Source organism: Nycticebus coucang, chromosome X (assembly GCF_027406575.1).
Source record: "Nycticebus coucang isolate mNycCou1 chromosome X, mNycCou1.pri, whole genome shotgun sequence".
Taxonomy (NCBI): Eukaryota; Metazoa; Chordata; class Mammalia; order Primates; family Lorisidae; genus Nycticebus; species Nycticebus coucang.
The window spans coordinates 158,916,239-158,988,327 of record NC_069804.1 but is presented as its reverse complement, the minus strand read 5'-3'; the positions used below and the strand labels follow the sequence as shown (position 1 = coordinate 158,988,327).

At 36.7% G+C, this 72,089-nt stretch overlaps 2 protein-coding genes and 1 pseudogene across 2 annotated transcripts; 1 reads left to right on the top strand and 2 right to left on the bottom strand.

Moving 5' to 3' along the window:
* Window positions 1–19,471: 19,471 nt before the first annotated feature.
* LOC128577056 (olfactory receptor 13H1-like) lies at window positions 19,472–20,410 on the bottom strand. Its single transcript, XM_053579097.1, has one exon. The coding sequence runs from the start codon at window positions 20,408–20,410 to the stop codon at window positions 19,472–19,474; it is 939 nt and encodes a 312-aa protein (XP_053435072.1).
* Window positions 20,411–38,120: 17,710 nt separating this feature from the next.
* LOC128578513 (olfactory receptor 13H1) lies at window positions 38,121–39,190 on the bottom strand. Its single transcript, XM_053581171.1, has one exon. It carries the CDS (start codon window positions 39,095–39,097, stop codon window positions 38,171–38,173), a length of 927 nt encoding a protein of 308 aa, XP_053437146.1. The 5' UTR covers window positions 39,098–39,190; the 3' UTR covers window positions 38,121–38,170.
* Window positions 39,191–62,908: 23,718 nt separating this feature from the next.
* On the top strand, window positions 62,909–64,236 carry LOC128578062 (E3 ubiquitin-protein ligase RNF14-like; annotated as a pseudogene).
* Window positions 64,237–72,089: the final 7,853 nt, after the last annotated feature.

Sequence of the window (72,089 nt, the reverse complement as noted above, 5' to 3'; positions counted from 1 at the left end):
AGTTATTTTGTTTTAGGAGATTAAAAGTCGATGACCATCTTCTTCTAGCTTGAAAGGTTTCAGCAGAGAGATCTGCAGTTATTCTAATATTTTTGCCCTTGTAGGTGATGGTTTTCTTTCATCTGGCTGCTTTCAGAATTTTCTCCTTCATATTAACTTTAGTGAAGTTGATTATGTTGTGTCTGGGGGATGTCTTATTTGGGTTGAGTTGTGCTGGAGTTCTGAAACTGTCTGCTATCTGAATTTCAGAATCTGTTGACATGTCTGGAAAGTTCTCCTTTATAAAATTATGGAGAAGAGACTCTGTGCCTTGTGAAACCACTTCTTTGCTTTCAGGGATTCCTATAGGACGAATATGGGTTTTCTTTGAATTATCCCAGAGCTCTCTGAGAGAGTGATCTGTTTTTGACCTCCATTTTTCTTCATCTTTAAGTGTTTGGGATCATTCAAAAGCTTTGTCTTCAATGTCATAAATCCTTTCTTCTGCTTGCTCCATTCTGTTACTGAGGGGTTCTACTGAGTTTCTCAGATCTTTGAGGGCTACAACTTCTTGTCTCAATGTGTCAAAATCTTTGGTCATTTGGTCTTTGAATTCATTGAATTCTTGAGATATCTTTTTGGTTACTGCTTGGAATTGTAATACGATCTTATTTGCTATCCAGATTCTGAATTTGATTTCTGACATCTTAGCTATTTGTTTGTGCATGGGATCTTGTGCTGAGTCTGTCCCATTGATCCTTGGGGAAGTTGATCTACTCTGATTATTCATATTGCCAGAGTTTTACTGTTGATTTTGCCTCATGATTGTTTTTCTGTTGCCTCTGGCTGTCCTCAGAGTTGGGGAGGTGTCTGTCCAAGATGAGTCCCCAGCGGGATCACTCTATTGTTGCTGGATCTTTGTAGGGAGTGACCCTGTGTAGTTCCTCTGGTGCTGCCCCAGCCAGGGAATTCTGGTTGTGGAAGCAGCTCTGGAGTTTGACACACCTGGATCCAGCAATAGGGTGGGAGGTGGTGCGCATGGTTCTGGGAGTGACTAACACCCAGTGACTTTGGCACAGAGAGCCCAAGGCTCCAGCAATCTCTGGCCAGGAGAAGGGCTCTGCGCAGGGTCCTGGATGGCTCCGGAGGGCATGTGGCTACCAGAGTCCCTGGCCAGATGAGTGGGCTGGTGTGGAGGCAGGGAGGGTACAGGAGGGAGAGCGCAGGGTTGTGCCGCTCCTGCAGTTCCTGTTCAGGGCATTCAGAGGCCCGCGGGCATGGGTCACAGGTCGGGTGTTGTGGCGCAGCTCGTATTGAGGTGCATGCGGCGCCAAGCCCAGGAGTTTGAGGTTGCTGTGAACTATGATGCTACAGCACTCTATCCAGGGCAACAGCCCGAGGCTCCAGTGTGCCAAAACTGGTCTCACTCTGCCCCTGAGGGTTATGGCTTTAAGGCAGCTCAGTCCCCGCCTTTAGGCTGCTTAGTCACTAGGTTACTAGCTCCTGCCCGATCCTTGCTCTGTGACCCTGAGGGTGGAGCTTGCCAGGGCAGTTCTCTCAAAATGGCTCCCTGTGTCCCACAGCAAAACACTGTTATCTCCGTCAGGCTCAGCGGCTCAGTCTGGGGCCCTAGACAATGCCCAAAATTTTACGCATTTTTGCTCAAGCTCTCCCCAAAGGCAGTTCAACTGAGTGCCAAGTCCAAAAACACCAAAGCAGGTCACAGGTAAGGCCTTTCCGGTTTGCAGTCTCACTGCTGCTTGTACTTATGGCTGCTGGCGGGATTAAGTTGGACACATGCAACCACTTGCCAGTTTTCCACTGTTTTTGTCCTCTTCTTGGGGTCCAGAAGTCGCTTGCTGACTCCCTGTATCCTCAAAGGGGTGATTATAGGCAGATCCCACCAGCCAGAGATGCCTGGAGTCTTATCTCCTCAGACACACCGTGCCCTGTTGTAGGGAGACTGTTACTCAGCCGCCATTTTCTACTCTTATTTTCCAATGAGAATTAATCTAATTGTTTTCCCTCATATGTATTATGTTGCTTTTCTCTTACTGTTCTTGATATTTTCTCTTTATCCTTGAATGACAACAATTTGACCATGGGGGTGCCCTGGCCTTTTTCATTTTTATTCTACTCGATGGTTTTATTTTTTTTAATTTAAACATTTTTTTTTTTTTGGTAGAGACAGAGTCTCACTTTACCTCCTTTAATAGAGTGCCATGATGTCACAGGACTCACACCAACCTCTAGCTCTTGGGCTTCAGTGATTCTCCTGCCTCAGCGTCTCGAGCAGCTGGGACTACAGGCACCCACCACAATGCCCGGCTATTTTTTGGTTGCAGTTCAGCTGGGGCTGGGTTTGAACCTGCCACCCTTGGTATATGGGGCCGGTGCCCTACTCACTGAGCCACAGGCGCCACCCATTATTTCAGAATACTAGATGGTACACTTGTTTTTTTCATGTGCTTTGTTTTTCTACAGATTAACTCAAAGTTATAAGTGTACCCTTCATTGAGATAGTGTGCACTATACCCAATGGGTATGAATATATGCATCTCCTAGTCCCTCCTCCCCCCAGACTGATTTTCATTGAGATTTACTTCCAGATGTGCACTTAAGTGGTGATCAATTAGTTCAATACTCAATTTGGTATTGAGTACACATGTTTGTTGCTCCATTCTTGTGATGTTTCACTTAGAAGAATGGTCTCCAGTTCCATCCAGGTTGCCACAAAAGATATGAGACTGCCATATTTTTATGGTTGAGTAATACTCCATAATGTGCATATGGCATATTTTATTAATCCATTCATATGTTGGTAGACAACTCATTCTATGAAGCTAATATCACCTTGATACCAAAGCCAGGAAAGGAAAAAACTAGAAAATAAAACTACGTAGCCGGGCATTGTGGCGGGCGCCTGTAGTCCCAGCTGCTTGGGAGGCTGAGGCAAGAGAATCACATAAGCCCAAGAGTTAGAGGTTGCTGTGAGCCGTGGGACACCACGGCACTCTACCCGAGGGCAGTATAGTGAGACTCTGTCTCTACAAAAAAAAAATAAAATAAAAAATAAAACTACGAACAAATATCCCTCATGAATATAGATGCAGAAATTCTCAATACAATCTTAGTAAATGGAATTCAGCTGCACATCAAAAAAATAATTCATCACAATCATGTAGGCGTCATCCCAGAGATGCAAGGATGATTCAACATGCACAAACCTATAAATATAATCCACCACATAAATAGATGTGAAAACAAGGCCCATGTGATCCTGTCAATAGACACAACAGAAGAATTCAACAAAATTTAGCACCTTTCATAAAATAAAATAGGCATATATGGGACTCACCTCAAAGTTATAAAAGCAGTATATCACAAACTCATGGCTGACATCATACCGAGTGGGGAACATTTGAAGGCATTTCCACTTGGAACTGGAACAGGACAACTTTGCTCACTATGTCCATTTCTGTTCAACATAGTGCTAGAAGTCCTAATCAGAAAAATCAGGAAAGAGAAAGAAATCAAGGATATCCAAAGGGGAAAGAAGAGGTCAAATTATTTTTCTTTGCTTATGATATGGTTGTATATCTAGAAAACATAAAAGTAATTCAACCACAGACTCCTGGAATTGATAAATTCAGTAATGTCTCTGGCTACAAAATACATGTACTTAAATCAGTAGCTTTCATATATGCCAATAACAATTAAGCTGAGAATTAAATAAAAGACATAATACCTTTTGCAGTAGCAACAAAGAAAATAAAATACTTAGGAATATACTTAACAAAGGAGGAGAAATACTTCTACAGGGAAATTTATGAAAATAGAGGAAAGAAATTGCAGAGAGTATATAAATAGATGGAAAATTATACCATGCTCATGGATCAACAGAATCGACATTGTTAAAATGTCTATGTTACCCAGAGTGATTTACAGATTCAATGCAATTCCCTCTAAAATACCTACACCATTTTTGGAAGATCTAGAAAAAATAGTTCTATGCTTCATATAGAACAATAAAAGATGCAAAATAGCCAATGCAACCTTGCATAATAAGAACAAAGCAGGAGGCATCACATCACTAGACTTCAGGCTGTACTACAAGGCTACTGTAACCAAAACAGCATGGTACTGGCACAAGAACAGAGACATAGACCTATGGATCAGATCAGAGATCCCAGAGATAAAATCATCCTCATATTCCCACCTGGCATTTGACAAAACAGATAAAAATATACACAGGGGTGGGTGGCACCTGTGGCTCAGCGGGTAGGGTGCTGGCCCCATATACTGAGGGTGGCAGATTCAAACCTGGCCCCAGTCAAAGTGCAACAAAAAGTAGCCAGGTGTTGTGGCAGGGGCCTGTAGTCCCAGCTACTTGGGAGGCTGAGGCAAGAGGACCACCTAAGCCCAAGAGTTGGAGGTTGCTGTGAGCTGTGACGCCATGGCACTCTACCAAGGGTGACAAAGTGAAACTCTCTCTCTCTCTCTCCATATATATATATACATACATACATATACATACATGGGGAAGAAATCCTTGTTCAATAAATAGTGCTGGGAAAACTGAATAGCCACATATAAAAGACTGGAATAGGAGCCTCAATTCATAATAATTAACTCACAGTGAACAAAGAACTTAAAGCAGGAGACTAGAAGAATCCTAGAAGAAAATGTTGTAAAAACTCTTATAGATATCATATATATGTGTGTGTGTGTGTATGTACATACACATAGATTACAAGAAAAAGACCCCAAAAGCAATCACAGCAACAACAAAAATAAATGAATGGGACCTGATTAAATTAAAAAGCTTCTGCACAGCCAAGGACACAATCAAAAGAGCAAGTAGACGACCCATAAAATGGAAGAAGATATTTGCATACTACACATATTATTAAGGATTGATTAGCAGAATCTACAAAGAACTCAAGTAAATCAGCAAAAAGCAACCAAACAATTTCAATAAAAAGTGGGCAAAAGACATGAACAGAAACTTTTCAAAGGAAGATATACTAATGGCCAACAAACTCATAAAAAATTCTTGATATCTCTAATCATTATGTAAATGCAAATCAAAATCACAGCGAGACACCACCTAACTCCAATGAGAATGGCTTGTATTACAAAGTCCCAAAACGACAGATATTGGTGTAGATGCAGAAAGAGAGTAACACTTATACGCTGTTGGTGGGAATGCCTCTATGAAAAACTGTAGGAAGAACCCTCAAATAACTTTAGGTAGATATACCATTTAATCCAACAATCCCACTTCTGGGTATATACTCAAAAGAAAAAAGGTCATTTTATAAAAAGGACACCCACACTCATTGCTTATAGTAGCTCAATTCACAATTACAAAGGCATAGAAACAATTCAAATACTTGATAGTTTTAGACATAGCAAATCTGTAAATTTATGCTTGTTTATGTTTGGGAAATTGTCATCCGCTTCATCTTCAATTAGTTTCTTTCTGGTTCATTTTCTGCCTTTTATTATTTTAGGACACAGTTCCACTTACATTAGGTTATAGATATTCTCTCAAAGGTCACTCAGGCTTTATTCATTTTTTTAATCAGTGATTTATTTTCTCTGTGTTTTTTACATTGGTAAATATTCAAATTAAATTAGTCTTTCCTCTATCACCTTTATTCTACATTTAAGGAAATCCAGTGAATTTAAATTCTGATATTGTGTTTCAGTTCTTTGAATTAATTTTGGCTTTTTTCTTTGTTTTTATTTATTAATTTATTTTGCTGAAAATTTCTGTCTTTTCATTCAAGTACAGTCATGTGTAGTTGACAATGGAAATACATTCTGAGAAATGTGTCGTTAGGCCATTTCATCATACTGTGAACATCATAGAGTGTACTAAAACAAGCCTAGCTGATAAAGCCTACTCCATTTTCTATCTCCATTATCATCCTAGGGGACCACTATCATATGTGCAGAATGTAATTGTCTGAAACGTCATTGTGTGATACACAACTGTACTTTTTTTTTTTCTTTTTTTTGCAGATTTTGGTCAGGGCTGGGCTTGAACCCACCACCTCCAATATATGGGGCCAGCACCCTACTCCTTTAAGCCACAGATGCTGTCCACAACTGTACTTTTTTAAAATTTAATTTTTTATTAAATCATAACTGTATATATTTATGGGATACAATGTGATGATTTGATATACAATGTGAAATGCTTAAATCAAAGTGATTAACATAACCATCATCTCACTTTTTTTTGTGGGAAGACATAACTGTACTTAAAAAAAAAAATTCACTGGAAATAGTTAGAAAAATGCTTTCGAATATACATCTGCCAATTCTAGCATCTTCATTAGCTAGTGATAGGTCTCAGTTAATTTTCTTTTGTGTTGAGAATGTATAATGTTACCCTGTTTTTTTACAGGTTGGATTGCATCATGAACACTATAAATAGTAAACTGTAAAGGATCTAGACTGTGTTATTTTTTCTCTGATGAGTGTTTTTATTTTTTAAACTGGTAATTATTTCAGTTGTACTCAAGCTGCAAAGTCTGCTTTTTGGGTGAAAGTTCCTGTCTTATTTTATATCTTTGTACTTAACTAAGCTTTGAATCTGCTGTGTGGTTCATGGGTCAGCAGAATTTGGGGATTCATTTCCTTGGTATTTTCCTTCTGAGATATCTCCTCTTTATCCAGAATTTTTGTTTCTTTAGATGCAGTTTTCTGTACCCCTAGAAGAGAAAGACCATCTCCCCCCACAACCACCTCTGTGCATACAATGTTGCCTGCACATGGACTTAAGCTAATCACATGAAAATGGAAACTCATTTTGTGCAATTCCTCTTGGCCAAGTACAGCCCCTTCTCCATTTCCTTCCCAGTTTGTAGTTGTCATTTGTAGGAGAGTTGGTCTGGTAAGGTCTTCCTCAGGTATGATCAAAGGTGAAAGTCATCTCTCTATCTTTTTCCTGATAAGATTTACTAGGGATTTAAATGTTTTATTAATATGGTCAAAGGATAAAATTTGGTTCAATTATTTTCTGTTTTCTTGATCATTTGATTTTGGTCTTATTTCTATTATTTCTTCCCTTCTTCTTACTCTGGGTTTAATCTGCTCATCTTTTCCTAGCTTTTTACAGTTGAGATATACATAATTGGTTTTATACCTTTCTTCTTTTTAAATATAAACATTTAAACATATACATATTCTTTGAGGCACTGCTTTATTTGCATATCATAAATTTTTATATTTTCATTTTCATTCAGTTTGAAGTAATCCCTAATTTTTCTTGTGAGTTCTTCCTTAAATCATGTATTACTCAATAGTATGTTATTTAAATTCCAAACAGGTGAGGTTTTTCTTTTGAGATATTCTTTTGTTGTTTATGTCTAACCTATTTCCTTTGTGACAAGAAAACACATTCTGTTAGATTTCAATACCAGAAATTTATCAAGACGTATTTTATGGCCCATCAGTGCTTTATAAATGTGAATTCAGTCATCATTGCTGATTATGTTGTAAAAATCTTCTTTACTTTTTTCCTATATGGGATAATGTGCATCACTCTGTCTCCAAGTTCATTAATCCTGCTTTTCTGTAATCTCTTAGCCAGTAAATTTTTAGTTTAAATATCATACTCAGCCCTACTATGAAACAAATTTATAGCTTTCATATGAAAGCTATAACCCAATTATAGCCCAAGAATATGGGGAAAGGGGAGAAGGAGGGGAACGGAGGGGGCCGGATGGGTGGAGAGAGGGTAATTGGTGGGACCACACCTACGGTGCATCTTACAAGGGTGCATGTGAAATTTACTAAATGTAGAATATAAATGCCTTAACACAATAACTAAGAGGGTGCCGTGAAGGCTATGTTAACCAGTTTGATGAAAATATTTCAGATTGTGTATAAAACCAGCACATTGTACCCTATGATTGCATTAATGTATACAGCTATGATTTAATAAAAAAAAATTAAAAAATCATAATTTTCAGTCCTACTGTATCCATTTAGTCCTTTTCTATAGTTTTGACTTCTGTGTTGGGATACCCATTTGTTTACTTATAAGGTCAGACAATTAAGTTCGTTAACTCATTCTAGAAAAAGTGCTATATATCTATTGCTAAATATCATTACAGTCACTAGATGGCCAAGTTGCTTTTTTATTTCTAATTAATATGAGGGTACAGATTTTTAGGTTACATTGTTCTCACTTCCAAGGTAAAGTTCAAATTGTGGAAGAGCCCTTCACCCAGGGGACATGCTGAACACCCTTGAATTTTGCACATTAGGTGAGATCCCACCAATTGCTCTCCCTCAACACCTTCCCTCTCCCTCCTTACCTCTCCCCCCTTGCTAGACTATACTTGTGTTTTATCATTCGTATGGGCATGTAAATATTTATATATTTGTTTCATATTAGTATTGAGCACATTGGATTTTTTTTCCATTCTTGGGATACTTTACTATGAAGAATGTGTTTTAACTCTATTCAGGTAAACATAAAAGATGTAAAGTCTTCATCTTTTCATATGGCTGAATAGTATTCCATGGTATACATATGCCACAGTTTGTTAATCTGTTCATGGGTTGATGGACATTTGAGTTCCTTCCATGACTTCGGTCTAGTATTTTTTAAATCTATGAGATGATGGCCTAAATCAAATCATTCTGCCATTACCACACTCCAAACTGGGTATCTTTTTTAAAACTATTGAAAAGAGAAAAAAATAACCTTTGCATGACATACCTCACAGAATAAAATGTACAGATGTGTTTACAAGCAAATATATATGTCAAAATTTTCTGTAGTTTCCCACATATTATATATCTCTATCTTAGGGTAGGGGGAGCTATATAACCTCACTTATTCTTTCAGTAATCTACTTGCAAAATGGAATGTAATATTTGTACCTATTTTGCTTCAGAGATAATGCCTACTTGTTTGGTTTTGTCTCCTCTTACTTGACCTATTAGCAGCATTTGATGGATTTAATTAGTCTTTCCTTCATATTCTTTGTTTGTTTTCCAAGACAATGCACTCTCCTTATTTACTTATCTTGTAGTTACCTAGCTCCTGCTGGTCAGCATCCTTTGCAGATTATTCTTCTCCATTATCTTATAAAGTTGGACTTTATCAGTTCTTGGACATTTTTCTTCTCTAGCTACATATCTCTTTGTGATTTCAGCTAGTCCTGTGGCTTTAAATGTACTATATATGTTGATAATTTCCATATTTACATTTATAGTTCACATCTCTCTCCTGAACTTCAGACTTATAGATTTACATGCTTAAATGACATTGATTCTGTTTTGCTGAATAAGTATCACAAAATTAATATGTGAAAATTAAACTCTCATTTTCCCCCACACTTTCTATTTCCAAAATATTTCCTGATATCCTCCATCTCCATTATGTCCATTCTACTACTCCAGTTGTTTATAATACATACATTTTTGAGTCATCCTTGACTTTTTTTCACAACCCTGCTCCAATCCATCATTGCATCTTAGTAATCCTTGCTTCAAATTATTTTAAAATTCCTATCACTTCTCACCACTTTTATTACTACCTTGTTCTAAGTCACCATCATCTTTTACTTAAGCTATTGAAATATCCTTCTAAGTAGTCTTTATGATTCTGCCCTTGATCAATTAAAGTCAATTTATGATATAATAGTCAGAGTAACTCTTTTAAAATGTTAAGTCAAATCAGCACACTCCACTGCTCAACTCCTTCAAAAACCTACCATTTCCCTAAAAGTGAAAACCCTTGAGAAGAACTTCCAAAATGGTACAGTAACTCACTTTAAAATCTACTTTTTTGTAAAAGCAATGAAAATGCAACAACTTTAAAAATAAACCTTTTCAGAATTCTGGAAATTAACCAAAAGTTTACAGTAATCTTGGAAGCATTTATTCAAGAAAGAAGGCATGATCTTAATAAGTGACCTTTGTGATTTGTATTTATTTATTTATTTTTGCAGTTTTTGGCTGGGGCTGGGTTTTAACCCACCACCTCTGGCACATGGGGCCAGTGCCCCACTCCTTTGAGCCACAGGCACTGTCCCCTTTGTGATGTTTTAATTTGCCTTAATCCCATGTTTTATCCCTACCTCCATGATAGCAATCCCATGCTTTCTCCCTACCTCCATGATAGCCTTGAAAATCTACATCTTTAACACTATGCTAGCCATGAAAACTGGAAGTTTAGCAGCCCCTGGAGAGGACATAACATCCTTGAAGTTCTTCTGAACCCCCATCTTCACAGAACTGTCATTATTTGATTTATCTGGAATATTGTTGAAAAACTCCAGTTCTCTGGAGGTATTTTCATTTGAGTTGACTCAGAAGTCACTCTGTGTAAACAGTTATGATATCCTCAGGACATTTGTCAAAAACAATGGTGGAACTTGTTTAACAATGCAGCTACATGAAGTTTTGTTATCAGTTGGGACTAACAAGAAACTGACTAAAAAAATGTGAAAGGGAAAGCAATTGGATGAGATGGTCATAGGGGATTTTGGAAAGGTTGGTGGATCCGTGGGATCTAGAAGGCCACACAGGCACACATGAAGATTATGTGCATGTCCAGGAAAGCCTTGAGAAGGCCCTGTTTCTCACATGTGGTTCACCTGAAGGTCTGTGTAAGCAGGAGGTAAAGACTAAACCAAAATTGTAAACTCTCCTGGATGCATTAAATATGTGCCACAATATATAAACAGAGCCCCACAGTGAAGGCCAGGAGAATTATCTGTGTAAGACATTTAAGAAAATACCTGTCTAATCATTAGCTAACTACTGGCTAACAAAGCAGAAAATTCCATAATCATACAGCACAAAGAATACAGATTTTAAATAGTTTGCAAAAAAGTCACTAACAATAAAACAGTGATCCCTTTTGCAAGAACAAAAGCAACAAACAGTAGCAACAAACCCTGAGTAGTGGGGGGAAATTTGATTTCTAGAGTTGTCATTATATATTATTTAAAATGCACGGATTTCAACAAAAAATTATTAGCCCACAAAAAATAGAAATATATGTATTACACACACACAAAAAGAAAACAATAGAAACTACCCCTGAGGAAATCCAGATGCTGGTCTTAGTAGACAAAGATTACAAATTGGTTATTGCAGATATGTTCAATGTAATGGAAAAAATAACATCTATAGAATTAAAGAAAATATAAGAAAAATGTCTCACTGAATAGACAATATTAAGAATGAGACAGAATTTTTAAAAATAGCCATATAGAGATTATGGAGTTGAAAAGAACAATAATTAAAATAAAAATATTCCTGAGAGGGACTCAGCAGCAGATTTGAGAAGGAAGACAAAAGAATCAATGAACTCAAATATAGATCAATTGAGAATATGTAGTTTGGGAAACAGAAAGAAATAAGATTAAAGAAAAATGAACCGAAGGTCAGAGACCTGTGAGTCATTATCAAGCCTACCAACATATGCATAATAGAAGTACCAGAAGAAGGAAGAAAAGAGAAGAAAATAAACTTAAAGAAAACTCCCTAGATATGACATTAACCTATGCATTCAACAAGCTTAACATATTCCAAATAGGATAAATGCAAAAGATACATACCTAGATAAAGCATAGTCAACTGGTCAAAAATCAATGCAAAGAAAGAATTCTCAAAGCAGCAAGTGGAACACTGACTCACCATGTATAAGCATTTCTTAATATAATTAAAAGTTGACTTCTCATCAGACATTATGTAGGACAGAAGGTAGTGCATTAACATATTCAAATGGAGAAAATAGACACTATTAATGAATAATTCTATACCCAGAAAAGCTATCCTTTAAAAATGAAGGAGAGGCTGGGCATAGTGGCTTATGTCTATAATTCCAGCACTTTGGAGGCTGAGGCAGGAGGATCACTTGAGGTCAGGAGTTCAAGACCAACCCTGGTGACATAGCAAGACCTTGTCTCTATAACAAATAAGAAAAATTAGCTGGGTGTGGTGACATGTGCCTGGAATCCCAACTATTCCAGAGACCAAGGTAGGAGGATTGATTGAGCCCAGGAGTTTGAAGCTGCTGTGAATTATAAGTATGTCACTTCAGTCCAGCCTAAGCAACAGAGCAAGACTCCATCTTTATAAAAAAAGAGAGATATAAAGCATACAGAAAAGAAATGACAAAATGACAGATTTAAATTCTTCCTTGCCAATAATTACATAAAAAGACAGAAATTGACCAAAAGGATTTTTAAAAAAATCAGAACATGATTTAACTATATGCTATCTACAAGAAATTCACTATAAATCAAACATTCAAATAAGTCGAGAATAAAATTTTGAAAAAAATATATATGCAAACAGTATGCACAATAGATCTGAAGTAGTTAATCTTGATAAAAACATACTTTAAGACAAAAATTTTAATATAGACAGAGAAGAACATTTTTTTTTTTTTTTTTGAGACAGAGTCTCAATTTGTTGCCCTTGGTAGAGTGCCATGGCATCACAGCTCACAGCAACCTCACACTTCTGGGCTCAAGTAATTCTCTTGCCTCCGCCTCCCAAGTAACTGGGACTACAGGCACCCACCACAACGCCCAGCTATTTTATTTTTTTAGAGATGAGGTCTCTCTCTGGCTCAGGCTGGTCTCAAACCTGTGAGTTCAAGCAATCCACCTGCCTTGGCCTCCCAGAGTGCTGGGATTAAAGGCATGAGCCACCATGCCCGGCAAAAACATTTTGTAATGATGTCACTCCATCAGGGAGACATAATAATTATAAACATCTATGCATATAATAGAGCCACATAATATGTAAAACAAAAACTGACAGAATTAAAAGGATAAATATTTAATTCAACAATAATAGTTGGAGACTTTGAACAATTGATAGAATAACTAGCAAAAGGTAAACTAGGAAATAGAAGGCTTTGATAACACTATAACCCAATTGGATCTGACAGGATTTTTGTGGAACACTCCACTCAACAATAGCAGATAAACATTCTTTTCAGGTGCACACGAAAAATTCTGTAGGATAGATAATATACCAGGGCATGAAACAAATATCAATAAATTTAAAATAATTAAAACCATATGAAGTATGCTTAAGATAACAAAGGAATTAAGTTAGAAATTAATAACAGAAGTTTGGGAAACCCCCAAATATGTAGAAATTATGCAAATACTCCTAAATAATCAATAGTTCAAAAAAGAAATTACAAAGATAAAATATAAAATCCTTAGAAATGAACAAAAACACACAAAATATCAAAATTCATGAGATGCAGCTAAATCAGCACATGAAGAGAAAATTTTAGTTGTAAATATCTATATGATAAAAGAAGGCCAAGTGTAGTGGCTCGTGCCTGTAATCCCACCACTTTGGGAGGCTGAGGCAGGAGAATTGCTTAAGCCCAAGAGTTCAAGACCAGCCTGGGCAACATAGGGAGAACTTGTCTTAATAGAGAACAAGTTGAAACTGAAAGTTTTTAATTGAAACTGAAAGTTCATTCTTTGAAGTAATTAAAAATATTAACATACTTTTAGCTTGGTTGATCAAGAAAAGGAGAAAGAAGACTTAAATTTACTTTTCTAAAATCAGGCCTGGAATTAGGAACATGCATTTTGGTGTTTCAGTTTAGCTGTTTTTTTTTTTTTTTTTAATTGCTGAAGGAATGGGTGACCCATCAACTACTCACTCCCTCTTTCTCACTTAGTTTTGCACTTGTTTTCTTCCTGTTCCTTAAACATGCTCAGTCTTTCGTTTCTATTTTTCCCCTTATTCTTATATGTTCATTTCCTCACTCTTCAAACTTCATACTAACCATTTAATGTGAAATTTTTAGTCTCAATTTAACTATTACTTCTTCTGAGGGATCTTACCTGAACAATCCCATCTAAAATAGGTCTCATCCATTACTATTTTTTCCAGCTTCCTGTTTGTTTCCTTCAAAATACTTGTGCTCATTCAACTGTTTTATTCATGTGTATGATAATCGGTTTATTATTTATTAAAATGTTTATTCACTACTACGAATGATCAGAATTTTGTTCTTTTTCCCTGCAGATCTCCAATGCTAAAAAAACCACCTGACACACAGAAGATACTCAATAAATATTGGTTGAATACATGAAATAAGAAATGAAAAGAAGCAAAGTGTGAAATACCTACACCCAGATATATGTACATGCCTGTGTAGGCTTTTCATAATTCTAAAGTTTAGGCATTAGTAAAAAAAAAAAAAAGTGTGATAACCTTGCTACACACAAAATAAACTAGGCTTTTCAATATGTGGGTATCTCTGGTACCAGAATTATATAATATTCATGATGATGATGACAAAACAGCCATTATTAAAAATAATATGCAGGTTCCTCAAAAAACTAAAAGGATAGGTAGAACTACCATATGAATTCGGTAATCTCACTACTGGATATATATACAAGGAAATGAAATAACTACATCATAAAGTATCTGCTCTCCTGTTTATTGCAGTACTATTCACAATAGCCAAGATGTAGAATCACCCTAAGTGTTCATTAATACATGAATGGATAAAGTGTGGTATATATAAACAATATAATATTACTTAGCCATAAAAAGAACAAAATTCTGTCATTTACAGCAAAATGGATGAGCCTGCCGTATACTATGTTAAATGAATGAAGCCAGGCTCAGAAAGATAAATACCATATGTTCTCACTCATATATGGAAGCTAAAAATGTTAATATCATAGAGAAGTAAAGAGTATAATTTTGGTTACTAAAGGTGGAGGCTTAGGGGGACAGGGAATATTCAAAGGTTGGTTAATAGGTATAAAAGTATAGCTGAATGAAAGGAATAAGTTCTAATGTTCTGCAGCGCTATAGGGTGAATATAATTAACAACAATTGATTATGTATTTTCAAATAGCTAGAAGGGCAGATTTTAATGTTCCCAGCATAAAGAAATAATAAATGTTTGAGGTGATGAGTTAGCTATTTGAATATTACACATTATACACAAGTATTGAGATAGCAGCACACTGTACCTCACAAATATATACACTTATCATGTGTCAATTAAAATAATAATAAAAGCAAAAAACCCCAGTAGTATTAACAGCTAATGTTTTAAGGTGCTTACTAGTTGCCAAGTACTGTACTAAGTGTCATGCATGGTTTATCTTATTCAATCTTCATAGCAACCCTCTGAAGTAGATAGGGATAGGGATGCCAGAGAGGCTGAAGTAAATTTCCCAAGGTTGCACAGCTGAATAACGTTCTTTCTGAATACAAAATGTCTGACTTCAAATCCAGGTCTTTCTGACAATAAAGCCTGTGTGTGCATGTCTATGTGCATATGTGGACAAACAGAAATGGACATATGGGGCCATGGTTCTAATGTGTTAGTGGAAATTTTTATTTGGTGATTTTTATAACATTTATTCATTTTTAAAACTTTTTTTACTTCTTTTTCATTACATATATATACTGTATAGTAGTGAAGCCTGAGGCTTTTGTATCCATCATCCCATAGTGTACATTGTACTCAATAGGTAATTTTTCAATCCACAGCCCCCTTCTATCCTCTCCCTTCTGAGTTTCCAATATCCATTAAGTCACTCTGTATGACCATGCATACCCACTGCTTAGCTCCCACTTACAAATGAGAACATTCAGTATTTGGTTTTGTGTTCCAGGGAGGGAGTGGGGGATGAAAAATTACCATGTGTGTCTCTGATGTCCATTGTACTACTCCTTGTGACCTTGTGTAGCCATAGCTTAGCTCCCACTTACAAGTGAGACCATGCAGCCTTTATTTTTCTGTTCCTGAGTCACTTCACTTAGGATAATGGACTCACAACAACAAAATTGCAGGAACAAATGAACACTTTTCTGCGTGCTCCTTTCCATATGACGAAAATGTTAGCTTTAATAGTTTTGCTTTCAGGACTTATTGAAACTCAAGGAGCAAATTGTAGGTGACTAATTTTATCTTCTTACTATTTAGTACTGGCATTGTTGAGATACTCAATAAAACTCCAATGATATACTCTTAACTTTTTTTTCAAATTTTAAATTCCTTTCTGTGAAACTCTTCCAGGAAAAGTTGTGGTTATGGCTCTCAAGTGCATTTTCTTTGCTCTGCTGCTGCCAGTACTCATCACAAAGCTCTTTTGTCAGTGATGTTGATTTTTAAGGGGTCAGTTCAACCTTCTAAGATGTTGCCTTGTGATTTCGGCACCCCTCATGAGAAGATGGTGTGCAGAGAGGCAGAGTTGCCCATTTTCAGCTGCAAGTCATAAGTGTTGTTTGGCAGCGATAAGAAATTTAAACAAGTTCCCCAAGGCATAGGATTGTTCCTAAGTATTGTCTGTTTATTATCACCCAACTTGTTTATTTAGTAATACAAGGAAGATTTGAAGAAGGCAACTTTCACATAAAGTAAACATTTCACATAAAGACACCTACCCTAAACAACTCTGATTAGTTGTTCTCATAATCTCTGAAACTTTCTATTCATCCTGAGTCTTGACTTTGTGTCAGAAACCTTCCTGTGGCTTGTTCTCCACTTCCAGATGTAACATACTCTAGAGAGAACCTTATCTAACTTCTCTCTGAAATAATCAAAAGGAAAAACATTAGTTTACCTGTCTAATTTTCTCTCAGCTAAAAAGGTCTCTACCTCTCCTCAATAAATTTCTCTCTGTCAGCACAAGGCACATCTCATTGTTTGTTCTCCTCCATCTCCTCTTAGCCCCTAATGAAAATGATCAAAATCAAATAAGTACCAGGCTTGTAGTTTCACTTTTTCTTCCCTTTCATTTGTGGAATTACGTTTACTTCTCCCCTCTAGTATTTGACTTTATCTGCTCACTATGCCTTATTAGTTAGCTAATAGTACTTTCCTTCCAGTTTTAGATTAAATGAATAGGATTAGAAAGTACCAGAAATTAAACTTGTACAAGAATTTGTTCCATGTTCAAAATTAAAATGATGATGTTACAATGAAATTTTCATAACAGCATAGATTCCCTTTCTAAAGAGTTCTCTATTGGGGTTCCTGAGGTTTTCTCATTTCCATTTCCATTTGCAATAGTGTCCAAACAGCTTCTGTTGTTGACCAAAAAAGGATTAATTCCAGGAATGCTTGCCAGAGTGAAACAGAATGGATCGAACCGGAAGTCAGCCTGTCAGGATGTATCTGGAAGTAATGGTGGGGTTAATCAGGTTCAGGCCCCTGTACTGAGGCCTTTTATTAGTCATATGTCACTAAGTCCAGCATTTTCCTTTTATTCCAAAATTGGGCTAAGTGATATTTTGACACAACTTTAAAGACACTGATTTTCAAAATACAAATGATCAATAAACATAAGAAATCTATTCAACCTAATTTCTAATAAGATAATTTCAAATTAAGGTAACAATAGAATTGTTTGATTTTTTCTCTCTGATTTGCTTGAGTTCTTTATAAATTCTCACTATCAGCCCTTTGTCAGATGTACAGTATGCAGATATTTTCTCCCATTCTGTTGGTTGTCTATTTACACTATAAAAAAGTAGGCAAAAGACATGAACAGAAGTTTTTCAAAATAAGATAGACTAATAGCCAATAAACATATGAAAAGACACTCAATGGTTTCTAGTCATCAGAAAATGGAAATTAAAACCACAATGTGATATCCACCAACTCTAATGAGACTGCTTTGTATCAAAACATCCCAAAACAACAGATGCTGGTATGGATGCAGAGAGAAAGGAACTCTTTATACACTGCAGGTAACAAGTCAAACTAGTACAACCTCTGTAGAAAGTTGAATGGCAATACCTCAAAAAGCTAAAGTAGACCTACCATTTGATCCAGCAGTGTCATTACTATTTACCTATAGGAAAAAAGCCATTTTATAAAAAGATATGTGCATGATAATGTTTATTGCAGTACATTTCACAGTTGCAAAGATGTGGAAACAACCCAAGTGACTATCAATGCATGAGTGAGTGGATTAAAAAAAGTGGTATATGTATATCATGGAGTACTACTCAGCCGTAAAATGATGAACTAATACTTTTGTAATAATGTGAATGGAACTGGATACCATTCAAAGTGAAGTATCACAAGAGTGGAAAAACAAACACCACATATATTGACTTAAGTTGGAACTAATGAACACCCACGTGAAGATTTGTAGTAAAACTCAATGGAAAGCAAGCAGGTGGGAATGGACATGAAGGGAGGGGGTAATTTCACAGCTATTAGGTACAATGCACACTATTTGGGTGAGGGGAACACTTACAACTTTGACTCAAACTGTACAAAAGCAATTCATATAAACAAAACATTTGTACCTCTGTAATATTCTAAAATAAAAAATCAAATCAAAATGGGAATATAGTTTTCTAGTTTGTCACATTATTGCACCTTATTTTTAAATGATGCAGTCAATATTGGTATAGACATAGGCAAATGATCACTCATACAATGGGAATGGATATTAAAGGGCAAATTGGCATTTTTTTTTTTCTTTTTTGGCTTACATGCATTCAGTACCCACCATGTGCTGGACACTGTGATAGAAACATAACTTCCATCATCTCATTTAATTTTCAAAACAACTTGATGATGTAAGCACTTATAATTCCCATTTTATAAATGAGTAAACTGAAGCTTAAAGATGGAAAATAGCTACATCTCACACAGTTGTGAGTAGCAGATTTAAATATGTCTGCCCGATTCTCAAACCTAGGCAAGTCTTATTGAGTGTCAAAACTAGGCGATTTTTCATTTCTTCTCTATTCCTCTGTCAATTTTTAAACAATAAGCATTATAACTTTTATAGTTTAAAAATCTGGTATGTATTTGCCTGTTTTTTAAAAACATTCTACTTGAGTTAAATCTGCTCTATGTTTGTTGAAGATAACCTTGGAAGTTGAAGGAATGGTGTATAATGACAGAGAAAAGGTAGCTCCATGTATTAAGACTTGTAATTGCAAGTTCTATAGAGTCATTAAGTCTGGCTCTCAGTATGTGCACAGTTTTGAAAGATTCCTTGCTTGAGCAGAGGACTTTTTCTATGCAGAATCTTATATAGCAATTGGGTGATTTTTTCTCTCTACCCACTCACATCCATCACTTCAAAGCCTGGGCCATGACCTATATTGTACAAAAATTGTCCACTTGTATCTTTGCTCTTTATCACCTATAAAATGGAATCTTAGAATATTGGAGTATTTCCTATTTAATAAAATAAAATAAAATTACTCAGGATTAAAATAATTATTACAATTATTATTTTGCTTTTAAATCTCCCCTTCAAGATTGTCATGTATAATTTACTACTTAAAGGGACAATATTATAAATGTTTACCATATTTTTCTCATTTTCCAGTGTTCTATTTTACCTGCCTATTAGAAATAGAAAAAAAATGAACTTAAAACTAATTACTAAAACACTGTTTAGTATTTCTACTTTGTTATTTTCACAAATCAGATTATTGGTTAGAAGAGTCTTCATGGAATATCCATCCTTTTTTAGGACTCTTTCTTCCTAATTAATTTTCTTAGAGAATTTTTCACATCCTTGTTCCTCAAGGTGTAAATAAGGGGGTTCAACATAGGAGTAATAACTCCATAAAATGCAGAGATGATTTTCCCCTGGTCCTGGGATTCCTTTGACTGGGGTTTCAAGTACATGTAGATGGCCGACCCATAAAATATGGTGACAACAGTCAAATGGGATCCACAGGTGGATAATGCTTTGAGCCTGGCCCCTGCAGAGTGGATCCTCAGTACAGCGACCACAATTCGAGTATAGGAGATGAGGATGAAGGTGAAGGGCAGGGGCAGGGTGACTATGCCGATAACCAAACCCAGAATAAGTCTGCCTGGAGTGTCTGAGCAGACGAGCTTCAACAGGGCCTGCACCTCACAGGTAAAATGGTTGATGATATTATGTCCACAGAAACGGGCAGGAATTGCAATAATTGGTATTACTGCCAAAAGGATGGCACTGGCCCAGGTCACTATGGCTAACTGTATGCAGACCCAGTTGTTCATAATGCTGGTATAACGCAGGGGACTTGAGATTGCAACAAACCTATCATAAGCCATGACAGCAAGGAGGAGACACTCTGTCATCCCCAGAAAAAGAGCGATGGTCATCTGGGCATAGCAGCTATTGTAGGAAATAGTGGGGTAGTCTCTTAAGCCATTAAACAACAGAAAAGGCACTGAATTGCTGGAGTAACATATATCGAGGATGGACAGGTTGCTTAGGAAAAAATACATAGGAGTGTGAAGCCGCCTATCAAGTCTAACCACAATGATAATGAGACTGTTACCTACTAATGTGATCAGGTAGACGATTACCATGGCACAATAAAAGGCAATCTGGTATTTTGGATGATTAGATAAACCCACCAGGATGAACTCTGTCACTTCACTGCCATTATCAGTAACCAGAATATCCATTTTGTTCTATCTGTTGAGAAAGAAGAAATAATTGAATTCATTTTAATTTGAGAAGCACTTATTGAGTACTTGCTATGTTGTCAGCCCCTATATTAGGTGCTATTATGAAGCGATGTCTACAAAACGAGTGATGCTGTTTGGAAGTTTATGTTCTAATTTTGGAAATAAAGCATTCATATACAGTCCAAGGTTAATTTTCAAAGTAGCACAATCCATTGTGAGTCTTAATTCCTTCATCTATAAAACAAGGGGTGTTAGACTTCACCTGAAATGTGCTTTGAATGCTCCCCTTTTGTACTATTTTTGTTGCTAAATGTAATCAGATCCCTGAATTATGAAATTGCTAATTTTCCTTTCCTGCCACAGATATTTGCCTTTAGCAAATTCTCATCTGTGACATAAAATATGTGCTCATTTCACTCTGACTTCTTCCTTTCCTTATACATCCAATCACCAAGTCCTATTTACTTTTTCTCTTACACATTTTTCAAATCTACCTATGAATCTTATTGTCTCTGCCTAATACTGCATAGGTCTCTCTGCTTCCATTTTTTGCCTCTCTATAGTCTGTTTTCCACATACCAGCTGGAGTCACATTTAACAAACATACATAATTATGACCATACCCTTTCTATGCTTAAAACTCATTTGAGGCTTCCAACTGCACTCAGAATGAAATCTAACCTATTTATCATGACCCATAAGACTAAATGATCTGACCCTAACATTATGTTGCACTGTCTCCTTTTGGGCTCACCATGTTCCAACCGCACTGTCTTTATGAAGCACTCCTAGCTTGTTCCCATGTCAGGACTTTTGCACATTGTGTTCTCTCTGCTGGAAATATTTTTCCTACTCATCTTTGCTTGGTGAAATCCTGATCATCTTTAATATTTCAGCTTAAAAGGAGCTTCTCTAGAAAAGCCTTTCCAAACACCCCCCGTCAAATCTATATCATATCATTTGTTATAATCATTCATAGCACCCTGAACATTTCCTACATGGCCCTTATTACTATTTGTGTCTATATATTTGTGTGACTATTTAATATCTGTATCCTTCCCAAACTGTAAGCTAGTGATTTCAAACTAGTATGCTGGGGCACCCTGGTGTGCTGTGAGAGGATCTTAGGTGTGCCAGGAAATGTTTAAATATTATTAAGTTACATTTGAAAAAAGTTCAAAGAGCAGGAAGTCTATTCTTTGTCTTTCTCTCTCTCTCTTTTTTTTTTTTTTGATCAACATAATTTAAGTGTGCTATGGAACTTTATCTATAGGTTCAAGTGTGCCGTGAGATTAAAAATGGTTGGAAAACACTCCTGTAAGCTCTGGAAGAAGAGGCCCTGACTGTCTGTGAACTGGCTTATTTTCACCACCTCACAAAGTGCCTAGCACAACATAAAGGCTTCAATACATGTTTGTTGAATGAATCAATGCCAGTTATTTGGCTCTTCTTTCTTACTCACTATCAAGAAATTGATCTGATTGAACTGCATTGAATTGGATGAAGGAAATAAACTCTTGAAGATAAAAATCCTGTTATGAGAAACACTCAGTGTCTCATGGTATTCAGTCTTACAATGCCCTGTAGCTCAGGAATAAACTTTGAAGCCTTGCATTTTTGTAGTCCTACAATCAGCCGTTCACATGGAAAGAAGGTAGTATATCAAAGTGAGGAAATGGGGATTATTTTAGAATTGGAAAAAAAAGTCTTTTAAACCTCTTTTGTCCACCCAAATTTTGGTTTACTTTGTTTGATTTAGCTCTATGAAGTACGAATGCTATCACAGACAAGCTCACTCAGTATTAACAGCAAGGTCTTTTTTTCTTGGATATTCTGTAATAGCTTTATCAAGGTCTAGTCATAAATAAGGATCTTGGATATTTGTAGTATAGACTTACAGACTCAAAAAGCAGGTATCAGGCCTTGGTGATAGCAGCCTATGGATGAAAAGATGTGTCTAAGGGACTGGGCAGCATGAAGGATCATGTAGGATAATGGTGTGGATACTCTCTCTGGATTCTCTACCCAAGACATATAAATCTCAGAAGGCAGAAACTCTTTTGGACAAGTAACTCAGGAAATAAAGTATGGGTTGTAACATGATCCTCAATAAAATCTCATGGAGAATAAGGGGGCTGAATAAGAATCATAACCAAGGGTAGACAAACTGAAAAACATTTCAGCTGCCATGCAACTTCAAAGTAAGGGTGTTTCAACTTGTTACTGAGAATCACCCTACAAGGAGATCCTTGGGTGTCTTTCATGAGAGTGAGAAGACTCTTTTTTATTTTATAGATAAAATAAAATAATTCTGTCCCTGATTTGGACAGAAAACAGAATTAATCCAAAGAGAAAGGATCCTTGGAGTAATTACACTGAGACTGAACCAGCTGATCTGTCTTTTATACATTGGTGACACCACATTTACTTTCTAAATAGTATTACAAGAATGAGATTTTCAGGGCATATACTTTTTGAAGGGTTACAAAAGTTTCATACTAGAATGACAACATGTTTCATCATGAAGTCTTAGTTTGGCTTGTAGACCTCACTGTCTTATAGCCCGAAAGTTCTCAAAACAAACACCAGTATAAATATCTGGAAAACAACAAATTTTTGTGTTTATGTGATTTAAATGAGTCTCACCAGACTAACCATATTTTTTATTGAATAATTCAGTGTTTTAGCACTGTGCAGGCCAGAATTTTCCTAAACTAACTAGACATATGTGGAGATTCCCACACATATATTCACAGCTTTTTGATACTTTTAGAAATATTTTGGGCACACTTCATGGCTTTTCTTCACACAGGTTTCCCAGAGAGGGCTTTCCTGGTCCCAGCTACCATGAAAGAGTCTGCTTTCTGGGAGAATCCATTTCATTTTCAATACTAAAATTAAAGCACACTGTCACATGTCCCTTTTGCCTAAGCTCTTCAGAAAGCTCCAATGGGCTTAAAATATACTTTGAGAAATGGATAGTGCTTACAGACAGAAATTTCTATTATTCTTATCAGGCAGTATAGAAAGGTGGTTAAGAGCATGTACTTTGGAGCCAAGTTTGAATTCTGGATCCATCACTGAACCACTGTGTGACATCGGTAGTTTGCTTAACTTGTTTATACCTCAGTTTCCTCAGTTGTAAAACTGGGAGAACTAAAATATATGTAGAGTTTTAGTTGTCTATAGATATTAGCTACTATTATTTTAAATTGAAGCCTCAATCAGGAAGTAGCACCCATGACAAAGTGAGCACATTGATTGTCTTTCTTTTCTGGACAGCAGAAAGAAGAATTTAAAATAATGAGGACAGAAATAAGTCACTATGGTCAGATGATTCTGTAAGCCCTCTGAAGTCAGAACTTACATTTTATTTATTTCTATAACTGTAGTAGTGGCTCATGACACATGGAAGGCATTCACTTATTATTCTTGGAATTGAATTGATTTTACTCACCTGAACAGCAAAAAACAAAATATGATAGACAAAAACCGACTAAAGTCTCTAAAAGTTGCTTTGATATAGCCCTTTGTTTATTGCAGTGTCATCAGCTCACTGAGGTGTTGGAGACTTTCAAGAGGAGTGACTTGCCGGTGCAAACTGGGAGATCCATGTCAAGGTTGACCCATCCACATATACATGCTGATTCATTCCAAGAGATGAATATGGCTTCTTTCCCTCTTCCTGGGGTATATGGTACTTCACATGCTCTTACAATAGGTTGTGTCTTGATTTTACTGAGCATTTTAAAAACTAATGGGTCCAAAATATGAACAATAGAAGAAAGAGAGGAAAATCTTAAACATTCTCTCCTGCTGCATTCTGAGTTTATTCGTTGTGGTTCCAAAGAAGTGATTTCATCGAAAAGACTTTAGGGACCAAGTCCCTAAAAGGCAATTAAATCCCAATACCAAGTTGAAGGTGTATACTCATTTGGGAGTGTTATCTCTAAGTCATTAAAATACACATAGCTTTTGCCTACTAATTCTAAGACTTCACTAGTCACACTATTATAAAACTTTTGACTAACACTGTCAATTCCATTTCTGTTCTTAAGTTACCAAGAAGCAGATCCATTCCTAGGATAATGAGTTTCCAATTTTGGTGGAAGGTTCTCAACAGAGTGACTCAAGGAGATAATGAATGAATGGGGCAAGAGGAATGGCCACTGTATATTGGGACGCTATGAAAGCTTCCAATTAATCACTCAGAAAAAGGAAATTCTGTAAACGGTGTACTGGATGTCTCCTTTTCCTCTTCAATTTTCCATGATTTCTCCACTCAATCCTAGCTATCCTTGATTTGAATAGGTTCTGGAAATTCCATTTGCCCCTAAAGCTTTTCTAATGTATTAGTTTTTAGGTGCTTTACAAGCCATATCTGTTTCCATATAATACTGCAGCTTTTCACTCACTGCCCATTCATTTATTTCATCTGGGCACACACCTAATTACAATAGTTTTATTTTAGTGATTCCTCCAGTTGTGCTTTGAATATATAATGCACTTGTTTATTGTTTTTATGTATGTCCTTGTTAATCTTTCCAACTTAGACAACAAGATTTCAAGGAGCAGGAATAAGGCATCTTTGCAAATAGTCTGGCTGAGTGCTACTCAAAATGTTTGCAATGAGAGAAGGACAGAACTGAAAGTAAACATTTTACTAACTATTAAAGTGATTTGATATTGCCATGACATTTTTATTATATTTTATCAAATATCAGTTTTCAACAGCTTGGAAATAATAAAAAAAAAACTGTCCTTTACCAAAAATAGTCTGAGAAGCATTGGTTTAGTACTTATATTTAATTAATTCTGGTTGTGTGTGCACTCTGTGCCAGAAACTAGGGAGACAGAGATGAATAAAGCAAAGTTCCTGCTCTCAGTGAGCTTATGATTTAATTGAGGATAAACACTCCAAAACAACTAATTATAAAATAGCACAAAAGACATTAAATTGAGGGTCAAACAAAATGATGTTTAGCAAAAGAAACAGAATTAAATCAATCATCCAGGATTAAACAGGGTGGAATGAGCTTTGAGGAAGGCTTCACTGAGAAAATGACATTTGATTTAGTCCTTGAAGAATGCTTGAGATTTTGCCAGACATAGAAGGTGCAAAGGGCACTTCAGGCAGAGAGAACAGTTTATATTGTAGCACAGTTACATAAAAGATTCATAGAGAGAAAGTATTGTTTCCCTGGAGCATGGCATGCATGGAGATGAAGTTGTTTATGAAGATGAAGAGGTTAGGAGGGGCCTCAATTAATGTTGTATATCCTATAGGCAATACAAAGCCACTCAAAGTTTCAAATCTAGTGGTGGAATTAAAGAGAGAGGAAGTAAGATGACGATATTTTCCCTTTAGAAAAGTCACTCTGGAGATGTTGATTGGATGGCTAGTTTAGAGGGAGATAGGACTGGACTACAGAAATATAGTTAAGAGCTTTAAGCCTGGTAAGCATTGATGTAGTCATGAACTAGGACAAATAAACTGAGGACAGAGAAGAGGTGATGGATTTGGGAGACATTGCAGAGCAAGATTCCATAAAATTCACTGAGTGAGTGGTTGTTAAGGGGTAAGTGAGACAGAGATATAGAGGTTAACTCTGAGAATGATGGTAATATTATCATGTGGCATTTGTAATATGCTTTTAATTTTTTAACATCTAACATCCATGATCTCATTTGATCTTTCAACCATTCTGTGAGGTAGGTTAAGGAATATATTTACCCCTGTATGACAGATGCAGTCCAGAGAGGTTAAGAGATTTGCTCAGATTTTCACAGCTTATGAATGGCAGAATCCAGACTAGAATCCAGACTTCCTGATGCCTGAGCATATGTTTTTTCCACTCCATCATGAAGTTGCACCCTAAAAGTGCTTGACCTATGTCTCGTATCTAACCAGAAATAGTTACTATGCACATATTTTGAGGAGGAGTGGGAGAAGGCACCCAGTGGAATGAGCGCCAATTACTGTTGAGTCAATTGAAAACACAACAATAAGACCAGGTGCGGTGGCTCGCGCCTGTAATCCCAGCATTCTGGGAGGTCCACACAGGTGGATTGCCTGAGCTCACAAGCTCAAGACAAGCCTGAGCCAGAGTGAGACCTTGTCTCTAAAAATAGCCAGGAGTTGTGATGGGGTCCTGTAGTCCCAGCTACTTGGGAGGCTGAGGCAAGAGAATCGCTCGAGCCCAAGATTTTGAGGTTGCTGTGAGCTATGATAGCACAGCACTCCACCAAGGACAACAAAGTGAGACTCTGTCTCAAAAAAAAAGAAAATAAAAGAAAAAGAAAATTCAGCATTCAGCAATAATATTAACTTTAAGTATAATAACTATGATTTATAAAAATGGATAACTTTTATTAAGGACTTACTATGCCCCAGCCATAGCTCTAAGCATTTTAGATAAATTTACTGATTTAAATCTTCTTTGTTTTCTTTTTTGAGAAAGAGTTTCAAGCTGTCACCCTGGGTAGAGTGCTGTGGCATCACAGCTCACAGCAACTTAAACAATTCTCCTACCTCAGCCTCCCAAGTAGCTGGGACTACAGGTGCCTGCCACAACACCCAGCTAGTTTTTGGTTGTAGTTGCCATTGTTGTTTCAGCTAGCCTGGGCTGGGTTCGAACCCGCCATCTTCCGTGTATGTGGCCGGCACCCTACCCAATGAGCTATGGGTGCTGTCCTGATTTAAATCTTTTTAATAACATTAAATGAGTCAATTCTATAATTGCCCTTCTGTTATAAATGAGAAAACTGAGGCAGAAAGTTGCTACAGGTCATATAGCAAGTAAGGGTCACGGTCATATTTTTTTTTCTTTTTTTTATTAAATCATAGCTGTGTACATTGATATGATCATGGGGCATCATTCACTAGCTTCACAGACCGCTTACCAACTTTCACATATACCCTTTTAAGATGCACCGCTGGTGTAATCCCACCAATCCCCTTCCCTCTCCCCCTCTCCCCCCTCCCTCCCCTCCCTATCCCCCTTCCAACTATTCTTAGGTTGTAACTGGGTTATAGCTTTCATGTGAAAACCCTAAATTAGTTTCATAGTAGGGCTGAGTACATTGGGTACTTTTTCTTCCATTCTTGAGATACTTTACTAAGAATAATATGTTCGAGCTCCATCCATGTAAACATGAAAGAGGTAAAGTCTCCAACTTTCTTTAAGGCTGCATAATATTCCATGGTGTACATATACCACAATTTATTAATCCATTCGTGGATCGATGGGCACTTGGGCTTCTTCCAGGACTTAGCAATTATGAATTGAGCTGCAATAAACATTCTGGTACAAATATCTTTGTTATGATGTGCTTTTTGGTCTTCTGGGTATATGCCCAGTAGAGGGATTACAGGATTAAATGGCTGATCTATTTTTAGATCTCTAAGTGTTCTTCATATCTCTTTCCAACAGGAATGTATTAATTTGCATTCCCACCAGCAATGCAAAAGTGTTCCCTTTTCTCCACATCTGCGCCAACATCTCTGGTCTTGGGATTTTGTGATATAGGCTAGTCTCACTGGAGTTAGATGGTGTCTCAAAATAGTTTTGATTTGCATTTCTCTGATGATTAAAGACGATGAGCATTTTTTCATATGTCTGAAGGCCACGTGCCTGTCTTCTTCAGAGAAGTTTCTCTTCAAGTCCCTTGCCCAGCCTGCGATGGGATCACTTGCTCTTTTCTTGCTTATACATTTGAGTTCTCTGTGGATTCTGGTTATTAAACCTTTGTCGGAGATATAACCTGCAAATATCTTCTCCCATTCTGAGGGCTGTTTGCTTGCTTTACTTACTGTGTTCTTGGCTGTGCAGAAGCTTTTTAGTTTGATTAGTCCCAGTAGTGTATTTTTGAAGCTGCTTCAATTGCCTGGGGGGTCCACCTCATAAAATACTCGCCCAGCCCGATTTCTTCAAGGGTTTTCCCTGTACTCTCCTCTAGTATTTTTATAGTTTCATATGTTAAGTTTAAATCTTTGATCCAGTGAGAGTCTATCTTAGTTAATGGTGAAAGGTGTGGGTCTTCTTTCAGTCTTCTACACATTGTCAGCCAGTTCACCCAGCACAATTTGTTAAATAGGGAATCTTTTCCCCACTGAATGTTTTTAATTGCCTTGTCAAAGATTAAAAAACGGTAAGTAGCTGGATTCATCTCTTGGTTCTCTATTCTGTTCCAGATATCTACTTCTCTGTTTTTGTGCCAATACCATGCTGTTTTGATCACTATTGATTTGTAGTATAGTCTGAGGTCTGGTATCGTAATTCCTCCTGCTTTGTTTTCATTTCTGAGTAATGTCTTGGCTATTCGAGGTTTTTTCTGATTCCATATAAAATGAAGTATTTTTTTTTCAAGATCTTTAAAGTATGACAGTGGAGCTTTAATAGGGATTGCATTGAAATTATATATTTCTTTGGGTAGTATAGACATTTTAACAATGTTGATTCTTCCCAGCCATGAGCATGGTATGTTTTTCCATTTGTTAATATTTTCAGCTATTTCTTTTCTTAGAGTTTCATAGTTCTCTTTATAGAGATCTTTCACGTCCTTTGTTAGATAAATTCCCAAATATTTCATGTTCTTTGGCACTACTGTGAATGGGATAGAGTCCTTAACTGTTTTTTCAACTTGACTGTTCTTGGTATATATAAAGGCTACCGATTTATGAATGTTGATTTTGTAACCTGAGACGCTGCTGTATTCCTTGATCACTTCTAAGAGTTTTGTAGTAGAGTCCCTAGTGTTTTCCAGATATACTATCATGTCATCTGCGAAGAGCGAAAGTTTGATCTCTTCTGACCCTATATGGATACCCTTGATCGCCTTTTCTTCCCTAATTGCGGTGGCTAAAACTTCCATTACAATGTCAAAAAGCAATGGAGACAATGGGCAGCCCTGTCTGGTTCCTGATCTGAGTGGAAATGATTCCAATTTAACTCCATTCAATATGATATTGGCTGTGGATTTGCTGTAGATGGTCGCTATCAGTTTAAGAAATTTCCCTTCTATACCGATTTTCTTAAGTGTTCTGATCATGAAGGGATGCTGGATATTATCAAAAGCTTTCTCTGCATCGATTGAGAGAATCATATGGTCTTTGTTTTTTAATTTGTTTATGTGCTGGATTACATTTATAGATTTACGTATGTTGAAACAGCATTGAGATCCTAGTATAAAACCGACTTGGTCATGATGTATAATTTGTTTGATATGTTAATGGATTCTGTTTGTTAGGATCTTGTTGAATATTTTTGCATCTATATTCATTAGTGATATTGGTCTATAGTTTTCTTTTCTTGTTGGGTCTTTTCCTGGTTTGGGGATCAGGGTGATGTTTGCTTCATAGAACGTGTTGGGTAGTCTTCCTTCTTTTTCTACCTTTTGGAACAGGTTGAGTAATATAGGTACTAATTCCTCCTTAAAGGTTTGGTAGAATTCAGACGTGAAACCATCTGATCCCGGGCTTTTCTTTTTAGGGAGGTTTTGTATGGTTGATGCTATTTCCGAACTTGATATGGGCCTGTTCAACATTTCCACTTGATTCCGGTTAAGTCTTGGAAGGTGACGTGCTTCCAAGTATTGGTCAATTTCCTTCAGATTTTCATATTTCTGAGAATAAAGTTTCTTGTAACATTCATTAAGGATTTTTTGATTTCTGAGGAGTCTGTTGTTATTTTGTCTTTGATGTTTCTGATTGATGAGATTAGAGATTTTACTCTTTTTGTCCTGATTAGGTTGGCCAAAGGTTTACCTATTTTATTGACCTTTTCGAAAAACCAGCTTTTTGATTTATTGATCTGTTGTATTATTCTTTTGTTTTCTATTTCATTTAATTCTGCTCTAATTTTGGTTATTTCTTTTCTTCTACTGGGTTTGGGGTTGGAATGTTCTTCCTTTTCCAATTGCTTGAGATGTCCCATTAAGTTGTTAACTTCCTCTCTTTCCGTTCTCTTGAGGAAGGCTTGCAGTTCTATAAATTTCCCTCTTAGAACTGCCTTTGCAGCGTCCCATAGGTTTTGATAGTACGTGTCTTCATTGTTGTTTTTTTTATTATTTTATATATAAGAAATGAAGTTTATTTTATTTTTTTATTAAATCATAACTGTATACATTGATATGATCATGGGGCATCATACACTCGCTTCGTAGACCATTTGACACATTTTCATCACAATGGTTAACATAGCCTTTCTGGCATTATCTCAGTTACTGTGCCAAAACATTTGCATTCTACATTTGCCAAGTTTTGCAAATACCCCTGTAAGATGCACCACAGGTATAATCCCACCAATCCCCATCCCTCTACCCACCACCCTCCTCCCTCCCCTCCCTTTCCCACTTTTCCCTATTGTTAGATTGTAACTGGGTTATAGCTTTCATGTGAGAGCACCAAATTAGTTTCATAGTAGGGCTGAGTACATTGGATACTTTTTCTTCCATTCTTGAGATACTTTACTAAGAAGAATATGTTCCAGCTCCATCCATGTAAACATGAAAGAGGTAAAGTCTCCATCTTTCTTTAAGGCTGCATAATATTCCATGGTGTACATATACCACAATTTATTAATCCATTCGTTGATCGATGGGCACTTGGGCTTTTTCCATGACTTAGCAATTATGAATTGAGCTGCAATAAACATTCTGGTACATATATCTTTGTTATGTTGTGATTTTTGGTATTCTGGGTATATGCCCAGCAGAAGAATTACAGGATTGAATGGCAGATCTATTTTTAGATCTCTGAGTGTTCTCCATATATCCTTCCAAAAGGAATGTATTAATTTGCATTCCCACCTGCAGTGCAGAAGTGTTCCCTTTTCTCCACATCCACACCAACATCTCTGATCTTGAGATTTTGTGATGTAGGCTAGTCTCACTTGAGTTAGATGATATCTCAAAGTAGTTTTGATTTGCATTTCTCTGATGATTAAAGATGATGAGCATTTTTTCATATATCTGAAGGCCGTGCACCTGTCTTCTTCAGAGAAATTTCTCTTCAAATCCCTTGCCCAGCCTGTGATGGGATCCCTTGTTTTTTTTCTTGCTGATGCGTTTGAGTTCTCTGTGGATTCTGGTTATTAAACCTTTGTCAGAGATATAACCTGCAAGAACACACACAGCTTTACACAGTTTTATGCCTGGCCGTATTGTCACCAAAAGACGGCTGTCGCACTGTGCCTCAGGGAACTGGCACCCTGGTGCAGTCCCCTCTCCGCCAACCGACGGGGACTGGACTCCAGACCCCAGTGTGAGCGAAGGGGAGCGCTGGGAGCTCAGAATTCCAGGTAGAGACTATATACAGTTTATACAGTTTTATGCCTGGCAGGAGGACGCCGTGGCACCCTAGTAGGGGAGGTAGGTCCAGTTTTCAGAGGGTCTCTCCTGTGGAGTGGAGTGGGAGGACCTTGAACTCTGCCCGGTTGTTTGTGGGGCACTCTGTGCCATTCTCATGGGGGAGGGGACTCCCGTCTGCTTGGTGATGGATTTTGTACCTTTTGTTTGTATCCTTGTGGTCGCAGGTCGCCACAGCGGGGTTGACGTGCGTTCTACAACCTTCTCTCTTAGTGCAGTTCAAATCCACCAGGTTACTTGCTGAATTTTTGTCCTTTAACTCTCCTTCCTGATGGGAGCCTCTGTGGAAAGCTGGCTTCAGTCAGCCATCTTGTCTCCTCCCCTCCACGGTCACATTTTGAATGTAGAAAATCTGAAAACATAGTGTTTTTTCCTTTATTTGTCCAGCAACAATTCTACCTTTTTCATATTCCTCTTTTCCAAGGGCTTCCTGAACCCACCAGGCATACAGAGAGATCATTCATTAGTCTAGACATCAAGAGAATTACATTGCAACCCCAATCTGGTTATTAACTGTTGACCATGATAACATCACAGCCTTTCAAAATCTTTCTGTTGTTTGTAAATGACAGTTTATAATATTTATTGTAATATCTGCTCTGTTTATCTCATTAAGTTACTTTGAGGATGACATGTGGTAATATATGTTTAAGAATAAGATAAACTTGGGCGGCACCTGTAGCTCAGTCGGTAAGGCACTGGCCCCATATACCAAGGGTGATGGGTTCAAACCCAGCCCTGGCCAAATTGCAACAACAACAAAAAAATAGCCAGGCGTTTTGGCTGGCGCCTGTAGTCCCAGCTACTCAGGAGGCTGAGGCAAGAGAATCGCTTATGTCCAGGAGTTGGAGGTTGCTGTGAGCTGTGTGACGCCACAGCACTCTACCGAGGGCCATAAAGTGAGACTCTGTCTCTACAAAAAAAAAAAAAAAAGAATAAGATAAACTTTTTCTTTTCTTGCTTATACGTTTGAGTTCTCTGTGGATTCTGGTTATTAAACCTTTGTCGGAGACATAACCTGCAAATAACGGCCTACAGACATATGAAAAAATGCTCATCATCTTTAATCATCAGAGAAATGCAAATCAAAACTACCTTGAGATACCATCTAACTCCAGTAAGATTAGCCCATATCACAAAATCCCAAGACCGGAGATATTGGCATGGATGTGGAGAAAAGGGAACACTTTTGCACTGCTGGTGGGAATGCAAATTAATACATTCCTTTTGGAAAGATGTTTGGAGAACACTCAGAGATCAAAAATAGATCTGCCATTCAATCATATAATTCCTCTACTAGGTATATACCCAGAAGACCAAAAATCACATTATAATAAAGATATTTGTACCAGAATGTTTATTGCAGCCCAATTCACAATTGCTAAGTCATAGAAAAAGCCCAAATGCCCATAGATCCACGAATGGATTAATAAACTGTTGTATATGTACACCATGGAATATTATGCGGCCTTAAAGAAAGATGGAGACTTTACCTCTTTCATGTTTACATGGATGGAGCTGGAACATATTCTTCTTAGTAAAGTATCTCAAGAATGGAAGAAAATGTATCTAATGTACTCAGCCCAATTATGAAACTAATTTATGGCTTTCATATGAAAGCTATAACCCAGTTATAACCTAAGAATACAGGGAAAGGGGAAAGGGAGGGGAGGGAGGGGGGAGGATCGGCAGAGGGAGGGTGATTGGTGGGATTACACCTGTGGTGCATCTTACAAGGGTACATGTGAAACTTAGTAAATGTAGAATATAGGTAATTGTTTTAACACAATAGCTAAGAACATGCCAGTAAGGCCATGTTAACCAGAGTGATGAAAATGTGTCAAACTGTTTATAAAACCAGTGTATGGTAACCCATGATCGCATTAATGTACACAACTATGATTTAATATTAATAATAATTAAAAAATCAAGTGAAAAAATAAAAAAAATTAAAAGAGAATAAGATAAACTATAAAGTCTATAAAATGCTTAACAAACATAAGAACCAGGAAGATTTCAATTTCCCCAGTAATGCTGCCCCTGTATACGTCTTCTTCACCACTGCATCCCTACTAATGAGCACAGAACCTATTACATAGCTGGCAATGTGTGTATTTAAAGGATAATATATGTATAGATGCTTGAATGCCCAAGTGAAGGAGTAGCCTTGGAGGCATGATTTAGGAAGCAAGTAGGCACTTCAGCTCTCACTGTAGGACAGACATTGTTCTAAGTGTTTTATTTTACATAAATTGACTCATAATAGTTCTCATCATCAATCTATGAAGTCATATTCAACACCGTCCCCACCCTGATCAGTTCTTACCTGTACTGTAAAGTTTTAAAACATTTCCCACACTCTCTTGACAGTAAAGTTCAATTTTAGATCCCCCCATGAGAGGCACTTGCAGGAACGTTGGCAAGCAGAGGAGAAGCAGACACTACCATTGCTTTTCCTGACATCATTTTTAGACATGTGGGCTTGATCAGAAGAAATTTAATAAGTGACTTGTGAGCAATCCCCTGTGAAACATCTGCTTGCCTGATGTCATTCACAACAGTTTCCTTACATCTCCGAAGTTTCCCCAGAATCTTGTAATTCCTACAACTGTCTGAATCTGTCAGTGACGTTTTGCTTACCTTTTCTCTCACAGCCCTTCCAAAGGCTTTGTAGGTCCCTAATTCTCTTTGTTCAATTCCTTCCTTCCTGAAATAACTAAAGTAGTTTCTGTTTATCTGATGAAGCTCTCAGCACTACAGGTAGCTTTCATTATTAGCATCACCTTAAAAGTGACCAAACACAGAGAGTGACCTAAGTGAAGAAGTTGCAGAAAGAAGGACTGGATCTAATCCAATAAGTTTGGCTCCTGGACCTGTGTTCTAAACATTTATCTTCCACTGTCCCTCTTCAACTGCAAGTCCAAATTCTATGAATGGGGCACTGGGTATTTTTCTTAAATTTCTTTGAATATTTCAATGAAAATTATCATTTGGAACATGTTTTTCTGTTTGCAAATTTTGTCTTTATTTTTTTGACATAACCATGTTAGTTTCAAACCAATCTTTCCATCTTACTTTCCAGGGTGAAGCAAGGTAAGCTTCACTATGCAGTTGTCTGGGATCTGGGGATGGGAGGGGCACAATGGAAGGCTTCTCAGGATGTCTGCAATTGATCAAGTGGAGAAGTGATACTCGACTTTAGGAGTTTTAAAAAAACTCCGTATTGATTTCCATTTCACAAAATCCTTGCAGAGTTCATTTTGATATTTTAGATATATTAATATCAACATAGAATTAGATAGCCCTTAGAGTTAATTCCTAGGAACTGAATGTTAATACCGGAAGGACCAGAGCTTTGTTAACTAGCTGCTCTGTCTGCCTACTTTTTTCAGTCAAAGTTAACATTTAAAGTCAAGGAGATAGATCCATATATATTGATCTGGAGAAATGCTCATGATATATTTTCAAGTGGAAAAAGCAAGTTGCAGAGTAAATTGATGATATAATTCAATTTTTTTTTAAGGAAAGAAAGAAAACCTATATAAAATAACACCTAGATACTGAATGTTAGAAATAGAGAGGCCTTTGGTTAACTTCCTGTTATATTAATGAGCAAATTTGAAGGCCTGACAGTAATATAACTAAGGCCACACAGTTAGTCAGTAGGAGGATCAATTCTACAGCCCCCATCTCCGCACTCCACTATGCTGCTCTTTCTGCAGGCTATACCTAGACCAATAAATCAGCAAAGGGATAAAGAACTAGCAACATAGATACCACTTATGGTAGGGGCACCATTAGTGAAAATATGATTCTCATTTTAAGCTGTCAGCTAATCTGTAATGGAGAGTGGACTGTTTCTCCCTCTAAAAGCAAGATAATTAAAATGAGTACTTTTTTTTTTATGTACAGAGTTTTCCATTTTTAATTCTGGTTTAAAATGAGTACTTTTAACAATCCTCCTAATTTCTGAATTTTCCTCTACCAGAAGGCTCACTTTTTTCCTTCAATATTGTATTGATTTCACCAATTTATGTTTATTTCACAATGTTAATTTGAAATATTTATCTCAGTAACGAATATTTGGCACAAAGTCTGAAAATTGCCATAATACCTAGCACAGTGTCTGGACGAAGGTAGAAATTTAATATTTGCTAAATGAATAAATTAAATATTAAATTCACTTATCTCTTTCCTAAGTATTTTTTCTTGATATGAAAACATAGTTTTGGGGGATAAAATTTTCATATACAATTAAAAATTAATAATTGATGGAATTGGAATAAATGTTGCATTTGTTTTGAAATTAAGCTATTTTTGTTGTTGTTGTTGCAGTTTTTGGCCAGGGCTGAGTTTGAACCCGCCACCTCCAGCATATGGGGCCGGTGCCCTACTCCGTTGAGCCTCAGGCACTGCCCCTGAAATTAAGCTATTTTGATAAGTGGCTTATTCATCATATTTTTTTCATTTAATGAGTAAACATGTGACACAGTCCTCCCTTTTTGCAGTAACATACAGTGTCATATTAACCCCCAGCAAGCAAGGTATGTGGAATCCACCGAGTATCTGCTTTGGCTCAGTAGTGTCTTCCTTCACATCTAGGTGTTGTGCATCGTATTTTTTCTACCTATTTGTCTCTCATTCTCCATCAGGCTTCTTGGCAGATGACTTCATCATATATGGTGGAATTGCTCAAAAGAAAATGAGATCAGGAGACAGGATATCTGGGTTTTAGCCCTGGATCTGCTTCCAAATAGTTTCATGATTTTGGAAAATTTACTCCTGTTTACTGAGCCTCAGATTTGTCATCTAAAATGAGATGTCTGCAGTAGATCGTTGTTTGTGAAAACCTTTTCTTTCAGCTTTAGAACTCTTTTCAAATAAAATTATTCACAGAAAACTCCCCTACGCCCCCATCCAGTTACTGCAACAGAACCCTTAAAACTATGTGAGTCAAGATTTGAAAACCACTGCATCAATAGAGAATAGATTTTTAAGATGTGTAAATTTGTACAATGGAATATTATTCATCAATAAAAAGTAATAAATTATGGATACATTCAAAAATATGGATGAACCTCAAAAGCGGGCTGAGCAAGAGACATCAAATGCAAAAGAATACATCTTTGGATTTAATTTATAGGCAGTTTTACAAAACTAAAACTAACTTACAGTGAAAGAAATAAAATCAGTGGTTTCCAGGAGTTGAGAGTGGAGGGAAAGATGGGCTAGAAAAGGACACAAAGGAACTTTGGGAGGTGATGGAATTGTTAGGTAGCTTGATGATAGTGGAGAACCTGGGGGCGTCTGTCAAAATTCACAGAGCTGCACAATGTAATTGGATAAAATTTAATGTACATAAATTATATCACAATTAAGATTAAAATATCACTGTATTAAATAATCTCTAGGGTTCCTTATAGCTCAAACATGGTATGTGGGATCTGAATTAAATACTAGTGCTGCTATTTACTATCTCTGTGGCCATGGGAAGATTACTTAACCTCTATGCGTCTCAGTTTCCTTGTGTTTCATATGGATTGACAATAGCACTACATAATTGAGCTATTGAGAGAATTCTGTGTGATAATGGATGTAGCGAGCTTAGTTCAGAGCCTGAAATATAGTAAGTGTTCAGTAAATGTTAGCTACATTTATAATTATACAATTCCAAATAATTTTATAGACCTATATTAAAAATTTCGGAAGTAGCATATATGTGATCTGTATTCTAACTTTTATTTCACTACCAAGCATATATGACTTTAGACAAGTTTCTGCACCTACTTTGGGCCTCTATTTCCTCATTGTTAATACAGGGGAGTTGTGGTTTCTTTCTCACCAATTTCATAGAGATACCAAGAATATAATATAAACCAATAGATTAGAAAGAAGTTTGGGGAGAAAAAGAAAAAAAGACAACACTATGCAAATGTAGAAAATAGCTATAATACAATTTTCCCATGATTTCAAGGTTAAGTGGAGCAAGGAGATTGTGCTTACACAATAGGGCTTACCCTCAGTTAAATTGTAAAGTTTCTGACATTTGTCTTCTGGGCCTGTTATTACACCATTCTTTGTCTTATTTTCCAATTTCAGTTATGCTTCGCCTGCTGCCAACACTCATAGGAGATTCTTTTGCTGCAAAGGCTTCTTCTGTCAGTGAGAAAATGATTCTGATAAGCTCATTTACCTGAGGGTGAGTAACCTAATGAGTAACCACTAACAGTGCTCTATGTAAGAATGAGCAAAAATAACATCTCTAATGGCATCTCCTGAAGTTTCTGATATGTCGGTCACTTACTTTTCCAAAGGTGAAGTCAGGTCCTATGAGCCATATTCCCCATCAATGAGGATGTGTCATTTAAGAAGTTTAGAAGCAAAGGAGACTCATGTTCTTTTCACCATAACTTTCCTAATTGCTCCTTTAACATCCTTGTTCCTCAGGGTATAGATTAGAGGATTCAGCATGGGTGTCAAAGCCCCATAAAATACTGATATAAACTTGTCTTGGTCAAGGGAGGACTTGGATTGAGGTTTCATATACATGGAGATAGCTGCCCCATAGAAGATTATCACCACAGTCAAGTGAGAACCACACGTGGAAAAGGCCTTGAATCTGCCCTGGGCTGAACGAATCCTTAGGACAGCAGCAGCAATTCGGGCATAGGAGAGGAGAACAAACCCAAAGGGTAGGAGCAGAGTGAAGATGCCAGTGATGAGGATCATAAGCTCATTAAGGCTGGTATCAGAACATGCCAACTTAATGAGGGAGATAATCTCACAGACAAAGTGGTTGATGACATTAGCCCCACAGAAGTGAAGCCTCAGGGATAAGATGAGCGTGGAAGTAAGTACAAGTGATGCCCCCCATGAGCTGGCAGCTAACCAGATACACACTGGGCCATTCATGACCATGGAATAGCGCAGGGGATTGCTGATAGCAACCACACGGTCATAAGCCATGACAGCCAGTAAGAGGCACTCTGTTGTGGCCAAAGCCAAGGAGACACTCATTTGGGTCAAACATCGTGGGTAAGAGAGGTAGGGATGGGTAGAGAAGCAAAGAACCAAAGCCTGGGGCATGGAGGCTGTTCCATAGCAAAGGTCTAAGAAAGACAAGTTACTAAGGAAGAAGTACATTGGAATGTGGAGGTGGGGGTCATAGAGGATAAGAAAGATAATCAGTCCATTCCCCAACAATGTGCTGATGTAAGTTATCAGTACCAATGTGAAAAATGTGTCTCTCCACTCAGGATAGTTAGAGATGCCAACAAGGAGAAACTCAAACACTGCTGTGGCATTGTCCATGACCATCCTTCTCTCTTGCCACTGCTCATTGAATGGGTACCTATGCTGCTGCCCAATTTTACCTGAAAGAATGAGAATAAAGATGACGTATATGAGAACACTGGAAAGAATTAAGGTGTACAAGATCATTAGCTTTTTCCTTTTCAGAAGATATGGGACACAAATGGGATATCTGTAATGACAACAGAGGCAAAACAAAAAAATCCCTTCTTCGACCCCAGGAAAGGGGAAAGTTGTCCATCTTTTTGAAAATAGTTATATGAGACGTTCTCCAGTCCTCCTCCGTTAGATGTCTTCTTGGATAATTTTTCCCAACTAAAAAGAAAGGAAAGGAAGACCATATGCCTGGCTCTCTCACATGTTATCCATTTCCCCAAAATAAATCTGATAAATAGACCTGGTTGATGCTTGGTTAGCTTGAGTTACTAATCTCCACCAACAGAGTATCTTCTGACTGATAACACATCTTAGCTAAAACATTGTCTGTTTTTGTGGCTGGTTCTCATTCCTAGATTATATATACCTTCATTTTCCCATAATAGCTAGATGTATCAAGGTGCTTGACATAGAGTAGGTGCAATGAACCTCTTTGACCTGAACTTCTTATGTAAATAGAGTAGTTCATGGAATGCTTGAGGTCTGTGAGAACTCTCTGTCAATATCTTCAGTCAAAGTTACATTTCCAATTTATCCTATGTTTTCTGTGCTGTGGTTGCTGTGCCCCAGTTAGGGATGTGAAAATCTAATGCCATGTTTCTAAAAGTCTGGGTGATAAGGAGAATGCCTGAGTGAGCAGCCTCATTGAAAAGGTTCTCTCTTCCCCACTTACCACCTTATTTTATGTAGCACATTCCAATATCTGAAATTGCATTGATGGTTTGATTATTTGTTTATTATTTGTCTCTCACTCAAATATAAACTTATTGAGGACCAGAACCCTATTCTGGTGTGAATTGGTTTATTCCTAGATCAGTGCCAGAAGCATCACAAGAACTGGACAGATAGTAAATGAATATATAATGTTATAAGCATGTATGGCTATTATCCAGAATCTAACTGTTCCTATTGTCTCCTGCACTGCCATCCTCTATTCCAAGGCATCATCATTACTCACTTGGGTTCTGTCAGTAACTTCCCTATTGATTTCCCTGTTTCTGGCTTTATCTGCATTTAGTTCAAGTGATTCAGTAAAATTTCAAGTCAGATCAGGTCACTCTTCCATTAAAAAAAACTTCTTTTTTCTATTGAGGAGGGACTGACATACAAAAAGGTGTATGTAATGTGTACATCTTGAGTTTGAAGACAAGTGTATAGGGTGTCCCACAAGTTGCCCCTTAAGTTACCATATATGGAGAGAATGGAAATTTGTAGCTCAATGTACCTTTATTTACAAAATATTAATTTCAAAATTTTACAAAATATTGTTCATGTGTTTGTCACAACTTTTTAAGAGTTTATAACCATGTACATTCTCTCTCTATATATATGTGTGTGTGTGTATATATATATATATTTGAGATAGAGTCTCACTGTTACCCTTGCTAGAGTGCTATCTAGCCAGTCATCAAAGCTCACTGCAACCACTAAGTTCTGGGTTCAAGCCATCTTCCCACTTCAGCCTCCCAAAGTGCTAAGATTACAGGTGTGAACTAGCACGCCTGGTCTTGTAATGAATATTTTGTAAACAAAGGTACATTTAGCTATAATTTCCCATTTGCTCTATGAATGGTGATTTTAGGGGTGACCTTTGACATGCCCTGTAAACTCATGAAACAGTCTCCATTAATAATGCCAGAATATAACTATCACCTCTAAAAGTGCCCTCCTTTCTTTTAGATTTGTAATAAGAACATTTAACACAAGATCTACACTCTTAACAAATTTTTAAGTGTATGGTCCTATATTGTAAATGATGGCTTCACATTTTGATTTCGTTTAAACCCCAGTTGCCTTACTCTGGCCTATAAGGCCCTCCTCGGTTTGTCTTCCCATTGCCTCTCTGATTCCAGTTCCTACTGCCCTCTCCCTTGCTCACAGGCCTCTCTCACTGTTGCTCAAATACTCAAAGAGCATCCCTTTCTCAGAGCCTTTGATTTTGCTGCTCTAGGTCTACGAAATTTTGCTGCCTCATATTTATGAAATCCAGATCCTTACACAGCTCACCTATCATCCTCTGGTCTTTTCTCATAAGGCTTTTTTTTTTTTTTTTCACTGACTCCTTCCTGGGTCACCTCATCTAGGAGTTCATCTCTATCCCCTCACATTTTAGAATTTTATATTCACCACTCCTGCATTATGTTCTCCTTAGATTTACATTGGGCATATTATATAGCTTATGCATGAATATAGCTTATGCATGAATTATGCTTATGCATGAATTATGCTTATTGTTTGTCTCTCTCAACTAGAATGTACACACAATCTGGTCATTTTTTTGTTTTGTTTTGTTTATTGCTGTGTGCCCCAAACTTAGAATAGTGCCTGTTTCAGGATAGGTGTTGAATAATGATTTGCTATGGGTGAATGGAGATTTTTAGATGTTCCATACTGGAAGGCAACCTTTCTTTTTCTATCTGCTTTTTCCCTTAACATTGCTGTTTACATGTTAAGCACCCTTTAATATATATGTGCTCCTTCATGAGACTGTCCTTTCTTTTTCTAATCTCCTCCTCCAAGAGGCTTTTGCTACTTACTGGCTGTTTCTAGCTAGCAAGACATGTTTCTTCCCCTCTCGCCTGATTTTTCATTTCCAATCTGCTTAAACTAAATTATCTCTAAGAGCCCTCCTAGCTTTAACATGCAAGGATGATCTGGTTTCCCTTAAAGGAGAAAAAAAACCTTATTCCTCAGAGAATGAGGAATCTATCATATTTTTTTTTTCCTTTGAAGAGAAACGTGGGCCAGAGAAAGAGTTTTTGCGTTTTCTAAGGGATAGAGTGTCTCTAACCATCTCTGAAATGGGAGACTCATTTGCCCTTAATATGCCTTTAGGAAAACAACTCCTCATTTCCATGTCCTGGCCTCTGAGTAACATATCCCTGTGTTACATTCTCTACCTTGCTCAGCCTGTCAGACAGGCTAAGTATGCAAAGAATGGAAATCCATGGGTATAAAGGCTTTTGCCATTTGTAAACAAATGTAAGGGATGGAAGGGGTCATGACTTGCCTTTACGGGAGTATTCTCACAGCATGAAAGACCTAATGCAGCTTTTGCTTTCATTTATTATGGAACCCTGAGAAAGAGGTTTTGCCTTGGCCTACCTCCACCTTTCAAAATGAAAATTGAGAAAATCATCTCTAAAGAAGAGAGAATACACAAAGATAAATGTCAAATAAAACATGAAACAATGCTCAAAAAGCCTGTTATATTTTATTTTAGTCAAGTCATGTCTTAAAACTTTTTGAATAGCTGAGAGTATGTTTACCTCTTAATTACCTACACATGGGTTATTCACAGTGGACTATTTTAAAAGATGATGGGAAGGCTGCAGATGGGAGGATGAACTTGTTTTGCATAGAATCTCATGGTTGATTTTTATGCCATTTAAAGGTCTACTCTGCTCCTGGAACTCTTTAAAATCCACTCATTTTGTTGTTAAATATTAGATATTGATAAATAGATGTTTTACCTTTTTATATGAATATGTCATTTTTAATGAGCCGCAGGGTAAATTTTGTTTCTCCCCTATTGAAAGAGAGTTTATAAAGTATCTTATCCCTCAGTCCTCATTAACCAAGTAGAATAAATTGATAAGCCATTTGACTAAAAATTGTTTATCAATCTGTGGCTGTAGTACAGACTTATTTTTAAGTGGTAGTAAACTTATTGATAGAGACTGTGTTTGAACCCATGACCTAGCCTCCATTAGTACTACGTTTACATCCATGGAACTAAAATTGATAACAATTTCCCTTTTCATTTAAAGGCTACTCAAAATCTAAACCAAGGAGCCTACTTTTCATTTAGTTTGGGTTTTGCCCTACAAAGACCGTGGCATCTTATCCTGGAATTACAATTAAGAGGTTCCTGGCAAACTGGGTCTAGCATGTTTCCTGTTTTAGTCCTTACACCAGCAATTATTTATACAGCCTAACTTCTTTTTAACTAATGGCTTCCCCTTATCTTCCTGGTTATTGCCCATGCCAGAGAGATAGTAAAAGACTCAAGAAAAAGAGAAAAGGAGAAAATAAAAGAAATTAGAGCTTTGCTCTCTTATCTACTCACCATTGGTGGTCCTTCTCAAGTACTAGTAGATGGAGCAGAATGGGACAGCTCAAAAGACCAAGTCTCTAATTGTTGCCAGGTTTAGAACTATAATGATCTCCTTGTAAACTTTCCTGGCAAGATTTCAAGAGCCTTCCCAGCTTCTCAAACTCTCAAATGCCTGGAAAACTCTGAAGAAAGGAAATTCTTTTAGATTAGGTCAAATTTCAATCAACAAATCCTTTGATCTGCAACCCTTGATAATGGTACCCAATTAAATTAATTTCCTAAGCATTTATTTCACTGACATTTGACCCACATACAATCTTATTCAGTCTTCTATAGAAAAATTACAACATATAGAGGATTGAGGTGATTTGTATGTGCTGCATCAAGACCCACAGGTTATTTCAATTTGCAACCTGCTAGTTTAGACATCTATTGCCTTTTGGCAATATCTTATCTCTGTGAACTGAAACCGAACTCAATCAAATTGTCACTTCTTTAAAAAGAGGGAAACAATAACAAAACTTTTTGCACCCAATTCTTTAAACTAAGAATTTAGTTTAAAGATGATTTCTGGGAGGGGTCCTGGGCTCTGTACATACCCTACCAAGTTTTCTACTCTTTCTCCACCACCCCTTTTAGTGCTGGGAGTGAAAATGTACAGTTTGACCAAGGTCCTGGGCATACCTATATCAGCAAAAAGATCTAATGGCAGTCACTCTACCCACTAAAGCTGGAAAATGGGCACAAGCATTTCAAAAGCATTATGCTGAAGTTGGAACCATAAAAAGCCTTTTGTTTGCTTCTCACTTATCCAGAAAATGTAACTGGCCAGAATCTGCCTTTCATCGAGTAGTTGCAATGACAGAAACTGAGCTGAATCTCCTTTTGCCTCCATGTAGGCTCTGCTTTTTAGGAAACTGTCACCAGGCCTCTTTGTCCTGTATGGCTCTGAACTAAATCTATAAATCCTACATCCTTGGCCTACGTATAATGTCTGGGGTCCAGTTCTCTTCCAGATTCAATTCCAAATGCAGTAAGTTGGTGAGATGTTCAGTGACTTAAATAAGCTGAAGTTCCAAAGTTCTACCAGACCATTTATCTCATAAGCAGAGTTCGAAGTTTCTGATCTTCATCAGAAAGAAATAATTAACTTCTGAGAGCTTCAGGGACCTTATCCCAAACAAGCAATTAAGTTTTGCCAAACCAGAGATGTTTGAAAAAAAAAAAAAAAAGAAAGAAATGAAAACCCAAAGTGGCATATTGTGTAGGAAAAACAAATAAAGAAAAGAGGAAGGAGACCTTTGAGACTATAAGACCTTTGTATAGCACTGCTGGGCTTTCCACAGAAGTTAGAAATAATTCTTTTTTATTTTCGCCCATAGTTTCTTTGCATTCTTTCTGTATGAAATTGGTGTCATGATAGAGCCTGTAGCTGGTAGAGAAATGTCTATCAAGGGACAAATGGGATAGAGAGTGCACAACAGAGAGTGCATGTGTTATCAATCCCCACATTGAAATGGCCCTTCTGTTTGCCTTTCTAGTTATACCACCAGCCTGCTCAAACAGCCTCCATGGGATCTTTTTTTCAATTGTACCAAGTTTATATTTCCTTATCTGACATGCAAGGTCAACTATGGCAATTCCTCAACTGTCATTTAACATTCATTCATTCATTCACACATGAATATACAGAAACAGCTCAGTTTCTGCCATTGCAATTACTCAATTAGTATCTCATGAGCACAAAAATAGAAAATGCAGATGTGAGGGTGGCGCCTGTGGCTCAAAGGAGTGGGGCACTGGCCCTATATATTGGAGTTGGTGGGTTCAAACCCAGCCCCGGCCAAAAACTGAAAAAAAAAAAAAAAAAAAAAAGAAAATGCAGATGTGGTTTCTACTTTCAGGGAGGTTCTGTTTGATAGAAGAAACAGATATTAACTAATATTCAAGAATATAAAAATGCACTTGTGATAAGTGCTATGCAGTCAGACTACACAGTCATAAAGCATATTTTATCAATTCTCATGCTCACTTCGGTCTCATGAGTTAGGTGAGCGTCTTCACTACTCCATGAGCACCTTCATACTTACTCCTCTTCCTGCACTGATTTCTATTAGGTTTTAAAGCTAAAACCTACCCTATCTTCTAAGGCTTAGCTTAGATCTCTGGTTCTTTTGTGTTTCTATGTTATCTGACTCTTACACTATATCATAAGTTACCAGAAGAGGGTGGTGCCTGTGGCTCAAGGAGTAGGGCACCAGCCCCATATCCCGGGGTGGTGGGTTCAAGCCCATCCATGGCCAAAAATACTGCAAAAAAAAAAAAAAAAAGAAAAGAAAAAAAGAAAAGTTACCTGAAGAAAGATCATTCTTTTTGTACTTCTTCAACATTTTTATAATATATGGTTGATATAAAGGTATTGTGAGGCAGTCTGGGACAGTGGCTGAGGCTGCATACTCAGGGATTTAGTAGCTCTATTTAGAAAAAGATCAGAACTTTTTCAAGCAATCCACATAATCTGAGTCTAAGTTTCCTTGTTTATGAAAAAGTATATATAAAATATATACTTTTTTCAAGCAACACAACTGTAAGAGGGACTTTACCTAACAAATGCAATCGATGTAACCTGGTTCCTTGTGCCTTCAATGAATCCCTCAACAATAAAAAATAATGCTTCAATCAATGCCTGGCACACGGCAAGTTTCAATAAATATTAGCATGTTAACTTGTTTTTACTTTTCTAATGGGTGCCTATATTTTTTATTGATAAGAAAAGTGAGGCCTAAAGCAATCAAGTGAATTGGCCAAAGGTCATACAATTAATTAGAAACAGATATGGATGGAGAACTCAGGTTGTCTTACTTCCAGACCAGTGTTTTTTGAGAAATTATCTATATGGTCTTTTCTTTGATATTTGCTTTGAGGATCAAGGCTGTAACTTGGGTAACTCAGTGTGCCATGATAGGGTGCCATATTAAGACACTTATCTTTAGCCAAGGTTTGTTTCATTGCCTATCATAACACAATGATATTTACAATATGCAACCCATTTCTATGAGAATAATCTAGCTTCAATCAGTCTCATGGCCACAGAATATATACCTAACATGTCATGCCTCATATAGGCAAAAAGGGAGGACCCAAGGGGAGAGTGGACTCCTCACAAGATGCCTGATTTTGGACAAGTCACTTCAACTTTTGGGGCCTCAGTTTTTTTGGCTGTACAGACCATCTCTAAGGTTCATTCCACTTATGGCACTCTTAATTATAGAAAAATTGTTTCTATTGAAAGCATTCCTTTTGATAGTAGGTCATAAATATTTTTCTGTACATGGAAGGCAATAAAGGAAGTTCTTTTAAGACTTAGTAAAATGGTGCTAGGGAAGATCTGGGTTATGGTGAAAAGAGAAACACTAATAATTTTTTTAGTTTTGTGTAGGTATGTAGTCTAACAGTCGAATGAAAGCTGTAGGATATTTAATAGCAAAAGTTATGGTGGGCAAAGGGAAACAGGCAGGGGTTGGGGACTGAGATAGAAATGTAATACATTTCACTGCTTTGGAAAGACTGTGACTAGCAGCAGACCTTCTTCAGTAACTTTGCTTCTGGTGCACCTTTGAAAAATTATTAGTCGGAGGACAAGCAAGAGAAAGAGTATGCAATTTATTTCAAAGGTCTAACTGTGGCAATCTTTGTCATAGTCTTTGGGTGCCTGCCTGGAGTTATGCACAAATTCATAATCCTAATGCAGCAAGTAACAGTTCTGCCTTCTACCTTTCCTTTCTGCTAGGAGGTAGGGCTGAGCCATGGATTAGCAGAAAGAAAAGGGGAAATGAGGTGCTGGGGTGGATTGACTAGCCAAACATTTCATAATAGCCTTTAAACAGATTTCTAAGGAAATTCATCTCAACATTGAAAAATGATGTTCTCTTTTAAAGTTGAAATAATGTTCTTCCCACTTTTGTTGCTTTGGGTTGGTCCTGGACAAACAGAACACTGTTAATAACTGTGTATCTCACAGATTCCTTTAGGCTCTGGGGGCATGATTAGCCTCCGTGTACTGCTCAAAGTTGAGCAATTAAAAACTATTTTTTTCAAACTCCCAAAGATGACACACTGGGCATTGTTAAGAAGTTGGCAGACTTGGCACATAACTTCACCTGAAACTTCCAGCCCCATAATGACATACTAATTGTAAATAGTGGGGGAAAATATAGAACATTTCCTCAAGATGAAAGTGGAGAAATTTTAAAGGCTTAAAACGATGAAAAAAAGTTCTAAACAAATAGAAACCAAATCGTGGGTGTTTTTTGAGTTTTTCTGAGTTTAACATGAGAGAGTTCTAACAATTGTACTTATCAAAATGACATATATTTAAAAATACTAGATTATCACAGATGACTTCAATATAAAAATGTAAAAGGTCCTTGGATAGATCTGGGTTATAGTCTTCGGTATGTCATAAACTTGCCTAGGAATATAGTAAGTTCACTAACCTCTTCCTGTTTGTGAAATAATGAACAGTAATTACTGTCTTAGGTATTGCACAGGGATGTGGCAAGGATCAAATTGTATGCTGAGTACAAAAGACAGTTGAAGATATAAACAAATACATACGTTCGCAGGATTATTTTAAACCCAGGGTCTGAATGGAATCAGAGCAAGCCTATATAACTCAGGATTAGGTCTAAATTTTAGATTGAACATATTATGGCTTATTTCATTATTTGGAGAGAATACATATCCATAGGTAGATACATTAGTCAATTTAATTTCACAACAGATTTACAATCTAGATAATAACACCTTCATTTTACAGATTAGAAAACAGGTTTAATAAATAAAAATAATTTATAAGCGAGGTGATGAACAACTTTCCTAGAACATCGTCAACACTTGATAAATGGCTATTAGTGTTATGGTTACTCTATCATGTAGTCACTGTGTTATTCATATTAGAGATATTATAAGCTCCTGAGGAGGAGTATTACTTGATAAAAGCCTATTGACTTAGAACAGCTCTTAGAGAGGTGAGGTTGTGAACTGAATGCAGAGGTTACGTTTCCAGAAAATTCAGATTACTTGATCTGTTCAGTCATTCATTTATGTATTCACTTACTAAATAAACAGATATTGACTATATATTGCGGTTTCAGACATTATGTCAGGAGTTCATTGTTCAGAAATAAGTAAGTGTAGGTCCTTAACTTCAATGATCATATCATTTAGTAAGGAGATACAGACATTTAAGACAGTTCATGCAAAAATTTATTACAGGTGAAAGTGACTCGATGGGTATGTTTGCTAATGTAGACAATGTGGGAGGAAAAGCAGGTTACAAGAACAGATAATTCAGTTTTGAGTGTGTTGAGTTTGAAAGATATTTGGTTAGGCATTAACAGAAATTTAGATATGTAGTATATAATTCTAGAGTACAAAAGAGAGATATGGCCTGATTCTGTGAACACCAGGACCATTGACATATAGCAGATAATGAAAACTATGGGATAAATAAGCTCATGCAGACAATTTTGGCTTTCTAATACTTAACTCTTCTATGCTTCAGTTGTACCATCACATGTAAAATGGGAAAATAATAATTCATAGGGTTTTCTAAGAATTAAAGGAATTAATATTTGCTCTTATGATGTGCTTAGAACATGGCTCTTAAGAAGTAATATACAAGTTTCTGCTAGGCAAACAGACAAATGGAAGGTAAATTCCTTGACAGCAGGATTTTGACCATCTTGTTTATGAATTTTCTAGCTGGTACACATTCCTTTGTTCTTCTACACATTTTGGGAAATGAATGAATAAATATGAATTTATTGCTTCTACCTTTTTAACTTCAATTTTTTTTTTTACTCCAAAGGACAGACTATTCTGGGATAGTTGGTGTAGAATTTGAACCTTTAATTCAACAAAAGACAAGTTACAAGACCAAGTTTTCTGTTTCTTTTTTCCTAAATGCTTTATTGAGATATAACTCACATTTCATACAATTCATCCATTTTAAGTATATGGCTCAATGGTTTATAGGGCATTCATAGATGTTTGCAAACCATTACCACATTCAATTTTACATTTTCATCACCTCAAAAAACCCCTCATGCTCTACCTATCCTTAACTTATACCCTAGCCCTGCCTTAAGCAACTAAAAATTATTTTCTGTTTCCATAGATTTACCTATTACCAACTTTTCATCAGAATTGAATCACATACTATGTGTACTTCTGTCACTGGCCTCTTTCACATAGCCCAACATTTTTGAGGTTCATCTAAATTGTAGCATGCATCAGTACTCCATTCCTTTATATAGCCAAATAATATTCCATTGTATTGATGTAACACATTTTGTTTATCCATTGATTGGCATTTGGATTGTTCCTACATTTGGATATTATGAGTAATGCTGGAATGAACATTTGTGTGCAAGTTGTACTATGCAAATATGTGTTCATTTTTCTTGGATATATACTGAGGAGCAGAATTGCTGAGTAACATGATTAACTCTATGTTTAAGCACGTAAAGAATGAGCAGTCTGTTTTCTAAGGTGTCTATACTATTTACCTTCCCATGAAAATTGTATAAGGGTTCTGATTTGCCTATATCCTCACCAACACGTTATTACCTACTTTCTGATTCTTGCCATCATAGTGTGAAGTTGTATCTTCACCCCACTTAGGGTTGATTTGATTTGCAGTTTTTGATGACTGATGATATAGAGCATCTTTTCATGTTTTTTTAAATCCATTTATATAACTTCCTAGGAAAAATGACTTTTAACATCATTTGCCAATTAAGAAATTTTAATTTTAAATAATTTATTTTTAACTGTTTTATGAGATGTAAATGATATATGAGGAATTTCCATTATTTAATGTACACAATTTGATGAGATGTAAATGATATACAAGGAATTTCCATTATTTAATGTACACAATTTGATGAGTTTGTACATATGTAAATGCCTGTGATATCATTACCACAATCAAGTTAATAGATCAATGCAATGGGCATATCCACCACCTCTCAAAGTTTGCTTGTGTCTCAGTTGTTTTTTTTTTTTTTTTTTTTTGGTGATAAAAATACCTAACATGAGATCTGCCCTGTTAATGAATTTTGATACACAGTACAATATAGTTACCTACAGGCACTATGTTGTTCAGCAGATCTCTAGAACTTACTCATCTAGTGTAAATGAAACTTTATATCCATTGACTAATGACTTCCCTTTTGTCCTTCCTTCCAACCCTTGGCAATCACTATTGTACTCTCCCCTTCTATGAACTTGGCCATATTAGATATCACATATAAGTACAATCACACAGTACTTTTCCTTCTATGACTGGCATATTTCTCTTAGCATAATGCCCTTGATGTTCATTCATGTTGTTGCAAATGGCAGGATTTACTTCCTTTTTAAGGCTGCATAATGTTCCATTGTGTAAATATACCACATTTTTGTTATCCATTCATCTTTCAATGGACAATTAGGTTGTTTCCATAACTAGCTGGTTGTGAATAGACCTGCAATGGACATGGAAATGCAGCTATGTCTTTGAGAACCTAAGAAAAACAATTCCATTAATGTTTACACTGGCATAAAATTGAATAAAATACTTAGGAATAAACTTAACCCAGGAGGTAAAAGACTTGTACACTCAAAACTATGACGCATTCATGAAAAATATTAAAGAAGACATAAATGGATAGACAACCCTTGTTCATGGATTAGAAGATTTTCAAAGAAGACATACAAGTATATAAATAGATGTTCAACATCACTAATTACCTAGAAAAGCCAATCAAAATCAAAATGAGATCACTTCAGACTAGTTTTTTTATATACAAAAATACAAGTGTTGGTGAGGATGTCAAGAAATTTGAAATGCTTCTACATTGTTGGTGGGAAGGTGAAATGCTATAGCCACTATAAAACAATATGAAGGATTCCCCCCAAATACCACTGTTTGTTTTCTAATTGGGCTCTTTGTCTTTATATGGAGTTATAAGCATTCTTTATATATTCTAGATACAAGGATCTTATCAGATATATAATTTACAAATATTTTCTCCAATTATGTAGGCTGTGTTTGTACATTTTTGATAGTCTTCTCTTTGAAACAAAAGTTTTTTTTTTAAATAAAGTTCAATTTATTTATCTATATTGTTGGTTGTCATATTGAATAATTCTTTGCCAAATCTAAGATTGTGAAGATGCACCTATATATTTTCTGTTAAGAGTTTACAATTATAGTTCCTACATTTGAGTCTTTGATCCATATTGAGTTATTTTTTATACATGTTATGAGGTGAGAGTTCTGCTATATTCTTTTGTATGTGACTATATAGTTTTCCCCGCACTATTTGTTGAAATACTTTTCTTTCCTCATTCAATGGTGTTGGCACCCTTCCAAAAATCAGTTAATCATAGGTTTTGAATTCTATTTAAGTTATAAATAATGCCTGTGTTTGTGTTGGCAGCATATTGTCTTGATTACTATTGCATTGTGGCAAGTCTTAAAATCAGCAAATGTGAATCTGCTACTTTGTTCTTCTTTTTAGGATTGTTTTAATTATTCTGAATCCCTTGAAATTCCATATGAATGTTAGGATCAGCTTGTCGATTTCTACAAAGAAATAAACTGGGATTCTGATAGCAGTTTTGTTGACTGTGTAGATTCATTTGGAAAATATTGCCATTTTAAAAATGTTAAGTCTTTCAATTCAGGAAAATGGTTTTCTTCCCTGCTTATTTAGATATTCTTAAATTTATTTTAACAATATTTTGTAATTTATAGACTTTAAATGTTTTTATTGAATTTATTTCTAAGTGTCTTCTTTTTAATGTAAATAAAATTATTTTCATATTATTTTTATATAGTTTATTTCAGGTGAATTTTTTTTTTTTTTGTAGAGACAGAGTCTCACTTTGTCACCCTCGGTAGAGTGCTGTGGCATCACAGCTCACAGCAACCTCCAACTCCTGAGTTTAGGCGATTCTCTTGCCTCAGCCTCCCAAGTAGCTGGGACTACAGGCGCCTGCCACAACGCCCGGCTATTTTTTTGTTGCAGTTTGGCCAGGGCCATGTTTGAACCCATCACCCTCAGCATATGAGGCCGGTGCCCTACTCACTGAGCAACAGGCACCGCCCTCAAGTGAATTTTTTATATTGATCATCCTCCAACCTTGCTAAACCTGTTTATTTATCCCAATAGTTTTATAGGGACAGAGTCTTAAGATACCTTCTGTATAAGATCATGTAATCTGAAAATAGAGATAATTTTACTAATTCCTTTGTAACTGGATGCATTTTACTTATTTTCATTGCCCAATTGCCCTGTCTAGAGCCTCCAGCATAATGTTGAATAGAATCATCAAGAGTGGACATCCTTGTCTTATTCTTGATTTAGTGGAAAGCATTCACTCTTCATGATTAAGTATGATGTTGCCTGTGGGATTTTCCATTTATCTGGTGAGGAAGTGCTATTATATTTCTAGTTTGTTGAGTGTTTTTGTCATCAAAGGGAGACTAAGTTTTCAATAAGGGAATATTTAGGGGATTTTAATGAAATTTCTATTATTATTGTTATTTGCAAATAGACTGGATGAGCACATTTTCAGATTATGTTTTCATTCCATAGGACCTTGAGTAACACAACTGTTTACTCTTCTTATAGTAACCCCTGGGGATTGTGCTAAATCCCAGTTTTGTTAAGGATATTGTGTCAAATACAGCTAAAATCAATTGGCCCTTTTTTGGACATTGACAGACATTTTGATGTGGAAAGATTTGCACTGCAATATTTGCTGCAGTCACTTTGGCCTATGTTAACCACAGCAAAATTAACTCTATTATGATCAAATTTGTGCAAATACTATCATCAGTTTCTCATCCTTCTTACTTGCTGGGGGATAACAATAGGAATAAATTGGGTTAAGCATAGAGTGTCTTAAATTGATTGAATCTGTCTGATTCAGGGATATTGGAGATGGTTTATTACAGTTTTCTTGACAACTTCACTGGAAAAAAATGGGGGTCAATATTATAATATCATCCTAAGGTACAGAGAGAGATGAGCCAACGAAGTTAGTCACCTTGTCCACTATTTTTTCAGTGAGTTCTCCTCACTTCCATTGGAAAGATATGAAGCACTTAAAGTAAAGCTTCCAGAAATTGGTTTGAGCTCAAAGTTTTACCACAAAAGAGATATGTAATCAACATTCTATCTCCCTCAAAAATGTGAGTTACAGCTAATCTGTGAGGAGATTTGGGTTATAGGAATGACAGTCCTCCTTTGGATGACTTTAATTTCACTATTAACATCTGAGCATAAGAATACCAGCAACAAAGATGATCAATATTTGATCACTAGAAATCCTGGACTATATCTTATTAGAGGCTGAGATAAAAGATTTTGATTTTTCTTTATGGTATCCTTAGATTTCCATGATAGCTCTTACAGATATTCTATATAGAACAAATATTTTATGTCTAGACACGGGTCATTTGTTGTTGTTTTAATATCTATGCAAATTATTCACCAAATTACAGCAAAATAATCAATTTCTATGCCATTTACGGAAACCATACATTTATCTTTGGTCTGAGAGTGTACATCATGGCTCCTACCAAACATCTGGTGAAAGAACTTATTTTCCTACCTCTGTTGGGCCTCTCTCAAGTGCATCTGGGGCTTATGGCTTTTAAGGGGAAGATATCAAGTCAAATGCAGCTGAAACTTCCTTGAATGTCTACAAAACTGGATCAAAGAACTTCAAGGGCTGAGTTAGAGGATACAAAAAAAGTTATCAGGCTTTATTTTTTTAAAATAATAGGTCTATTTTCTAGAAGAGCTATTTTTTATGAACATGAGTTTACCAGAAGGGACAATACATTATGTGCATTCACTGGGGCCAGAAATTAGTATTTCCATATTGAAATGAAATAATTTTCTTTTCTTTTTTTTTTTATTGTTGGGGATTCATTGAGGGTACAATAAGCCAGGTTACATTGATTGCAATTGTTAGGCAAAGTCCCTCTTGCAATCATGTCTTGCCCCCATGAAATGTGACACACACCAAGGCCCCACCCCCTCCCTCCGTAACCTCTTTCTGCTTTTCCTCCCCCCCCATAACCTTAATTGTCATTAATTGTCCTCATATCAAAATTGAGTACATAGGATTCATGCTTCTCCATTCTTGTGATGCTTTACTAAGAATAATGTCTTCCACTTCCATCCAGGTGAATACAAAGGATGTAAAGTCTCCATTTTTTTAAATAACTGAATAGTAGTCCATGGTATACATATACCACAGTTTGTTAATCCATTCCTGGGTTGGTGGGCATTTAGGCTGTTTCCACATTTTGGCGATTGTAAATTGAGCTGCAATAAACAGTCTAGTACCAGTGTCCTTATGATAAAAGGATTTTTTTTCCTTCTGGGTAGATGCCCAGTAATGGGATTGCAGGATCGAATAACAAAAATAAACAAATGGGACTTCATTAAACTGAAAAGCTTCTGTACAGCTAAGGAGACAATAACCAAAGCAAAGAGACAACCTACACAATGGGAAAGGATATTTGCATATTTTCAATCAGACAAAAGCTTGATAACTAGGATCTATAGAGAACTCAAATTAATCCACGTGAAAAAAGCCAACAATCCCATATATCAATGGGCAAGAGACATGAATAGAACCTTCTCTAAGATGACAGACGAATGGCTAACAAACACATGAAAAAATGTTCATCATCTCTATATATTAGAGAAATGCAAATCAAAACAACCCTGAGATATCCTCTAACCCCAGTGAGAATGGCCCACATCACAAAATCTCAAAACTTCAGATGCTGGCATGGATGTGGAGAGAAGGGAACACTTTTACACTGCTGGTGGGACTGCAAACTAGTACAACCTTTCTGGAAGGAAGTATGGAGAAACCTCAAAGCGCTCAAACTAGACCTCCCATTTGATCCTGAGATGAAATAATTTTCTTAGGAAATATACTTTTCTGTTCATTTACAGATTTAGACTCAAGTTAGTAGGCTTTTCATTCACTCCTTCATACATTCATTCATTTCTCTCACTCATTCATGGAAGCATTTATTGAGTGCCTGCTGTTTTTCTCAGTCTGTTTCAAATTATTTCTCTAGAAGGTGACCCCTTTGGAAGGCTCCTAAAAGGACAAGGACTGGTAAGTTGACTGATATTTTTAAGTGCAATGTGAATGCAGGAAATCTGAAGGTTGTTGGAAAGGGCTTTGGAAATAGGCTCATCACTCCTGCCATTTCCTCTGCTGAGAATTTGCAGGGAGTCTCCTGAAAACGAAAGGCCAAGGGAAATGCCACCTGCAAGGCTCTGTATTTTCTCTTGCAAATTCACAATACAAGTGAGGTATGGGGCTCACACTGTCCCTGCTTGCTTATCCACATGGAGCCTCCTCTTGCCCTTTGGTTTCAGCTTTTTTGTCATGCAGTCCTTGGCAGTTAACATCACAGCTTCCCAGGTGATTGAACGGGGAAGATTTGATGCTTCTTATGAAAGACAGCATAAAATAGAGACAGCAGACGCTAATGAAAGAGACATTTTCGCAGCAGGCATTTCAGCTGTTTTGATTTCCTTTTTTTTGGAAAGCAGAGAAATCAACTTCTTGGTTAAAATAAAATCCACAATATCCCTGAGAAGCTGTACACAATCAAGTGTTCATTGTTATATCAATGTACTTCCCCTGTCCATTCAATATGATATATCTGTGTCTCTACGTATGGCTCAATTAATCAAGTTGTTTAGAAAATATATAACCCCATTGCATTCTTTTCATTTAAGGTGGACAACTGGCTCTGATGGATGACACTTTGGCATATTTTTAAAATACCATCAATATGTCAGAATAACTATAAAAGTGGGAATAAGGCCACAGTAGCAAAGGCCACAGTAGCAAAGGAGAATAGAGAATAAAGCTTTCAGAAGTGAAAAGTATTAGAATGGTAAACAACAAGATTATTTTAGAAAATAAAAAAATCTGGGCTAGTGTTCTGGATGAAAGTGAACAGAGACAAGAAGCCCTCAGACTTACTTAGGGAAAGGATAGGGCAACTGGCAGTAACTTTTTTAAAATTTCAGATATATATGAGGGTACAAATGACTATGTTACATTGATTGCATTTCTTAGGTAACGTTTGAGTTGTGGTTGAGTCCTTCACTCAGGGGATATGCTGTATACCCTTACATTGTACCCATTAGGTTAGAGCTTACCAATTCCCCCCCCCCCTTTCCCCTTTCTTTCTTCCTCTTCTTCCCATTTAAATTCAATTTTGGTTTTCTTTTGCATGACCATGTAGTTGTTTATCTGTTGGTTTCGTGTTAATATTGAGTACATGGGATATTTGATTTTCCATTCTTGTAATACTGTAATAAGAAGAATGTTCTTCAAATCCATCCAGATAAATACAAAAGATGAAAGTCTCCATCTATTTATGGCTGAATAGTATTCCATGGTATACAGATACCACAGTTTATTAATCCATTCATATGTTGATGGGCACTTGGGTAAATTCTGTGTCTTGGTAATTGTGAATTGAGCTGCAATAAACATTCTAGTTCCAATGTCCTTAATGGTAAAATAAATTTTTTTTCTTCTGGGTAGATACCTAGTAATGGGATTGCAGGATCAAATGGGAGGCCTAATTTCAGCTCTTTGAGATTCTTCAAACTTTTCCCCATGGAAGCTGTATTAGTTTTCAATTCCATCAGCAGCATGAAAACATTGCCTTCTCTCCACATCCACCCCAGCATCTGTAGCTTTGGTACTTTGTGATGTGGGCTATTCTCACTGGAGTTAGGTGGATGTTAGGGTGGTTTTGATTTGCACTTCTCTGATGATGAGGGATTATGAGCAATTTTTATGTGTGTTTTGGCGATTCATCTGTCTTCTTCAGAGAAGATTCTGTTTGTGTCTCTTGCCCACTTATAAATGGGATTGTCTTCTCTTTTCTTGTTGATTAATTTGAATACTAGTTATCAACTCTTTGTCAAAATCATAGCATGCAAATATCTTCTTCTTTTCTGAAGGCTGTCTGTTTGCTTTAGTTGTTGTACCCTTAGCTGTACAGAAGATTTTTAGCTTAATCATGTCCCATTTATTTATATTTGGTGATGCTGTAATTTCCAAAGGGGGTTCTTCTTCATAAAATCTTTTCCCAGGCTGATTTGTCAATAGTTTTTCCCACACTTTCTTCTAGAATTTTTATCATTTCATGTATTAAATTTAAATATTTTATGCAGTGAGATTCAATTTTTGTCAGTGGTGAGAGGTGTGGGTTCAGTTTCATCTTCCACATACAGTTAACCAGTTCTCCCAGCACCATTTATTAAATAGTGATTCTTTTCCACTGTGTATTTTTTTATTTGGTTTATCCAATATCAAAAAACTATATGTGTCTGAGTTCATGTTTAGGGTTTCTATTCTTTTCCATAGGTCTATACCTCTATTTTTATGCTAGTACCATGCTGTTTTGATAACTGTCAACTTATAGTATAACCTTAAGTCTGATAATGTGATGCCTCCAGATTTGTTTTTATTTCTTAGAATTTCATTGGTTATTTGGGGTTTTTTCTGGTTCTATATGAAGCACAGTATTATTTTTTCAAGTTCTTCAAAGTAGAACGTTTTTACTTTGATGGTGATTGCATTAAATCTGTACATTGCTTTGAGTGGTATGGACATTTTAACAATGTTGATTCTTCCCAGTCATGAGCATGATATGCTCTTCCATTTTTTCATGCCTTCTGGTATTTCTTTTCTCAGGGTTTCATAGTTCTCTTTATAGAAATCCTTCACAAAGTATTTTTTTTAATATGAAATATTGAGAAACCTAATACTCAGAATTGACAGGGGTTTGGATTCAGAAAGGGCCACATAGTAGAGGATGGATGTCATGTATGCTTATTATTTGTTTTTAATCTCCCCTGTGTCTTTTCATCTTGGGCCAATGAAAGAGAAATGAACATGAAATCATCCCATGTAAGGTATGTGACCTATGGAGATATACTATTTCTTCAGGACAGATGAATATACTACAGCCTAGATTGTTAGAAAGTTTTTTTTTTTTTTTTTTTTTTTAGAGAACTTCAAATTTCTGTTTGTTTAAATTCACTATCCCAGCATCTCTTTTCAGAGGGATGTACATTACCCATACTTGCTTATCCACGTAGAGTCTCTTCTTGTCCTTTGGTTTCTGCTTTTATGTCATATAAAAATACCAACACTAGGCATAGTCTGCTAATGTTACTATACTTTAGGTATAAATATATACTTTTTCAGAGGTTAATACATATATTATCCAATAATTAGTTCCAATTAAAACATGTGTAACAACCAAAAAATAACCATCAGGGACACGTATGCTTAGATATTATAATTGAGATGAGGAAAGAAACATAATAAATGTAAGGCAGTTGAAATATACATAACACAAAATATGTGACAAAGCAGAAGGAAATATTGAGCAAAGACTTTCTTAAAATTAAATACACTTAAAAAATGTTTCTAAAGGTTTCTAAAGGTTTCTAAAACAGTACCTAAAAGATTAACTACAGAAATTCAAGGAGATAACACTAAGACACCAGAAATGACAAATGAACTTGTAGAGGTTCAGAAAGATATGTAAGAGGGAAGAATAAAAGAAAAACATTTGGAGGAATAAAAAGTTTTCTAAGAGTAGAAGGAATGAGAGACTAGGTACTGCTGAACAGACAAACAGAATCATTGTATACACAGCCATACCAGTGGCTTGAAAAATGATTAAGCTGAATTGCAAAAGAAAAAATTGTTGAAAAGATTCAGACAGAAAATTATAAATATGTAAAACAATGGTGATTCAACAGATGAATAATTGATATTTTTGCTAAGAAGAGAACAGAAAAAGAAACAAGACAAAAAGTAGTAATAAAAGAAGATAATAACCTGCATAATTTAAGTGCATAGCATGTGTCTGCTGAGAATGTTCAGAGAGCCTCCTGAAAACTAAGGCCTAGGGAAATGCCACATTTCTTTACATAAATTCACAATGCATGCATGGGATGGGATATACATTACCCATACTTGCTTATCCACATAGAGCCTCTTCTTGTTGTTTGGTTTCTGCTTTTATGTTATATAATAATATCAACACTCAGCCATAGTCTGATAATGTTGCATACTTTAAGTATAAATGTAAATAAAATAATTATATGAGTACCCAAGCCATCCCTCTTGCATTCCCACCATCACCATCTAATCAATTGTAGTGATGTAAAAGAATCAGGCTGATGTCAGACTTCTACAGGTAGTCACTGCTAGGAAACAGTCAAGGAATGTATTAAGGGAAACAAAATGAAACCATCCAATATTGTACACAGCAGAACTGTCACTCAAGTATTATGATCACAGACATGTGCAAGAATACAGGTGTAATAGTTTGGCTGTTGCTACTACAAAAATTTTACCACAAACTCCAAGGTTTAAAACAACATAAAGGATAACTTGTGTCTTTGTTGTTGTTATGTTCAAGGAATTTAACTATTTCCTCTTATCTTTTCCTGAACCCAACTATCATTCATCATAAGGTTGTTTAATTCCCATGCCATTATGTGGTGATGAACATTTTTGTTGGATTTGAGTTCCACCTTTATAGCCTTGTGGTCTGAGAAGAGACAAGGTATAATTTCTATTCCTTTAATTTTGCTGGGGCTTGATTTGTATCCTAGGAAGTGATCTATTTTGGAGTATGTGCCATGAGCAGATGAGAAAGATGTATATTCTTTTGCTTTGGGATGGTATGTTCTGTAAATGTCTATTAATCTCATTTGTTCTAGGGTCATGTTTAAGTCCTTTGTATCTTTGTTTAGTTTCTGTTTAGAGGATCTGTCCAGATCTGTTCGAGGGGTGTTAAAGTTCCCAGCATTATGGTGTTATAGGCTAACATATTGCTCAGACCCCTCAAGGTCTGTTTCATAAATCTGGGAGCATTTAAGTTAGGTGCATGAACATTTAATATCAAAATGTCTTCTTCTTTTTTTTTTTTTTTTCAGTTTTTGGCTGGGGTAAGGCTTGAACCTGCCACCCCTGGTACACGGGGCCTGCACCCTACTCCTTGAGCCACAGGCACTGCCATGAAATGTCTTCTTGTTGTATGGTTCCTTTGACTAGTATGAAGTACCCATCTTTTTCTTTCTTAACTTTAGTTGCTTTGAACCCACTTGTATCTGAGAATAAGATTGAAACCCCTCCTTTCTTCTGATTTCCATTTGCTTGAAATACTGTTTTCCACCCCTTGACCCAGAGTCTTGATTTGTCTTTCAAGGCTATGTGTGTCTCCCGTAGATAGCATATGGACAGTTTGTTTTTTTTTATCCTATCAGCCAGCCTATGTCTCTTCAGTGGGGGAATTCAATCCATTGATATTATTCAGATAATTGATAAGTGTGGTAGAATTTTATTACTCTTGTTATGGGAAAATCTGTTATGCAGTTAAAAAGAGCCAACAATCCCTTATATCAATGGGCAAGAGAGATGAATAGAACCTTCTTTAAAGAAGACAGACAAGTGGCTAACAAACATATGAAAAAATGTTCATTGTCCCTAATTATTAGAGAAATGAAAATCAAAACCACCTTGAGATATCACCTAACCCCAGTGAGAATGGTCTACATCACAAAGTCTCAAAGCTGCAGATGCTAGTGTGGATGTGGAAAGAAGGGAGCACTTTTGCATTGCTGGTGGGACTGTAAACTAATACAATCTTTTTGGAAGGAAGTATGGAGAATCTTCAAAGAACTCAAATTAGACCTCTCATTTGATCCTGCAATCCCATTACTGGGCATCTACCCAGAAGAAAAAAATTCTTTTACCATAAGGACACTTGCAATAGACTATTTATCACAGCTCAATTTAGAATCGCCAAAATGTGGAAACAGCCTAAATGTCCACCAATCCAAGAATGGATTAACAATCTGTAATATTATTCAGCCACTAAGAAAGTACATCTTTTGTACTAATTTGGATAGAGGTAGAACATATTCTTCTTAGTAAAGCATCACAAGAATGGAGAAGCAAGAATACCATGTACTCAATTCTGATATGAAGACAATTAATGACCAAGGACATGGTGGGGGGTGGGGGAAGGGGAGAGCAGAAAGGGGAAGGAGGGAGGAGGTAGAGGATGGAGGGACTGAAGGAGGTTACAGAGTATGACACACCTCTTGGGGGAAGAACACATTTATAAGAGGGACTTTGCTTGAAAAATGCAATTAGTATAACCTGGATCTATGTACCCTCAATGAATCCCCAACAATAAAAAAACATAAATGTATTATTATCTCGTAGTTCTGTAATTCTATAATCTGGGTGGAGGATAGCTTGGCTCATTTCTTTGCTTAGAGTCTCAGAAGGCTCATGAGATTATCTTAGTCCCTCATGGATAACCTAAGACAATAACTCTATCTCAATGTCAGCTAATGAGTAACCTTAATTCCATCAGTGAAGTCTCTCTTGCAATTTGGTATTTGATTTGGGCTGCTATAACAAAATACCAACTGGGTTGCTTATAAACAATAGAACCTTTTTTTTTTCTTTGAGACAAAGTCTCATTTTGTCACCCTGGGTAGAGTGACGTGGCATCATATCTCACAGCAACCTCCAACTCTTGGGCTTAAGCGATCTCTTGCCTCAGCCTCCCAAGTAGCTGGGACTACAAACCCCCGCCTCAATGCCAGCTATTTGTAGAGATGAGATCTCCCTCTGGCTCAGGTTGGTTTTGAACTCCTGAGCTCAGACGATCCACCCACCTCAGGCTCTCAGAGTGCTGGGATTACAGGTGTGAGCCACCGTGCCCAGCCCTTTGGATTAGTGGCCTCATAAAAGAGATCTCAGAGAGCTGCCTCATCCTTTGCACCATGAATCAGAACGTAGACCCTCGCTAGACATAGAATCTACTGGTGCTTTTACCTTGGATTTCACAGCTTCCAATGCAAGTGTGAGAAAAAAGTTTCTATTGTTAGGCCTGGCACAATGGCTCACACCTGTAATCCTAGCACTCTGGGAGGCCGAGGCGGGTGGATTGCCTGAGCTCATGAGTTAGAGACCAGATTGAGCTAGAGTGAGACCTTAAGAAACTACATCCAGGCAAACAGGATCACGCTGCCACGGAGTGTAGGCATGTGCCTTGTCTCTAGAAATAGCCGAGCATTGTGGCTGATGCTTGTAGTCCCAGTTACTTGGAAGGCTGAGGCAAGAGAATCACTTGAGCCCAAGAGTTTGAGGTTGCTGTGAGCTAAGATGCCACAGCACTCTGCTGAGAGTGACCAGGTGAGACTCTGTCTCAAAAAAAAAAAAGAGGACACCAATTCTATTCATGAGGACTCCTCACTCATGACTTAATCACCTTCCAAAAGCCCCGCCTCTTGGTTTTCTAGGCCTGGTCAGCAAATAGCAATAGCAGATTTCCCTAGTATATTTAGTATGAGTTCTACAGCTCATCTTCTTAACCAGCTTTAGCAGTCTCAGATCTACCAGCTGGAAAATAAATGGGGTTTGCATGAATTCCACACTGAACTGAAATACACGGGACTGCAGTGTTCATATACTTTTCTTCTGATTGTCCTTAACAGTTCTTCAGAAAATTGAATGTTGTCAGAAGATCAAGAAGCTCAGGAGGATGAATTGCTGGCTCTGGCAAGTATTTATGTTGGAGCTGGATTTAGAAAAGCAGAGTCTGTCCAAGGTAGAGAAACCAGGATTTATTTGGATTTGCCACAGAATTTCAAGGTATTTGTGAGTGCTATAGGTTCTATGCAAGCACTTAGACAACCTATGGGAAGAATACCGTGGCAGTGTGGTCCTGTTTGCCTGGATGTAGTTTCTTAAGGAAGAGATCCTACCGCACCTGAATATTGTTTCCCCTTTTGAGCTCAAGATGGGTTCTCAGAAAAAGGTTCAGAGAAGGAAGGCTCAGGCCTCTTCCAACAGAGCTAGATTTTGGAGGAGCTGCTACATCTAATGAAGACTAAGAGGAAATTGTGGATGATAGAGCTGTATAGTGGAATCATTGTCAAGTCTGATTCACAAAATCTTGGACTTTGATCAAACTCAGCAGATAAAATGCTTTAATAGTAAATTGTTTCTGTGCAATATCTGTTTCTGTGAGAAACTGGGTAGTGAATGCAAGTACTTCTTCGAGTGTAGGCATGTGTACTACAAAGCCTATCTGAAGGACTACTTTGAAATCCAGATAAGAGATGGCCAGGTTCAAGCCTCAGCTGCCTGGAACCAAAGTGCCCTACAGTGGCCATTCCCAGTCAGGTGTGCTAGTGGAAGCAGAGTTGTTTGCCCGTTATGACGGCCTTCTCCAGGCTACCCTGGACCTGATGGCAGATGTGATGTACCACCCCTGCCCTTGCTGCCAGCTGCCTGGGATGCAGGAGCCTGTGGCGCCATGGGTATCTGCTGCAGCTACAATTTTGCCTTCTGTATGTTGTGCACATCAACCTACCATGGGGTCCCTCCATGTAATGTGACTGTAGAAAAATTAGTAAACTTATGAAATGAGTACCTGCAAGCAGATGAAGCCACTAAAAGATTTTTGGAACAGAGGCATGGTAAGAGGGTGATTCAGAAGGCACTGGAAGAGATGGAAAGTAAGGAATAGCTAGAAAATAGCTCAAAAAGCTGCCCGTGTTGTGGGACTCCCATAGAGAAATTAGATCAATGTAACAAGATGACATGTACTGGCTGTATGCAGTATTTCTGCTGGATTTGCATGGGTTCTCTCTCTAGAGCAAACCCTTACATGCATTTCACTGATCTTGCTTCCCCATGTTTTCACTGGTTGTATCATTCTGTGAATGTCAATGGAGATATTTGGGAAGATGAGATTGAAGACTAGTTAACTCCTGCTCAAGATAAGGAAGTGGAATGGTTGGCCCGAGTCTTTTATCACGAACACAAAGTACTCCTGAAGAGTATTTAGGGTACCAATCAATTGCTCTTCCTATGTAGACAGTATGGAAGAACAAGGTATATATTTTCATGTGGTACTACAGATTAAGGCACATTCATGCTTTTTTAAAAATTATGATGATAACAATCATCTTCATATGTTTTATTTCATTTTTGGAGGAAATATTTCAGACATGAACCATGATGTTTGACAGATTGGCTTTATAAAATTAAGCAAGTTTTCTTCTGTTCCCTGCTTACTGATGTAACATATATTGAGAAAAATTATAAGCCAAAGGTTCAGAAAATAAAAGCTACAGAATATTAAATATTATAATGTTGTGCATAGCTCTGAATAGTTAAAAATTAAATATTTATTTTCTTCCGCAAGCTTTAAGTAAGGCAAAGAGGCTCAGGAGTTAAACTTACAGATCCTTTTTGTCTGAGAACCAACCCTCTGGTTTTATCTCTGAGAAGCATCCCTCTAAGCCATTCTGTTGGTGCCTCCTTACAGCTGGGGCTGGTGAGAAGCCTTATTCCTGAGAGTCTGATCTCCATTTACTCCCATGAGTCTGATCTCATTGACTCCCACGTCACTCATGTTCCTTCCACCTAAATATCTGCTAAGTTCTCTTTGGAAGGAACCCTTTATTCTATAACTGACTGAACGGTCCAATGTAATTTTGATGTCCTGTTTTCCAGAATAGAAATTTATAATAATCTTAAAAGTATTTTTTAAAACCACAAGCACTGTTGGTCACTTTATATTTATTAGTGGAGTATATAGTATATGGTTTTAGGCCAAATTTAGAATTTAATCATACTGGCTTAGAAGAATTTTAGCTTTATTCACCTTCCTGGGCAGTAGAGCCTAGATTCAAAAAAAACCCTTCTCTTTTGCTAACTTTCCTTCCACGTTCTCTCCCTTTACCTTCTGTTATTAAGAATAATGTTAATATTCCAGCAGCACATTTTTATTTCCTCCATTGGAATTGGAGAAAACCTAATATGTTCTCAAGCTGAATGTTCTTTAATTATCTACGTTAAATCTGTCTATGGCACCGTAGTTTCAGAATTCTCAACTTTGTGGTGTGTTTTTAAAGGTCTTCTCTAATGGGCAATGGGAATTTGGCTTCCTACCCTTTTTTGCAACAGCAGGGTTTTGGGGGTGATAATTTTGGATTGATAGTTAGAGTCCTATTTCCAGGTTTTCTTGGCTTTTTGAAAACCTGAATTTCTTTAAGGTTTGGTGAGTGTGTTGGTAGCAAAATAAGATTTTCTTGAAAAGACAGAAGAATTAGACTGTAGCTTAGAAACATGTTCCTTTTTTCCACATTGTCGTTGAAAATTGAGGAATCACTTTTAAGTTTTTGAACTGTGGGTGTCCAAAGAATCAGCAAAGACTACGTGTCTGGAATTTCAATAAGGATGCTTAATCTTAAAAATAAAAATAATTTTAAAAATCAAAAACAAAAATAAATAAAAGTCCTACCTCTTAATAGCATCACATGGGGAGTAGGTTTCAATATTTGAATTTGTTGGGGATACAAACATTCAGACCACAGTAGGCAACAAACAACAGTGATCCCTGCATAGTAAGAAATGATAAGGTTGAACTCTACAATTGTCCAGGTTACTTAGTTGGGGGAAAACTCAGCCAGAACTTCACAAACATTTGCATTATGGAGACAGAGTTGGCAGTCCATGGAGACCAAAATAGCTCGAGTTAGCAGGACAGAGTATAGAAGACAGAGCTTCCCAGAGATAACTCCAGTGAACAACAGAAGATCCTTTTCAAATATTCAGGAAAGAACCAATTGGCACATGCAAGTAGAGAAACTCCCAAAGGCTTGGGAAAGATCTGAAAAGATCAGAAAAATCATCTCTGGAGTTCACACAGAGCTAGGAATCGCTCTTGTTCCCACCAGCCAAACTAAGAAACATCATTTTTCATGAGGTATTAGGTAGAGTACTAAGAATGGATTTGCTTCAGTCATAGGGCAAAATTAGCCCTAGAATAAATATTACTCTTGTCTTGCCTAAAAAAAAAATAATAATAATAATAATAATGTAAGCAAGAACAAAAAGGATTAAACTCTTTTATGGCAATTTAACTGTGCCCCAGGACAAAGCTTAAGAATCTTTCAAGGAATACAAAGGCATTCAGCATCCAACAAGGTAAAATCAACAATTGGTAGGAAAGTAAAATGATATGACAACTTTGGGAAACAGATCAGCAGTTTCTTAAAATATCTACCTGCGATGGGATCCAGCCAGTTCACTGATACGTATTTTCTCAAAAGAAATGGAAACATATGTCTATGTGAGTACTCATATACTAATATGCATAGAAGCTTTGTTTGTAGTAGACAAAAGATGAAAACAACCCAAATAGTCATCAAAAAAGGAATAGATATAAGGCACTATATCCAAATAATGGAATACTGCTCTGTAATTAAAAGGAATTAAAGGAATGAACCGATGATGTATGCAACAACATGAATGAATCTCAAAATAATCACACTGAATTAAAAAAGCCAGACATCATGGAGTATACTGTATGATTCAATTTATATAAAATTGTAGGAAAAGTCAATTAGTCTTTTGTGAAATAAAGCAGAATAGCAATTGCCTGGGATAGGATGGCAAAGATTCAGAAATGGAGAGATTACAAAGGGGTGTGAGAAAACTTCTGGGGGTGATGGGTATGTACATTATCTTCATTGTTTTTATGGATTTAAAGGTGCATACATATTAAAAATAATGAAATTATATACTTCAAATATGTTCAGTTTATTATATCATTATGCTTCATTAGTCATCATGTTAAGTGAAATAAGCCAGGCACAGATAGGCAAACATTGCATGTTCTCACTCATGTATAGGTGCTATAACAATTGATTTCATGTGGTAGAGAGTAGCATGATACATCAGAGGCTAGGAAGGGTGTATGTGGAGGAGGGATAAAAAGAAGTTGGTTAATGGGTACAGCCATACGGTTGATAAATGAAGTAAGTTCTATTCTAATATTTGATGACAGTGTAGTGTGACTATAGTTAACAACAATGTATTGCATGTTTTAAATTTGCTAGGTGATGTATATCCTAAATACCCTGACTTAATCATTACACATTCTATGTATGTAACAAAATATTACATGTAGTCTACAAATATGTACAAATGTTATGTATCAATAAAAATTATACCCAAATAAAGCTGATGAAAATGACAAAGAAAGATTGAAACTTTAAAAAATTAACCAAAACCCAGTAGTCAATTTTAAACTAAAAAGGGGGTCATGCTATTAACTTCACAGAAGCTTGAAATCAAGACAAAAAGCTATAGACAAGATGGGTTTAATTCTCATGATTCTTTATCCGCAAAATAAACTAACACAAGAATGTATCAAGCAAAAGTTATAGGGAACACCGTAAAATAGAAATGCAGAAAATACAAGGAATATTTGACACATTTATTTAACATATTTCTCACAACATAGTATGAATATCACAGACAAAATGTAAGAATACAGAGGACCTATATAATCTCAAATTTTAAAAGGTACATTTACTAAAATAAGCATTGAACTGAATACCTAAAAACAGAGAATATCACTCTTTCAGGTGGTGATGGTGAATTTGCAGTAACTCAACTTCAAAGAAAAGCTTAGTGAAGCTTCAAATAGTAGAAATAATATAGATCATATTCAGATTAGAGAATTATAAAACTAAACATTATTAAAACAGAGAGCAAAAAATACTCCATTCTGTATTAGAAATGATATATATCCATAATATAATATAATATACATGGATCTAGCAGTGGAGATTGAAGTATTGCTATGTACAAGGATATGGATGAACCTCAAAAGCATAATGTTGAATAAAAAAAGCCAGATAGAAAAGAGAAGACACATACATGGTGTTAGAGGGCCAGGATAGTGGTTACTTTTGGGGAGAGAGTATGGTAACTGAGAAGAAACACAAAGAGAATTCTAGGATATAGATACTTATCTATTTCTAAATTTGGTATGGGCTAATGAGTGTATTCACTTTGTGAAAATTCATCATATACTTATGAGTCTTTAATTTTTCTTTATATGTGATACCTCATTCTAAAAGTGTGTTAAAGTTTTAAAAATAAAATTCTGAAAACTTGAATAAAAGAGTTAAAACAAAATCTTATAACTTCTGGAAATTAACAATGATAAAGTCACACGAATTAGGAACAAGAATGAAGAAATAGCTACAGATATTGATGAAATAAAAATAATGTTCACCTCAACCCTTAGAAAACACATTTGAAAACCAGAAAGTAATGCATGATTTTCTTAGAGAATATACTTTAAGAAAATTAAGCCCAGAAGACACAGGAAATCTAAACAGAAAAATTACCATGGGAAAAAAAGTTGAGCTGTTAAAGAGCTCACCTCTTAAATAGCCTAGGTGCTTTTACAAATGAATTCTTTGAAACCTTTAAGAAGAGTTACTCTGATGTTATTTACACTGGGCCAGAGCATGTAACATTATTTTTGAAAAAGTCTGCCCCCTAAACCATCTGATTCAAGATCACCTGAGGTGCTCAGAATTGCTTTGGTAACCCAGACATGTCAAATTATAGATTCTGAAAGTGAAGTTTGAGGATCAAGCTTCTCAAGGGATTAGTATGTGCATGGAAGTTTTGAGAACCAGTGTTATAAATGGGAAAGGAAAGCATCCAGTACCTGAAAAAAACAATATCACAAATACCAAAACTTGATAAAGAAATTATAAAAGCAAAGTAAGTCTTACTCAGGAACATTGATCCAAATGACCTATGCAAAATTTGGCAAATAAAGTAAAGCAGTACAGGAGGAGCTCATTCCTGGAAAGTAATGATGGTTTAGCATTAGGAAATCTATTAATATGATTCATAATATTAGCAGAATGAAGTTCATATTTCTCAGTATTAGCCACCAGACCCTCCTGCAGATGTTTCTGATTACTTCTGTAGACAAAACTTTTACTACTCAGCATGCTACACTTTGAACTTCAACAATAATGAATGGCTTTATCACGCCCTATGACACACACCATATGGGTTAGCCATAGGCACCACCAACTCAAACATGGCTTTCCTGACTCTTATGCTTTTTCTCTCAGACTTGGTTACTTACTCTTTTTCCCCCTGTTTATTAGAATATTCTATACATATCTCTGACATTATATATATCACATATGGTATTGTAATAGGATATTCATGTGAGTCTCAAAGAAACAGTGCAGGTCAGAATTCACTACTGTATTCAAAGCATAATCCCTGATATAGAGTATGTTCATTAAATATATTTGAATGTGGAATGAATAAATGTCAATGGAGGGCAAATTTGTTCCTTATGGGTTCATATGCATGCTTAGGATGAATTTTTCATTTTCTAGCTGGTGGTCATGGTACATCATACCCTTAACTAGTGTGCCTGTTGAGAACTGAACCATTTAAGCACATAAGTAATTAGGAGAGAATTGGGAAAAAAAAATTTTTACAACATGAAGGCAATTTGATTGACCATGATTTTTTAAATAATGATGTGAGGATTGGAGACATTTACCAAATCAGTTCAAATGACAGAAATTCTTCTGCTTTAAATATCCAGTTAAATGGGAAGGTTGGTTGATATTTGCTTAAATTATTATTACTTCCAAAGTCACTGAAATAATGTGTCTAGCTGGATCTGAAAAAAGTAGTCACGTAACTCTTGGTAAGTTGTTTGATAATTCTGGACATAAAAGAATCAATCACTGGATTGATTGATTTTTAAGTTTTTTGGTGTCATAGCAATGTAGGTTTCATCTCTCACTTAATGAGAAATGGAAATGTACATTTTTAGTGCATTTCTTTTAGAATGACAGCATCAAGACATCTTTCCTTGTATAAAACTATAATTATGTGTCCAGATACCTGAGGATCATGGTACGTGCAGGTGTGCAGGTAATCAAATAACTTTACTGTCTAAGAAAGTAAAGGATTTTGCCCATGGTAATTTAGAAAGTGAGCATGATAATTCATTTTTTTTTTCACTATTCTTATCATCCTTTTTTCTTTTCAAAAATTAGTTTTATCACGTGTATATGTATGTCTACATAATGTATTATTTGCATTTGCTCTTTTCTAAGCTTTCTAAAATTGGTATCACATTGTATGCAGTCTTGTAGGATGTTATTTGCTCACTCAACATTATGTTTTAAGATTTTCTATATTAAATTTTTATTATCATTTTGCTATTGTATAATATTCTGTTGCGTGATTATATAATTTATCTATTTTCTACTATATTATAGATTTTTAAGTTACAGAGTTTTGATATTATGAACAATGCTTGTGCATGTTTTCTGGTACAGATGTGAAAGAGTTTCTCCTTGGTATACGTCTAGGAGTGCCATTGCTATATTGTAGGAAAGCAAGGATGTTTTCTTTTTATGAAAATTCTGTTCAAATCTTTTACCCATTTGCTACAAGTTGAGTACCCCTTATTAGAAATGTTTGGGACGAGGCAAAATGGCCTATTAGAGACATCACTTTTATCATAACTTCCCAGATAGAAGGTAGAGTACTGGACTGAGGAGAGTGGAGAAAAGTTGCAGTGTAGGTGTGGATTGCAGGGAGATATGTTAGAGATGTCTGGGGACACCACAAGAAAAACTATAAAGCTAAGAAAGAAGATAGAGAGGAGAAGTTTGCTGACCAAATCCAGATAGGCACAGAGCCCAGTGAAAAGATAATGGGGATTTTCCCTCCCTCACCTAGGTGCCTTTGGTGATGACCCTAAAGCAAAAGACAGTAGAATCTCAACAGTTGACTACCTTCCTACATCGACCACATCCTTAAGTTGACCTGATTACCATAGACAAAAACCTTCACCACATATATGTATCAATACAGCAGGTTTAGTTCCTCATGTTGAACATTTCCAGATGTTGACCAACTTGTTACAGTCTCTAGGGTGGTCAACTTAGAGAGATTCTACTCTGGAAGTGATGCCATGCCCCACAAGCCCACACATGGCAGCTAAATAGGAAAACTGGAGTGAATCGGCAGACCACAAATGTTTGGGCATCCAAAAGAAATACCCCAGAGGAGAGTGCCATGAAAGACGGGAGTGCTGCCTTTCTTACACCAGGACACCACTTCCTCTGTACTTCCTCTGTTCATGGCATTAGTTTGGGCCTCCCCCAGTATTGCAACCAGAAGTGTACTCTGAATTAAGAAACACACCAATGGCTGCTTCTCTAGAGTGGGCATGAATTCCCAGCCAAGCCTGCCACAGAGAGCAGGGCTGCCATAATCCAAAAGCTTTCTACCCCCAGCATTTCAAAGGATTGTTTGCTGGTGGTTTAGCCAGGTGGGCCAGACTGGTGCCCCACTGATGTAAGAGCAGTACAGGGAGTCTCCGGGGAGAGGTCTTAGTCCATGATTTGGGTGGGGAGGAAGCACCTGTGGACAGACACAGTGCCAGAATGTGAAGGAATGCTAAGAAACAGGTTATCTGTGGAAGTGCCCTCCCTCACTCCTGCTACAGAACTGCCATATTGGAGGGGGAGGTTGGCACTTAGAGTGAATTAGCCTGTGAATTGCCCTGATTGTCATGGCAATCAAATGCCTTGGGGGCACCAGCTGAATGGAAGCAGCATTGCTTTCCCCTCACTTATAATAGGAAGTGCAACTTGAGCCAAGAATATTATAAGCAGCTACTTCTCCAACCCTGTGGGAGCATGCCCCTTGCTGAGTCTTCTGTGCACAGAGACACCTACTTCTCTCTCCTGG

Excerpts from the sequence above, each read along its gene's own strand:
- LOC128578513 (XM_053581171.1), bottom strand. The coding sequence starts at position 39,097 with ATGGTCATGGACAATGCCACAGCAGTGTTTGAGTTTCTCCTTGTTGGC.
- LOC128577056 (XM_053579097.1), bottom strand. The coding sequence starts at position 20,410 with ATGGATATTCTGGTTACTGATAATGGCAGTGAAGTGACAGAGTTCATC.